Raw genomic sequence first — 60,948 nt, 5'->3', positions numbered from 1 at the left:
AACCTTATGGACGTTCTTCAGCCTTCCTATTCCTTTTTCGTACATCTAAAATATATCAGTCGACTAAATTTGCATAGAATTACTTATAATCAGCGCTAGTTCCAGAGGTGTTCTACTGAACTAAAATATGCAATTATATAGGTTAAATTATGTAACATTTAACGATAATTATAATAGATAAAATTAATGAAAGAACAATTTCCATTGTGTTAAACTACTACTATCTCACTGCTGATAGTAAAACACTTGGCACTATAGTTTCCGCAGTATAATACTAACAGTACCGCCAGTACAGGACGTGAACTAAACAAACAGCCCGAGGATTCAGTCGTAAGATGACTTCCAACGATATCAGATCTACCACGAAAGAAGCGACTGAGCCAATCCTGCTCGTGCAAAGGCCTCCAGGTTAGTTTAATTAATGAAGCTTTTTAAATTAAATTTAACTGCCATAATTTCTGTGTTAAAGTTTAATAAGATTAATCATGTTTCACATTAACCTCCAATATTACAATAACTGCAGGACAAGGTGAATTTTGTTCACTAGTAGAGTTATAGCCTCCTTTTTATGTTTACGGTAAAGTTTCACATTACTTAGCGAAAGTATCGTTGATTTATAGGTTTTGGAGTCCGACACCTGCAGGCAATAATGACATTTTTCTGCATGTTTTTATGCTATGCCCTGAGACTCAACCTGTCTGTAGCTATTGTATCCATGACTGACAAAACTTCTCGCTCTGGCATACCGGTGAGTTCACCACGACCACACTATTTCATCACATTGTTGTGAGAGGCCTCTTTTTCATACACACTGTACAGTATTTTAATTCAGAATCTGTAAAACTTGTATATTAATAGGCTACACCTAGCAATTTATCTTGACAATTTTCTTATAATAAACAACCACATACAGCTATCACACTTGTATAGTCATAGTCTATTTCATACAAAGTAAAAAGAAAAGGACCAATTGGTTAAATATAAACATTTTTTAAGTGTATTGTAACTTAAGTCTTAAACTTTTATTTTCAATTCTTCTAAAAGCTAACTAACTGGTTTTCTTTATATTAAAGCATTCCTCAAAAGAATACAAAGGCGGCTTGGTTAAAAAATTCTTTACTTCTATGTTAAATTTTAACAGATGTTGTCCTTAATACATTTTGTTCCTAGATAATGTAAATATCTCATTCCTCTGTAATATGTTTTCTTTCTGCAAACATTAGAGATTTTGTTAAACGATACGTCTGTTACAACGAGCATATAGGAATGTGTGTGTGTGTGTTTTATTTATACGATAAAAAAGTTGTTTGGTATATTTATCAATTAAAATAATGTAATACATATATTACCAAAGTTAGTAGTTCAGAAAAATATTTAACATATTTATACCTTATATATTTTGTGACGCTCAGCGATATTTTTGTAGGAACAGTAACCTATCTAAATTGCTGATTGTGTCGTCCCATAAATGCTTATTCCGTATTCAATATTTTACTGGAGTAGAACGGGCGCCACTTTGGCCGTAACATGGGCTCTTATGGAGTTATTCTGGACCAATGAGAAAGCAGCAATGGCGGCTAGGCCACGCCCCCTGCCCCCCTCCCCTCCCCCCTCCCACACCCCCCGCCCCCTCCTAGACCCCCTGCGACGACCCCCCAGCCAATGGGAGAGCAGCAAGCCCCCCACCTTACGAGAGCGATGGCGGACGAGCGATGGCGGACGGTGTCATGGCGGATGAACAAAAATTTGTGTCTCCGGCGGCCGGTATCCGAACCCGGGCCCCTACGAATGCGAGACTGTCGCGCTGACCACTGGACCACGGAGACGAGTTGTGCGTGGCGGCGCGATATGGCTGTACGTGCGGCGCGGGGCGCCCGGCGATCAACGAGTCCAATAATAACTACACAGATGTGCATTCCAACGGCTCTTCTCCCTCTCTCGGTGACGGATGCAGGTGCACATTCCAACGACTCCAATAATAACTACACAGATGTGCATTCCACAGTAACCAACATGAAACATTAAATCATATTGCGTCAGCCTGGGAGCTACGTGAGCCACGTGCAGATCATTAGTCTTCAGTCCATACCGGTGAGTCAGCTATTTATAGGTGCTCAGGTTACCGAACATTACCGGAGCGCTATATAAATAGAGCGGCCGACCGATGGCCAGTCATTAACCGTGCTGCTCTTCACTGTGGTAAGCCTGCTTCTTACTTGTTCACTTAACACTATTCTGTCATTGTCATTGTGTATAGCTACATTGTACCATCTCAACGATAGCCGTTCATTTAAACAAATTTAAAATAACATTGTCATATTTGTTTAACATAAACCTCAACTACATTTCTCAATAAGCCATATATCATGTCGGTAAATATGCTAGAGCCTGTATATTTAGTAAACACCAGTGAAACGTATGTCAAAAAGTTTAGACTTTACGGTATGAGGACAACGTTTAAATTCAACAGTCCTCCTGAAGGAATATCTGAACTGGATTGGATTAAGCGGGGGTTCGGAGAAGTTGTAGAGCAAATGAAAGCTAAAGCTTCAGATACAGATTACCTAGGTTTCACTTTGAACAGTTTAAATTTCAAGAATAAAGATCCGGGATACGTAGCCTTTAGACCAGCTGATGAAGTTAACCTTGACGTGTTATGGAAAATCTTTGGAGGTATTGTACAGAGTAACGCTGAATCTGTCACTTCTAGTGATACGTTTCAAGTGTCTTGTACGGTTGTCAATCTGCCCGTAGGTAGAGGTAGAAATAGGCCCGGTAAATACAATAGCTTCAGCGAAGAGTGCAAAGGACGAAAAGGTATCGTAGTCATTAAGAATAGCGATAATCTGTGTCTGCCCCGAGCTATAGTGGTAGCAAAAGCCTATGCCAAAAAAGATCCTCAACTTAAAGCAATAAGGCAGGACATGGCTAAGAGACAAACATTTAGAGCACAGAAACTAATGGCAAAGGCAAGAGTTAATATTTCAGAAGAGGGGGCTGGTATAGCTGAACTTGAAAAGTTTCAAGACCACTTGAAGAAATATAACATAACAGTATTCAGCTATAATGCAAAAGGGCGGGACGTATACTTCAGTGGTAACAATACGGAAGCCTCATACAAAATAAACTTGTTGTTTCACAAAGGTCACTTCAACGTGATAACTAATTTGACAGCAGCTTTCGCTTGCCATTTCTATTGTGAAGCTTGTCATGTGCCGTATGACCACAGAGGTGATCACCGATGTTCTAATGTCTGCTCTGCTTGTAGCACAATCTCACCTCCCTGCAAGCTCGAGCATTCAGGAATAACTTGCCCTGAGTGTAATCGTCACTTTAAAAACCAGCGCTGCTTTGCTGCTCACCAAGGTGATCTCTGCAAAAACGTACAGAAGTGTCTCGACTGTGAGAAAAACATATACAAGAAACATAGAAAAACACAACATGAATGCGGTGAAGTATATTGTAGCACTTGCGCAGAATTTAAACCCGCTAATCATCAATGTTACATGCGCCAAAACAAAGTACCCACTAAGAATGATAACTTTCTGTACATATTCTTTGACCTGGAGACTCGTCAGGACGAATGTTTAGAGAACGAGCCTGACATCAAGGTTCACAAAGCTAACTTGTGCGTCTCAGAACAGTTCTGTAGCCAATGTATAAATAATAACGAGTTTTGTGAAAACTGCCTCCAACGCAGAAAAATCTTTCAGGAAGACCCAATATCCAGTTTTATGAACTATGTAATGGAAATTCGCAAACCATACAAAGACGTGTGCGTCATAGCTCATAACGGACAAGGATTCGACTTCCAATTCATCTTGAGATATATTCTGGAAGAGACCAAATTCACACCGGAAGTCATTACTCGTGGGACAAAAGTAATTTTGCTGGAGTTTGACAACGTACGTTTCATTGACTCTCTCAACTACTTTCCCATGTCACTGTCCGCTCTTCCTAAAGCCTTTGATCTTGGTCCCGAAATGAAGAAAGGCTACTTCCCTCATCTGTTCAACACGATCGCAAACCAAAACTACGTGGGACCGATACCAGCAAAAGTATTCTATTGCCCAGAGTCAATGTTTGAAAAGAACTACAAAGACTTCGAGAAATGGCACAATGAACAGGTATGCAATAACTATGTGTTTGACTTTCAGAAGGAATTGATAGAATATTGCATCTCTGACGTTGACATACTGGCAAAGGCGTGTATTAAATTTAGATCCCTATTTTTAGCCGAATGCAATGTCGACCCGTTTCTGGAAGCTGTCACCATAGCTAGCGCATGTAACCTAGCGTTTAGGCGTAATTTCTTAAAGCCTGAAACAATCGGAATATTGCCAAAGAAAGGATACAGATTAGTGGACAATCATTCTGGCATTTCTTTACAATGGTTGACGTGGGAAGAAGAGCGGCGAGGTGTTAGAATACAGCACGCAGGAAGAGAGCGAGAGGTCAACATTGAGGGAATGAAGGTGGATGGATTTGATGGAGACAGAATATATGAATTTCAAGGTTGTTACTATCACGGATGTCCAAAGTGTTTCCCGTACAAAAGAGGTGAACCGTTGAAGGAAGATCCTTCTGACACCCTCGAACTCAGATACGAGAGGACAAGAGCCAAAATCGAGAAGCTGTCACGTACACCTTATGAGGTGGTAGAGATGTGGCAGTGTGACTTTAATAAACTAAAATCAGAAAAGGAGCTAACATATTTGGAAAACCATCCCGTGTTGAACACCTTACCGCTCAATCCACGAGACGCATTTTTCGGAGGAAGAACCGGAAATGCCATGACGTATTACAAGTGTACGGAAGATGAGACAATACAGTATGTGGACGTATGCTCCCTATATCCCTACGTTTGTAAACACGGTAAATATCCGATATCCCATCCTACCATCTATATTGGTGACAAAGAGTGCAGAGAGAGGGGAATGCAGGTTGAGGGCTTGCTAAAGTGCAAAATGCTACCTCCAAAAGATCTTTATCATCCAGTGCTTCCAGCTAGAATGAATGACAAATTAATGTTTGTACTGTGCAATGTCTGTGGTGAAGAGCTCAACAACGATGACTGTCAACACAGTGACGAGGAAAGGGCGTTGATTGGCACATGGACGATGGATGAAGTACGGAAGGCAGTTGAAAAAGGCTATAGAGTTGTTGAAATGTACGAGCTGTGGGAGTACAACGTAGCCACTTTCGAAACGGGCGGATTGTTTACAGACTTTATCGACAAATTTCTAAAGATAAAACAAGAGGCGTCCGGCTATCCATCATGGTGTCAGACAGACGAAGAAAAGGAAAAATATGTGCAGGATTATTACGACCACGAGGGAGTAAAGCTTGATCCGTCAAAGATAGAGAAAAACGAAGGCCTCCGCTCTCTAGCAAAGTTAATGCTTAACTCGTTCTGGGGTAAGTTTGGGCAGAGAGAAAACCAGACAAAAACGCTCATCACCAGAGACCCTGAGGAACTGTTTAAGCTGTGTATGGATTCTAGCGTTGCCGTAAACAGAATACAGGAAATCAACGATGACGTTGTCCTGGTAAGCTGGCAACATTTAGAAGAAGTGGGCGAGTCATTAGCCACTGTAAACGTTGTCCTAGCTGCCTACACTACAAGTCAAGCCCGTTTAAAGCTTTATGATCATCTGGAGGCACTGGGTAAACAAGTATTGTACTACGATACAGACAGTGTTGTGTACGTATACAAAAATGGCTTGTACAGAGTAAATACCGGCGACTACCTAGGGCAGATGACAGACGAGCTGGCTAAAGACTACGGTCCCGGATCTCATATTGTAGAATTTGTTTCCGGTGGTCCAAAGACGTATGCTTATCGCGTTTTTTCCACAAACAAAAACGATTTTGTATCTGTCTGCAAAATCAAGGGTCTCACTCTTAACCTAAAAACTTCAAAAAATCTAAATTTTGAAAAACTTAAAGAAATGGTTCTTAGTGAAACCTGGGTAACACTCGATATTGAAGAAAACAGAATTAGGAGAACAAAGTCCAGGCAAATAGTTACTGTCAAAGAGACAAAGGTTTTCAAAATTACAGGTCCAAAACGCAGACGCGAAGGTGAGTATGGAACCCTGCCTTATGGTTATTGTAAAATGTCAAAAACCAGTTAGATGGTACCTTATGCTGACAATACAGAATTATGTTAACAAGTAATGAGTCTATTGTCACAGTCGAATTGAGTTTGGAGCGAAAATGAGAAAATAATGAATAAATTTACCTCTGTACTGTATTCCCTTTAGTCGTACTCCATCCACCATCACCACGACACCGGAAATATTCTGGTTCTTCATCTTCCTCACCCGAATATCCTGATTGCGAATTCCGCAAAAAACTACTAATCACTAGCACTGGAGACCACGGATGACGCAGAGGATGATCGTGATAGTGGTATTATTAAAAACGTATCAACGAGAAACGAGTATAGGTGATACGCACCAAGAATAATTGGTAGCACTCTGCACGGAGCCGAACTCAGTACTGAGAGCGGGATACGTGGCAGAACGGCGCCTCTACTAGCACATGTGGTCAACACATGTTGTGACGCACTTCCTGCGCTGTTGTATTCGCGGTTCCAGAGCCGGGGTGACGAGGAGGTTGGTCTAAACACCGTAGAAACAAACTTTTCCTTCGGTCGTTACGAGGTGTGACCATGTAAGGTGCGAGGACTCACGCATGTAGATGGGTGAAACCTTCACTGGACGGGCACCTCTAGCGTCCACCACCCTGTTAAAGCGCTCGGAAACCCGTGTTTACGTCAGCAGGTGTATAATGATATGAAGTATGCAATAAGGCTAATTTCAGCCACTAATCCGATTTATGCCTCTGCAGACTCTAGATTATATAAACTCTTTCCACAATCCTACTACCACTACTAAAGGGAATATAGTATCATACTCTCGGTCTTTATCGCTGCTCGAGAGAATACCCTTGTTCAACGGACAAGGAAGGGAGGTGGGAACTCGTTGTCCCATCACAGCATACAGCGTTGGTTGGGGCTGTATGGGTATTCCCGGTCGGCGTGTTGACAGTCGATCAGAGTGTTGACAACCATCGGTAATGCCAGGGGGATAACGGAGGCATGAACTAGCGTCTTTTGGAGCATGCCACGGTCTACAGCGGTGGAGGGGCTGTAGAATTTAGGGGGTTAAATATAAAAGATTACTTAGATATTCATCATTTGCGTAATGGACAAGCGTCAAGCAATAGCTAACGAGCTACACAGACCGGCTCGTCGCAATTTCAAGAGGCGTGGCGTCACCTTGAAAGGTAAAGACGATTTGTACCAAGCGGATCTTGTAGAGATGCTACCGTACGCTGGTGAAAACAAAGGTATGAAATACATACTTACGATGATAAATTGCTTAACAAAGTTTGCTTTTGCTGTACCGCTAAAGAGTAAAACCGGATTAGAGGTAGCGAGAGCGTTAGAACCAATTTTGAAGAAGCATAAGATGAAGAACTTTCAGACCGATCAGGGTAAAGAATGGTTCAACATTCATGTTAACAAACTGATGACGGCGTACGAAATAAATCACTATAACACTTACTCAGAGCTTAAAGCAAGTATAGTAGAACGGCTCAATCGGACGCTAAAAGAAAAAATGTGGAAACTGTTTACTGCTAGAGGTAATTACGAGTGGCTCTCCATGTTACCGAGAATAGTTAAGGAGTACAACGCGTCCGTTCACAGGAGCATCGGTATGAAACCGAAGGATGTGAGGGAAAAACACGTAAAGCTTATTCTGACGCGTATCGAAAAATCGAGAAGAAATAAAGGGAAAAAACAGATCGAGTCAAAGTTCAACGTGAACGATAAAGTAAGAATTAGCAAGTACAAGCGTGTTTTTAAAAAAGGTTACATGCCGAACTGGACGAATGAAATATTCACAGTGTTCGCCGTGAAACCGAGCAATCCAAAGACATACATTCTGATGGACTCTAGCGGGACTGTGTTAAAAGGTGGTTTTTACAAAGAGGAACTAGCCAAAGCAAAAACTGGTGACGTTTATCTAATTGAAAAAGTATTAAAAAGAAAAAAAGATAAAGTACTTGTTAGATGGACAGGTTTCGATAAAACAAGTGATACGTGGATAGACAAGAAGCATATTATCTGAGGACTTAATGTTCCGTCCAAGAGAGAGAGAGAGAGAGAGAGAGCGACTGCTGGTGCAAGCTATATTTAAACATAGATATTTACGATGCGCAGTCAGTAACAGCTGGAATGCGTGTCGTGAAGCAGTCTCTGGAGCTACCCGTGTCTAATTTTGACCGGTATGTGGGTGGAGGGGGAGATTTGGAAAAAAGCAAGCACGGTCTTCTCCTACCAAACTCTATACGCTGTATTATTGCAGGGCCTTCTAATTGCGGTAAAACCAACGTGCTGTTCAACCTCTTGTTTGATCCAAACGGCCTTGTTTACGAGAACGTGTACGTTTTTTCTAAATCACTTTATCAACCCAAATACCAATTTCTTGCAAAGGTATTGCCTAAAGAGATTGGTTACTTTCCTTCAGATGACAATAACACCGTTATAAGTCCTAGCGAAGCCAAACCGCATTCCATTATGGTTTTCGACGACATAGCGTGTGAAAAGCATGACAACATCCGCGCTTATTTCACTATGGGCCGTCACAACAATATCGATGTTTTCTATCTTGGCCAAACGTACAGCAGGATCCCCAAACAACTGATACGAGACAATGCAAATTTTTTAATACTCTTTAAACAGGATGACATGAATCTTAAACACGTGTACGCTGATCACATCAATACAGACATGCCGTATGACTCTTTGAAAAAACTATGCACTCTAGCGTGGAATGACAAGCATGGATTTCTTGTCATAGACAAGGATCGCGACCTTTATAAGGGCAGATACCGCGTTGGGGTTGACACTTTCCTTGAGTCACTATGAGTACGCGGATCTATTACTACAACGACGTTAGAAGGTATGCAGATGCCGGTTGCGGTGGTATCAAGAGACTTACAAAGGTAAGCTCTAATCTTTGCACGTGGTATTACGCAGATAAGAAAAGGTTTTGCGGTAACTATTGCAGTAGACGTGGTGCACACGGTCATGCGTATAACAGACTTTGTTGGCGTCATAGAAGACCAGGTTGCTACAGCAGGAGCTTACCGCCAATAGTGCTGTTGATGATTTCATCTAGCCAGCGTATATACAACAGAGATAGGTGGATAGCGTTTATAGCCGAGTGTCAGGAGAAGAATGTACCTATTGAATTGGTAATTTACCATGAGGACATGCTAAACGGTACGGTGCGTGAACCCATGAACCTACTGTCTCGGTTTAGACCGTTCCCCGACCTCTTTGGCAAGCCGATATTGAAACTCAGTAACAGTCACGGTAGTTTGAACTTTACTCAGATATACTTAAGGATGTTGAAGTATGCTTGTGATATACCTTATGCCACTAAATGTATAGTGTTGACTGAGCGCAGTATACCAGTTAGATCCCCCGTTACACTCTATAGACGTGCACTGCGGTCGCGGTGTTACTTAAACATAAGTTACAATGTAAGTTACGGCCCAATGCCTAGTAGTGTAATGGGAAGGCGGGGTAAACCGTTTGCTGCAGTGAACAACATATGTCAAGGACTGTACACAGCAGATTTCTTGAAAATTGCATTACCCACAGTACCACTGCAGTGCGAAAAATTCGGCATCTCTTTGGTAACGAAAACCGGTGAGTATAAAATAACGCAACCAAACCTGTTTAGAAGCTGGCATGAATTTACCGGCGCAAACTCGGATGAGTTTCTTCTTCTAAACTCATATCTGTTGCACAACACTAACGTTGATCGACCTATTCAACGTTTGAAGGAATATATGGACAGAACAGTGTCAAACGATCAGTATACGGTCGCTGAGATCCCTCAGTGGCGGCACGGTATTAAAAGAACATTTATTTTTAGAGATATGACGCTACGAGAACGCATACCCAGATTCAATCCTGAGACAGACAGATATTACTACGGCCTACCATTGACCTCTGGTGTTTCACTTAAAGAAGTGATTCGTTACATTAGAAAACACAAGAAGCGGGCATTGTTTTTTAGACAAGTAGAACTGCCATGAAGAGGGTAAGGTTTGACGATAGAGTGGAGGTAAGGCTAGTTTCGCGGTATGACGAGTGCAGATTATTCGATACTTCATCATTTTTCGAACAGATGAGGAAATCCTATATAAATAAACAGATAGCAGGCTGTGGGTTCAGTGTCAATCATGACGCGAAACAAGAAGCAGCTTATGACGGAGATATCAAAATTAAAGAAAGCTATAAAACAAAAGTATAATCGGTTTAAGCGGGGTGAATTGGAGTCCGAGGAGATGTTTGAAAAGCAATACCAGCCGTTGATCAAGGAATTGCGTGACACCAAGGAGACACGCACTTTACACACCGATGTCAAGAAGGAAATCAAGAAAGAGGAAGATGATGCAGATGATGACGATGATGAAAACTCAGAGTTTCTACCAAATGTATTTTCTTCGCCTAATCTTTCCCATTTAAAACCATCGGTCTCCACTAGACTTGATTCTGGAGCAGAAGAAGTGTTTGAGACAGACGACCAAGGTGATGGTGGAAACAGCGAAATTACAAAAATGCTTTCAACACCTACGGGTCTACAGACGGCGTCCCAATATATCGCCGACAGCTTTGCTCATCCGTTGACCAGAAAGTACATGCAAGAGCTTATGAAGGATTTGGGTGGGCGTTCATCTAAAATTGACCATCTTTACGGTCCTCGTTACGAAAAAAATACTTTAATGGTTGGCAATAAAGAATTGCAGTTTGATGAGGACGGTAGTATTCGAATAGATGATGTGGCGTATAAGCCACAAGAGGGTCTGTACGAGTTGATTTTCAAGCGAATACCAGATGATGAAATCTACAATGACGAAGACAAAATCGCTTACAAAGATATACTGAAGAAAACTAGCGCTCATAAAAGAAACTATAACCCAAATGGAGTTATCAATCGCAACACGTCGCTCAAGTATAAGTATGTAATTTCAGACTTATTTCCAAAAGTAGTTAAGGGTTCTGGAGCTGACAGGAAAGCTCATAGTGTGACTAAATCACTATCAGATCCCGATACGGTTTACTGGAACGATCCAAATGAGTTGTGCGACCGTCTTAGGCTGTTGGTGGCATCCGCTGAAGCTGGAAACACGAACCACAAGAACGAGATTATAAATATCATTGAAGAATTGAAAGAATCAAAGACTATATCAGGTGATGGTAACGCGAGATTCAGATCATTGATGAGATGACCGTCAATAAGTTTGGTCAGAGGCCACAATCTCTGAAGAAGCAAGACATCCAGAGAGTTATGAATACTGTAAACAAAAAGCTAAAGAAAGATGTAAGAAGACTGTACTCTCAAATTGCAATCCTTCAGAATCAAGCGCTTATTCAGCAGGATCAAATAAACAGCTTACAAAATACAAATGAAGAAGCTATAAGACGTCTAGCAGTTCAACTATTTCACTGGATCAACAAGATACACACTACCGTACCTCCAGCTCGCTTCCACGCCGCCTTAGATGCTGATGAAAACACATATATTGACTGGGATAAGATATTTATAAAGAGCAATGTACAGGAGGAGTCTTCATCACTTGTAAAATGAGTGTGGACAAGTTTGGACGACGCTTCAAGCGTACAAAGGCTAAACAAGGTCCGAAAGGCGAGGGATTCAATGTGACTGCCGAAGGTGACTATGACGTGCAGAGAAAACGTCTGAGAAATCTAGGGAACCCTGAAGATGAACTAGACGCTGTTAATCTACAGACGTTGATCAGTAAGTTAGGAGATCTGCAGACCGAAATGATTACTTTAACCGACAAGTTAAACAGCTTGAAAGATTCACAAGAAAATTCTATGAAGCTTTTAGCGGTTCAATTGTTCCATTGGATCAATAGAGTACACAGTACCGTAGCTGTTGGTAGGTTTCAAGCACACTTTAACGTTGATGCACATACATATATCGACTGGGATAAGATATTTATAAAGAGTAAAGTTCGTGACTCGCCATCACTTGCACAATGAGTGTTGACAAGTTTGGACGGCGATCCAGGCAGTTTGGAAAAGGCGGGTTAAGGGGACCAAAAGGAGATGGATTCAAGCTGACGGCCGAAGGTGACTACGACATTAACGGGAAGCGTCTAAGACATGTAAAAAGTCCAGAAGATGATCTCGACGCCGTAAATCTACAAACGCTGACCAGTAAATCGGTGATAATCGGGAAAGATGGAATTGACTGTCGGAAACAGAGATTGAGCAATATAAGTAAAGCTACAAGACCATACGATGCTCTACCACTCGCTCAACTGGCCGAACACATACCGTCAAAAGATTTAAAGGATAAATCTTACAAGTTCCAGCGCTTTAGATTACATCAAATTGGGGAGCCTAAACAAAACGATGACGCGTTAACACTCGGTTACTTCAAAAATAACACTATCAAAAAAAGGCAGGATGGTTGGGAGCTTGGAAACAAAAGGCTAAAGCTAGTGGCCGATCCTGTCGAGCTTCGTGACGCTGTGACGCTCAACTATTTCAACGCAAACACAGTTACAAAGAAGCAAGACGGTTGGGAGTTTGCAAACAAAAAGTTAGGGTTAGTTGCAGACCCTACCGAAATGCAGGATGCTGTGACAATGAACTATCTCGTTCGTGTCTTAAGTGAAGTGTTTTACAGTTTCTATATACGTCTCGCTCCTCCTGGTGATAGTGTTAGATCGGTCGCTAAAGACCAGTGGATTCGTTCAAACGTTGTTGATCCGTTTTTCTTAAACGCCAAAACGAAAATAATGAGATCGGAAGACTAATTATATAAACTGTGATTGCAAGCCATACACTGCAGTCTGGTTTTGGCCACGGCGCGGATAAAATGGCAAAGCGCAAAGGGTCGTCCGTCAGACGAAAGCGAACCATCGGAGGAGCAGGAGGTATTATCTCTAGTGTTATTAACAAGGCGATTGACCTTCTACCTTTTGAAGCACACATCCCCGGCTATTCTTTCTGCGGACCTGGCACATTTTTGAAAAAAAGAATCGCTAGGGTGAGAAGGGGGTGAATTTATTGGATGAAGCCTGCCGTATTCACGATATAGCTTACGATAAATACAGTGACTCGGAGCATCGCAATCAAGCAGACAAAGAGTTGGCAAAGCGGGCTTGGGATAGAGTAAAAGCGTCAGACGCGACTATAGGTGAAAGAGCAGCTGCTTTAGCGGTAACTGGTGCGATGAAAGCTAAAACGGCTTTCGGTGGTGGTGGTGGTGGGAAGAGACGAAGGAAAGTTGTTAAGAAGAAGAGCGGAAAGACGAAAGGTAGGGGCCTTTACCTAAAACCTTATCCAAAGAGGGGAGCTGGTGTTAGAAAGAAGAAGAGGAGTTGTTGTAAAAAAAAATCTCGATCCCGATAAGACCGTTGACAAATTTCGAGTTGATACACTACGCTAAACAACTAAGCATTCCCAATTTTAGAGGGGTGTTTATGCGTGACACGTTACCTCAAACAGGGCCCAGAAAATACGAGTCAGCTATAGTTAATCTGGACTCAAGTTACGGTGACGGTACTCATTGGGTTTGCTACAGAAAACGCCGGCATAATGTGAGCTATTTTGACAGTTTCGGAAATCTTCGCCCTCCTTGGGAACTCATATACTATTTCGGACCCACCGCTGACATACAGTATAATTATCAAAGTCGTCAGGGGTTTGATTCAGTTGTATGTGGACATCTGTGCTTAGAGTTTCTCAGCGGAAAGAATGTTTTGCCTGAGCGGGAAAGGTTCAAGAATAACTTGTGACGTATTTCCTCCATACGACACCAGTGATGGCGATTACGTAATTGGATTGATAGATCTGAGCACGTTCAATTCTATTCCCAATATTGAAAAGAATGTAAACGATAAATTTTATTACGGAAACCATGATGAAGTGATAACGTTTGAGGAAGGTTCTTACGAAGTAGAAGATATTGCGAATTATATACAGGGGAGACTACCGGAGGGGATCACAGTCCGCTTGAATGCAAATAACAATACTCTTAAGACCGAGATTAAAAGCAACGTGCAGATTGATTTCAGCAAGAAAGGCACAATTGCATCGATATTGGGCTTCAGCAAAAAGGTGCTGCAAGCTAATAAAGTACACACTTCAGACCTGCCTGTGAATATTCTCAAGGTGAACAGCATAAGAGTTGAGTGCAACGTTGTTCGCGGCTCGTTTGATAACGGTGTAGAGAGTCACGTTATTCACGAGTTCTTTCCACAAGTAGAGCCGGGGTATAAAATAGTCGAGACACCTGGTACAGTGATTTATTTACCGCTCAACGTTCAGAAGGTGCACACCATAACTGTCGAGCTTAAAGATCAAGACAACAATCCTGTGAATCTCAGAGGTGAAACGTTATCTTTGAGGTTGCATATAAAGAAAGTGGGTGCTCATGGGTCTAGTATTTAAGGAGGGTGTGAACATAATTCAGGTCATTAGACCGTCGCGCCTGATAGTGGTAACTTCTGCTAACGCAAATTTCTTGCGCTCTCTTGGCTTTAAAGTTAACACCGGCGCAATTCGTGAAAATGCTCGATATAGAGAGTCCCGCTGAGTACAATGAAATCATTACCGGACTGGAATATCACACACATAATCCGTATGCTTCAACCACGTTTAATAATAACGATGAAATACGGATACCAATCAGTTATCAGGATTTAATAACAGCTCCTTTTGAAAGCACACTACACGTTGTGGGTACAGTAAGCGGTAAGAAAGCTGACGGTACAACAGATGCTAAAGTGTCTCTGGTTAACAACGCGATTGCTTTTCTCTTTGATGATATCCGATACGAGATTGGCGGTGTGGAAATTGATCGCACAAAGAATGTAGGTATAGCCAGTTCGTTAAAAAATATATTATCAGCTCGTGCGGAAGACGAAAATAATCTGGAAAATGCATGCTGGTTCGGCCCCGGTGGAAAGAAAGAAATGAACAAATTCTCATTTTCTGTGCCTTTAAGGTTGTTGTTGGGATTCGCAGAGGATTACAAGCGAATAATTGTGAATGTAAAACAAGAGTTGATACTGCTGCGGTCGGCGACAGATGCCAACGCTATTATTAGCGATGACGCAGCGACCCACACGTTGAAGATCACCAATCTGTACTGGCGGGTGCCTCACATCTCTGTATCCGACTTGTTTCGTGCTAAAATCCTACGTCTAGTTGAAAAAGATACTCCAATACATATACCGTTTAGATCGTGGGAGTTGCACGAATACCCTGTACTGCCGCAAACTGAACGTCAATCATGGACTATAAAAACTTCTTCTCAATTGGAGAAACCACGATACGTGATTGTAGCTTTCCAGACAGAAAGGAAAAACAACTTAAAGAAAGACATGTCATGTTTTGACAGTTGTAAGTTATCGAACATCCGCCTGTATTTAAATACACAATATTTCCCTTATGACAACATTCACGGAGACACCGCTATATTCTATGAAATGTTTGTAAGATTTCAAAACTCCTATTATGGCGATTTAGGCGGTCGTCGGTGGCCTGACGTCAGTCTGGACACGTTTAAAAATAAAACACCTCTGTATGTGATTGATTGTTCACGCCAAAATGATTCGGTCAAGTCTGGACCTGTCGATGTGCGGCTAGAATTTGAGGCTACGGAAGCGTTCAAGGCCAACACCACAGCCTACTGTCTACTGCTTCATGACTCGTATTTCGTTTACACAATGCTCAAGGGCACGGTAAAGAAGATGATGTAACGTGAATAAAACACGATGCAAATGACAGAATCTTTCAGTTTCAAATTGGACGCCACGATGGAAGGTTCACGGAAGATAAATATTGTCCTTGATTTGGTCGGTGAAATCCGTAGATTAATCCGCAATCACCAGTTAACAACAATGAAACGGACGAGTGATGGCTACATGCATTATTGCGAATGTGCGTATACCGCACCGGATTGTCAAGATGTACCAGACACTTGTGTATGTGTAATGATTGACAGGCGGAAAGATGAAATATTCAGACTGTTAAATGAAATTTACGATAACACTGTGCAAAACGACGACGACGATGTCATAGAAGATGATAGTGACTATACGATATCCTCTATGGAAGAAGGGGAGGAGGAGGAGGAGGAGGAGGTATGTAATTGTATAAGCCAGTGACTAATACGTCAGGTACTTAATGGTTTGCTCAAGGTGTACAGAGTCATTCGTGATCATGGAGCGAAAGAGTGAAGACATACTGGCTACAGTCGCTGATGCTGTGTTCAAGGAGGAGGAGGAGGACCAGCTGGTGAGTCAACCAATGGAAATAGACAAGGTTAAATCAGTCCGTAAAAGCTCAAAACGAAATCTCCCGAATCTAGTTACCGGTGTGTTTCTAAAGTCTCTTTACTTTTTGAATCCTGATTGTTCCAAATACTTGATTGTAGGATTGTTTGTTGATCACGACAATGGTGTCGGTATCTTGATGAAAGGTAAAAGGGGAACGTTTGCGTTTTGGAAACCTGAAATGTTCAACATTCTATTAGGGTGCGCGAACCAAATCACCGGACTCTTGGAATCGACAGGCGTGCATAGATTCAGTAGTTCTAAAAGCGAAAGTGGAGAGAATATGGTGGTACGTAGAGTATTTGGTCAGCAGTACGTTGTACTGTACGACGGAAAGAATACATTAACTCTGTCCGTAGACGAGTGGACTCAGTTCACCAACTGTCTGCCCTGCGTAACACGTCAAATCAACGAGTTGTTTTTAACGGAGGATCTATTGAGATCTTACGTCGGTGATGTGTTAGCATTGCCTAACAACGGAAGTCCGGACGAGGGTTACGTTGATCCGCCTGAGGCTTTACCACGTCACCTTTGCGACAGACTTTTTGATGACGTCCAGTGCTACAAACGTTGGCCACATTCCAGCGGCGATGAATGTGGCAGTAGTTGAATTTCAAGCTTTTCAAGGTAACAAAAAACCGTTTATAATCAAAGAGTTTGCCATTGTGGCTAATTCATTTCAATGTCAAATTGTTTTCAAACCTCCGTTTCCTAGGGAGAGATTAAACAAGAAAATGCGTACAACAGCTCTGTGGTTAGAGAAGAACTATCACAAGATCTTGTGGGAAGAAGGCGATTTCCCTTACAGTGGAAGTGTCATTCGCAACCTGTGCAAGCCGTTTACCATAATTTATACACGTGGTCATGAGAAAGCGAATTTTTTAAGACGGTTTCACTCTAACGTTTGTGAGCTGGACAACCTGGCATGTTATGACAGTAGTACATTATGCAGTTGTAAAGGAACGCATCGGTTTTCCTGCTACCTACCGCAACACAGCGGCCGTGATGAAGATGTACGGTGTGCAATGCACGCTGCTAGATGTCGTTTTGAAATCCTGAATAAACAGACTCACCAGTCCGCTTAGTAGTCATTCTGTTCACGGTCACTGTTGAGATTACATCGTGTCAGCATGGCGAGTACAGCTGCTGCTGCTACCGCTGCTGTATGGGACCTCATTTCTCGAGAGCCCAAAGTGCCTGTCGGTGTGCTCACTGATGCGTTCATTTTGAAATTTAGTCGCTTTCTGAATTGGAAGCTTTTATCGGCAAATTATACTTTTTCGTTTGACATGTTGAGAATATTTCAGCATAAAGTAATTTGGACCACGATTTTGGAAAATGCTCGCCTTCCTGAATTCATTTTACGTGAAATGATGCCGAACTTTGACACTTACTGTTGGATAGTAATAAGTCGTCACCAGGTTCTATCGGAGCAGTTTATACACGATTTTGCTGAACAGCTGGACTGGGATTACATACTATTGTACCAAAACCTTAGTGGAAAGTTTCTTCAGGACCATTGTAATTATTATAGTGATGAAGCGTAATGTGTCCCGTAGAAAAACTCCAGTTTTACGATAGGCCACATTGAAAGGCTTCACCGAGTAAAGTGGTCAACAACCGATTCTCTGCTTGTGTTTCACGAGTCACATTGAAAGGCCTCTCTGAGTAAAGTGACTTGTAGGAATCTTACTGAGAATCGGATCTCGCTCATCCTCTGTAAGTTACAACGAGTCACATTGAAAGGCTTCTCCAAGTAAAGTGGCTTGTATGAAACCGACTGAGAGATGCTTCAGCTTCACCTGGATGAGACAAGTCATATTGAAAGGCTTCACCAAGTAAAGTGACTTGTCGCGTCCGCCTAGTAGTATAATGTAGATTAGTACAAAAATGTCCTTCTCGGAAGGAGGAGGAGTTCGGCATTGAGTTGAGAACTACTCCTGGAAAAAATGGCTTTGCGAGAGCTAAGGAGTTTGGCATTAAGTTGAAAACTTCAAAGCTCACGTGGGGCAGAAAAAACACTTGCAAAATATAAAAGTTTTTGCGAGTACTTGACAGTGAGACGGAAAGGTTCGGCATTTAGTTGAGAACTTTAACGGACTCGCTAAACGGTCTCGCAAGGACACAAAAAAAAAAGTTTACTTTTTCGGAGGTGGCAAATTTGTTATGGAGTGGCCATCACGACAGAGTGGGCGATGGTTGGGGCCCACTCGCAAAGAGAGGTGACACGGAGAGGTTCGGCATTGAGTTGAGAACTTGAACGTGTTCAGTGTTCTTTGTTAAGTGAGATTAGGCCTCCTGGGGAAACTCACTATAATAAAAAACGCGCCGAGACCCCTACGGCCTGGCTCAAAGCCTACCGTGGTGATGGAAACGTGGGTCAACTACGCTGCATTCCTGTCTATATTCAGCTTGGCAGTTTGCCACGACCACAGCCGCGACTACCTCCACTTTCATTCCAAGGTATATATACTACCTGTGGCGAGCTGATCGTCACAGTCACTCTTCGTCTACGTGTCGACGCTCTCATTACAGGTAAGTGACTACACTACACATTTAACTGTTTTCTTTAAGATATTCGACTGCGCTCTCTATTTGCGGTGTGTTGCTCACGCATAGTTATTCTCAATCCGCTAGCCAAGTTAACAGTTTTACGATGAACTCGTTGTTAAGATTATTCGCTATACAGATTGTCGGTTTTCCTTTACAGATTGAAAAATGGAACTTTCTACAAAGCTTTCGTCCCTGGAGAAGCATGGTGAACCCACACCAAAGATGGCGATAAAAGAGTTGACACGGAAAGCTGGCTACAGGATCCTGGAGGCAAAGAAGGTGGACACTAAATTTGACCGGAAGGCAGTGATGTTACTCGTAGAAGTGGACAGCACCAAAACAGCCGTCACATTTCTACCGGTGAGATTTGAAAAGACTTTAGATGACAGTGATCTACAAGAAATGACGTCGTCTAAAAGGTATAAAGTTAGATGTACGGGTGTTAACGGACTTTTAGTAGATGTTAAGATTTGGAAATGTATGTAATCAGAACGCTTTTAATAAACGTAGTACGGACGTAAACACGTGTGTTATTTCTGCAACGCCCCCGCCTCCCGGCTATTTTTAGATAGTGCATCTATGCAGGAGATGTACCGTCACATGTGGTGACCACATGCAGTTGCTGGTGTTCATAATTGTGGGTCTTCTCACTCAGTACTGTGTTCGCGCCGACTCGGTTAAGATGATATCAGTAATTATTGCTGCTTATTCTTTGTATTTACGTGTTATTGACCTGTTGTCGACTCCATCACCACCACAGTGTCCCCTTTCGAGATCGTCCTCATTCACCTCTTCAACAGTCTCCTGGGGTAGTGTTAGTAGCGGTTGGGAGTTTTTTTGGGACTCAGAATCAGAAGAATCCGAGAGTGGATATTCAACACTAGAAGAAGAAGAAGAAGACGAATTCGATTTGCGTGGTGGTGGTGGTGGCTGGAACGGCTGGAGAGAGTACTAGGCTACTAGACTTCCAAAAAGGGTGAGTTACTTTTATTGTTGTCTCCGGTTATCATTAACAGATCACTACATTTCACTGTGATAATGTTTCCGTCTCTAGGTCACCAAATACCAATAGCTGAAGATTCCGACTCTAGCTGGTTTTAGATTTTTTTACAATAACCGTACGGTAAAGTACCATATTCACCTTCACGCTTGCGTTTTGGGTCAGTAATTGACAGAGTAAGGCGTACAGATGGCCTGGTACACACATGTGCAGTTGTAGTCATTGGAATGCACAGCTGTATCCGCTCTGTCACCATGTGCTGTAATGAGATTATGCTCGCCTACACGAGAGAGAGCAGTCATCGCTCTTAAAGGTATGCCAACCGAGTGGTCTAAGCGCTCGTCTTACGTTCCGCGGGACCAGGGTTCAAATCCTGGGCGGCTTGGTATACTTTTTGCGTCCTCACTTGTCGCTACCAGAATGTTGTAAGCCGTCTCTACCAGATAGCAGCACCGCAGTCGCACACGTACGCTAAGAAAAATAGTGTTACAGTAGGCATACTTTTTTTTTGCGTCCTCACTTGCCGCTATCAGCATGTTGTGAACCGTCTCTACCAGATAGCAGCACCACAGTCGCAAAGCTAAGAAACTACAGCTGATCGCCGATAACGCCGGGCGCCCCGCGCCGCACGTACAGCCATATCGCGCCGCCACGCACAACTCGTCTCCGTGGTCCAGTGGTCAGCGCGACAGTCTCGCATTCGTAGGGGCCCGGGTTCGGATACCGGCCGCCGGAGACACAAATTTTTGTTCATCCGCCATGACACCGTCCGCCATCGCTCGTCCGCCATCGCTCTCGTAAGGTGGGGGGCTTGCTGCTCTCCCATTGGCTGGGGGGTCGTCGCAGGGGGTCTAGGAGGGGGCGGGGGGTGTGGGAGGGGGGAGGGGAGGGGGGCAGGGGGCGTGGCCTAGCCGCCATTGCTGCTTTCTCATTGGTCCAGAATAACTCCATAAGAGCCCATGTTAGCGCTAAAGTGGCGCCCGTTCTACTTACTGGATCAATGAGAAATATGTTAAGTATATTTAAATTACTAATTTTTAACGTTTGGCGCTGAAACCAGTAGGTTTTTATCAGTAATGTGGTTTACATGTTTACCCCAAGCTAAATTCTTATATTTAAGTTTTCATTGCTTAAAAAAATGATAGGGTTGAAATTTGATCTGTATTGCTTTTTTAGAAAAAATATAGATTTGTCTAAATTTAATAAAATATTCTTGTAAAAATATCCTTAATCCTGCTTAGATCAATACATGATCTCATTTCAATACTGCCATGCCTCTTATCATTTGAACCATGAGCATATAGAAGCGGCACCAACCAACCCCTCCACCACCCCTGGTAAACCTCCTATGTACTATAAGGACAATATAGGCTCCAGGATAGACCCCTGGGGCACACCATGTCTCAGTGTCTGCAGCTGCGATCTATGATTATATAATGCCTTTATAGTAACAAATTTTGTCTTTTAATTTCACGTATTGTTTTCTGTTTGTTAAACAGGTATTGAATATGAGTAGTAAAATATTCTGTCATTTCGAGAATTTACTGACCTGTCTAATACTATTAGGAGCTTAGAAGGATCTATAGTTACAGTATTATTTTTATCAAGCTACTCAAAGTTGTATTTCATTACACCAAACTTTCGCTGTATCTAAGTTAGCGAATTCTGTAACTACAACCACCTTTATTTAACATATCCATTACTTCTCCTACATGATCAAAGTGCAAACTCTTGAGCCTTTAAAATAATTTAAAAAGTCATGGCATAAATGTGTAATTTACTAAAATTTTGAATCTTTTAGTACAATTCATCCAATGGTACGAACAGGCAAACCAAGGGGTACTCTGTGATTTGTATATTTACCAAATATTGATCTGACAGAAATCCTAACGTATTAAACGTTTTTAGACAGCTTACATCCTGATGTCCTAGAAAGATGTAGCTTCGTGCACAAACACATGCCTCATAACTGAAATAGAAAAACAAAACTATTATTATGGAGATCAACCACCTATAGGGAGTTAAATGGGGTTCATAGAACTATAACTTGTACATCAACATCTCTCTCAATATATATGTAGACCAACACACGATATTCTTGATCATGTCAATAAGTCAAACATTACTATGGCACCGGGAATACCTTTGACCGTAAGTATAGTAAAGGGCTTGCAGTAGACGCTTTTTTACTGTAGTAAGCTCTTCAGACGAGTTATGTACATTTCTTTCATCTTGGCAACAATGCAAACTCTGCTGTAAAATATGATTGATTCAAACGAGAAATGTTTCCTCACGGCTAAACCTGAAATAAGCTTTAGTGGCAGGTTTTGAAGTTCTAAATTTCACCGAAACATAAAACATTCCGAATCAAAATTATCATAGGACTGTCATATTACATAATAAGTGCTTTCTGGTTTCACTGTAAATGTCTACGGACTTCGTACTCCTCCACACTGGCCTTATATAGTTTAATCAATAATAAAATAAGTAATATTCAACAAAATACTATAGAATGTTTTAAGAGAAATTTATGTATTTCATTGGTACTTATAAAAACTGTTTCACACTCCGTATTCAGGGCACAAAAAATTGCTATACAATCTAAAAATTTTTTTAATCCTCAGGTGACTGGCATATCTTCCAGTGCCCGCTATTATCTCAGGTATGTTTACTATGTCATTTAAAAATGATATGCCAATTAAGTCCGTTTTATATAATATGAATTTAGTCCCCTACCGCTAATCCCTCCCTTATCTGTCTAATCATGTTAGTTTATTGGAGATCACTAAAACACTTATTTATATGTTGTCTCCGAATTCCAAACTAATTTGCTCGTATTTAAAATTAGACATGCCCAGACTCTGATATATTTTAAAGGAATAATCTTGGTACCATCCGGTTTGGAAAACTTTTCATTTGATTAACATATTTTTATAAAGAAAATCAACTCAACTGTGTTGGTACATAAAACATGAATTCTGTACTTACATTGCAACGGGGTGTGGTTAGTCTGGATGAGGATCTCCCATAACCAATCAATCATAAGATATGGCAATCTTTGGATTGACTCCGAGCATGAATGTATCCAGGAAAAAGTTTGGCGGGTCAATACGATTGATATTTTTATTTAGTGGACAGAAAGTGCAGTAAAGTGCAGACAAGTGCAGTCAATAGCTATTTCCCATTTTGTTCCTTAAAACTTTCTTGACTTGTTTCAATCTTGAGGGTGATCCTTCAGCAGTACATGCCAGTAGTACTAAATTATTCGTTTGCTAAAAAGTAAATAAAAACATTTGGGGGGGGGGGTTCGGATCCCTTGGACAACGTCGCTGGCTACGTCCTGACTCTGATGTGCTTAGGGATATCTCGTCATCCATATTAAGGTCCCCATGGGGACCCTCATAGAGAATCTGTCCGGAACTGCTGTATTGAAGCTTTATATGGCTGGAGATTGAACGTTTCTACCAATTATTTTAACTGCTCCAGAAATGTTCGTGAAGAGCAAACTCCTTGATGATACTGTTAAAGTTGTTCTATGAGTACTATGTTTTCAGGTTCTGCAATGGGACAGTGCTAAGCAGGGAATTATCCTCAGTTCTCTATTTTGGGCTTATATGGTGCCTCAGATACCTATAGGCGAGGTCGCCAGAAAGTACGGCTCCAAATATCCACTATTTGTCGCCACGTTGTCATGCTCAATTATGACAATCTTCAGCCCTTACATTGCTCTCAACTTTAGCTGGGTCGTCTTCTGCTTGAACAGATTATTACAAGGATTAGCACAAGTAAATTCATATTTTATAAATATTATACTTTATTCATGTAAGCTTTATATATTATAATTCGTTCATTTTATTTATAATACAAAATGTCATTTTCATTGAATGCCCCACGAGCCAATTCTTTGTGAGCTTTTTAATATTATTATATTGTTTACTACGAAGCTTAATTTATCAGGCTATAAGATCTGTTTTTAACCATAAAAAATTATAAGTTTTTTTATACCATAGACATAATTTAAATGAATATCTACTTTTAATATGGCGTTAAAAACGTAGGGATGTAAGCTCTTATTAAACTTTACATATTATATTTACCTAACACTTAACGCAACTTTAGATAACTTATTGAAAAGAATATTATCATATATTTATAATACATATGTGTTTTAGGGGGTTTTCTTTCCATGTATAAACGCTCACACAGCTCAATGGGCTCCTACACCAGAAAAATATAGAATCTTTACATTTGTGTTTGTAGGTAAGTAAAGAGACATATTTCCCGGGAATGTTTATGAAGTAGTTTGTGTTTAGGTAGATTGTGTTAGTTTGATTTGGCGTGAGTTGTACATTTTCTAAAGGCAAGAATATTAATACTTGTAATGTATTTTGTGTTTTTTTATTCAACAAATAATAACCAAAAGAATTAAAGAGTTCCATTGGATCCAAAGTGTTATAATTATTTTACACATTGTTAATTAATTCGTTTCTGAAACCAATCTTTTACTTCCAATGTTAATTCTCTCTTTATTTATACACTTTTAGCTATTAGTATTTTGCCATTTTCGAGGTAACAACAGGGTTATTCAAGATACAAATATTTTGATTATTATAATTAACATTTTCCTTCACTAAAAACAAAAATGCTTAAACAACACTTCCACAAATCCAGATACCTAATATACCGACTTGTTGAATAATCCTGGGAAATATTTTGTGAATAAACCTTTATACCTTAAAACCTTTATATTTAATTTTATATTTTATATTTGGCGCTATATTCATTTTTCTATAAGTAATTTCTTATTCTTTATGTGGACTTTAAGACCTTTTCGTCCAACTAATCCACTGTTTAAATAATAATACTAAACAGTTTTTAATATGTAGGCACGTAAAATTACTTCCAAATAACATCAACCTGTATTTCGTCATGTGAACATTTGTTTTTAAAGCATGCTTTTCTAACTTCATAAAAAAGACACTAGAAATATTTTAAATCTTAACTTAGTTTTATAAAATAATTAGTAATATCAAAAGTAAGCAACACTGATTAAAACAGAGTTTTGTATACAATGTATGAGTATGTTCACGAGGGTTTATTTGCACAATACCTCGAGAGCGGTTTGAAGTTCATCGGAGACATTTATATAAAAAAATGACTCTATTGAATAGTGAGGCACATGCATAAGTTGGAATGTTTCACTCCTCCCCCTAGTCCGAAAATAGATTACATAGGGGGAAAGTAGGCTCTTTTTTTTACCTCTTTTAGGCTTCTACAATCTACTTATGTAGATTTATACGAGTATAATTTCTTGATTGGGGCAATAAGGCATATCCAACCATTCCACTCGAGGTATAATTTACACGAACAAAAATAACCCTTGCGCGCGTATAAGTAGAAATTTCAAAAGTCATCAGGAGCGAATTGCTTCGTGAATCCAATTACAAAAAGAATTCCCTCACCTCTTGATAATGAAATGAGTAAATTCCACATGAAAACACGATTTCAATATTTAATGATAACGTAGTTAGACTCATATATTTACGATTTTGTATCGTGCTTGGCTGAGTTTGTTCGAGATCACTGTAAAATCTATCTAATTATGTAAAAATTATTGTAACAATTTCTCATTATTTGCAGGAGCTCAGTTTGGTACAATGATAACGATGTTTGTAGCTGGGTACCTGGCCGCCAGTCCGTGGGGCTGGCCCAGTATCTTCTACTGTACTGGACTGTGCGGTGTATTGTGGTCTGTGGTCTGGCTGTTTGTAGGCGCCAACTCTCCGGACTCCCACCCTTCCATCAGTGATCACGAGCGTAAATATATAAAATCCACCCTCATCAACAACTCGGAAAATAGCAGCGTAAGTTTGAACACAAAACTAAGTCGAAAGTACCTAAAAGATCACATTACTCTTTGTAAAATATTACTGTGGAAAATTTGGAGCGTTCGAGTCTTAATTAGTAAGGAAACGGTGCAGCATGTTTTGTCCTTGGTATAAAAACATAAATCGTAATGTCAATGTCACAGTAGTGTTTAAAATTGGGGTTGGACAATTTTACTACGTTGAACATCAATGGGGGAATACAATTATGAAAGGGGTTTCGAGGAGTGTATATACGCGATGCCTATCCGTCTTACAGATGGATACTTTTTCGAACTTATTATTAAACATTTTTAATAACTAAATCACTAGATCAGCCGAAACACTTGAAGGACATCAGGGTCTGAATATTTGCCATCGTTACATGTTGTAAAATAGAGCATCACTTTTAGAGGACTGACACTTTTCCTCGAGTGTCAAAAGAATTTAAGAATAAGGTTATGCAAAAACAAATCATGCGGTCTTTCATCTGATCTGATGTCTACAGAGTGGTGTGTGCAGTGAGCCTTTTTTATGACGATGTATTGTGTGTAGTAGAGCCGCCGTGAATCCTAAGCTACATGCTTGCATATTTTGGTTTGCAACTTGTTCCGTTTTAACGGTTAACACTAGTGAGTTCATTCCTTTTTGTTGCTTTGTGTTTGCATAACGTTGTGTCTTAAGTTTTTTTTGCACCTGAAAAAGATTATAGGTGCCTAACCTTAAAACTTTATGTTCTATTTTTTCTATAATACATATACACAATATATAATATTATATAATACATAATGAAGGAAAATGCCTAAAATCATGTTAATATTTCCGGAGTTAAGATCCGTAAGCTTAGATAGTAAGTATATATGGTATTTTCATAGGTATTTTCTGAAATATTCACACTCGGATACTATATGTTGTGTATTGTAATTTTAAACTGTTAATAATCTTATCTGCAGTCAATGTCGACCCCCTGGAAGGCTGTGGCTACGTCTGTTCCAGTGTGGGCTCTAATGTTTTGTCACCTGTGTAACAACTGGGGTTTCTGGACCATAGCTACTATGTTACCCAGCTACGTCAGTAAAGTGCTCCACTTCGACATCCAAAGTGTAAGTAACACAAAGTGGTATCACAAGGCACCATATAAGTCTCTTGATATGGTTTGTACATAATTTCCTTTAATTAACGATGCATATTTCCACAGGGTTATAACAGTTTTTCTATATGTAATTGAATTTTTACGCGTTTTAGTTAAACGATCATAAATCATATTAATAATTAAGTTACATCTAGGAATTTTGCATGTACTTTTTTGTTGGTATCGAAATCAGGGCCAAAAGCAGTAATGGTATATATATGTATGTATCCCCAAAATCTAACAGTTTATTGTATAATACTTATTGCATGGGATAAAATTTACTAGAATTATTAGTGTTCATTACGTCAGTACAATAATATTCACGTGAAATTACAATATATATATATATTATATATATACATTAAATTGTATAAATGGCTATTGCCTTATTTAATTTCAATAAACATTGAATCGCAAAAAGTACTTGCTCCGCCGGGAGTCGAACCCGGATCTCTCACTTGCCAGGTGAATGTGCTACCATTACACCACAGAGCGCTTACTTTATCCGATTCCCGTATCTGTCAGACTCAGATCATTATACTTGCGATTCATATTGCATTTCCCTATATGTTACATTTAAATAAACAAAACATTTGATTTACGAAGATGAGACAACAAATATCCGTTACAAGTCTTAACATTATCAACAGCACTTCTGACATATTTTATTAATATAAATGGATCTAAATAGTGCCTATTTAATTCTCCTGTAATTTCTAACAATCAATAACCACACTTGAATCGCAAAAAATTTTTACTATTTCGTAGCACATTATTTTCCAATCAACAACAATAAACTTTAAATAAATAACAATAACATATAGCAAACTTAAAATCTATTTAACAAAAATATACTTTGAACAAACAGCAACAATATATAAACATCTCCACGTAACAAAAGCAAACGAGAAATATAAATATATACCAACGAAGTAAAAGCAGTAAATATGTGTTTATTAAGAAATGTTCATGCAAAATGTTATGAGTATATGCCACTGTTTTACTTTCAATTGAAAAAACAAGTAACGAAAGTTTTAATATTTGCTATTCTTCCTCGTGGGTTACTCATTTTAGTATTTAACTCCAATGCTGAAAAATACCATCCATTTATGTACAAGTGATAAAAATAATAGTTTTTAACACTTTTAATTAGTGTATACACCAAATTACACAGAGCGATATTATTCTTAAAAGTTTTAACCAAATACTGTGTTTAATGCATAAAGTAGTTTGACTATACTGTACGCGATTGGTATTAGATCGCGTTACAGTATTCTTGCTTATAGTTCTTCTTATTATTCTTATATTAGTTACATCATTACAACCATCATCCAAAAAACTTCTAATTAGCACAAAACTTTTAGTCAGTATTATAGAAATGGATACATATTCCATAATACTTAAGGTATTGATCGCTATCAAATTTATAAATATTAAAACAAAGGAATTTATTGAAAATTAAATCAAACACATGAAAAGTTAAGTTTCTAACGCGTTTCAACTAGAGACAGGCAAACAGAAAAATATGCACCGAAAAACCACAACTATGTAATGAAATAAATATATTTGTCCTAGGACAAGGAAAAAATGACCCAAAGTTAAAACTCCACAACATGTGTCGAGGAAGTTCGGAAATCTATTCATAAAAAACGAAAGCAATAAAAAGATGAATTTTTTATAATTGATATAAATTAAATAAACAGTTTGAAAAACTTTAAATAAACAATGAAAGTATTAAAGATTTACATAATATGTTTTAAAAATGTTAATATAATTTATAAAATATTTTAAGATAATCAATCTGAATTTGAAATATAATTCCATTTCATATTTGTTTTAGAATGGAGTGGTATCTTCCTTCATTTATTTAACGAAATGCATTCTCTCAGGAGTATTTGGTGTAATTGCTGATGTCATACTTGAAAAACAATTATTATCTCTTAACGTGGCAAAGAAAATATGGAATACAATCGGTAAGTATATTATCACACGTTGATACCCATGGTTTCTTATGATGATCATGAGCTAATTAATTTAAACGTAAACCTAATTTACATATTGCTATTTAAATTATAATTAACAATTTTAATACAGAACTCTTAAACTTTATTGTTTTTGAACAAATCCTTGACGGTATTTAATAAAAGAATTATTATTTTAAAATTTTGTAAATCTGTGTGATATGCTTTTTTATTGAATCACATTGTTGAGGTAACTATCTTTAAAATGACTATTTATGACAAATTTACTATTGTGTTTTTAACTTTAGACGTTATTTGAATTAGCTGAACAGGTTTCTCGTAAACATGAATAGTCGGTATTTACATAAAAATTATCCTCAATTAAATATTTGGTTGAAAAATCGAGTTTACTTTTCCTTAAAAAAAGCAAACGGCATTGATAAACTTGATGTGATTCCTATACTTAATGATTATTTAATAACTGATACCTTGAAACTTAAATTGCTTGTTAGTAATAGGTATGTACAATTAGAAGCGCTATCGCAACTTGTACGCTATCTAATCCTCCGGCAGCCCTCAAGTTCTTGTGTTCACAGAAAATTGACGGGTGAGTTCTATTGTCAGAAAAGGCTGTTCCGATAATGTTTAGGTATTTTCAATAGTCACTCCGATAGTATATCATTGGTATTCATTGTAAATACAGTTTTAAATATTTAAAACTTCTAGTCGGACGAGCATTACATCCATTGATAACAGTAAAGACTTTTCCATCCATAAAAGTATCAATTAAACTACTGTGAAAGGAAATAATTTTTCATTTCAGTATCTGATTCTTCCAAGTAGATAAATATTAGAATTGGATATTTATATCGTGTCTTTACTCTTGAAAAGAGCATTTTAAAACCATAATTGGCTGTGTAAAAAGCCTTTTCCCATTTCTTGTGCCCATAAGGGAATTTCCACACTATTGTAATCATTGAAAGTATTGATGCACCACTAGTTCCAGTTCAAATTATAAGCAAAATAATTTAGTTTTCAAGATTACAGTTGTTAAAATTCCAATTCATCTATCTTAGCTTATGTGAATAGTAGAATCATTTGAAAATTCTCAGATCATTTAAAATAATTTTTACACGCATTGTGTTTTGTATATCTTTTAAGGATTATACAGGTTGAGTCGGCTAAGATGTGTTAAACATATATAATTGGGAGAACGATTAGAGTTATAGCAAAGAAACAAAATAACCCCCCCCCCCCCAAATTCTCATGCAATCTTTTAGAAATATGTGCATCAACCTTAAGGAACAAGATTTGTCAAAACTGGAGGTCCGGGTTTGAATCCCAAACCGAAGCTATGGGTTCGGTACGTAGGCGGTATATATATATATATATATATATATATATATATACTATTGAGTCACACTTTAAATACAGCCTAGATGCATTCCTACAATATATTAATGCTGTACAGCCCAACATCCAGTTTGCCACAAACGTTAAAACAACCAAAGTTTGCCATTTTTGTACGTATTGACAAGTAAGAAGCCATATTAGTATAGGAAACCAACACACAGCAATGGATGAAATCTGCTTCTTATCATTATCCAGCACAGAAGTTGAACTATTGAGTATATTAATGAATCACCTGATCTTCGTATGGGATCCACATAGTTAGAATAAACAAAAGAGTACCTTCAATACTGTACTGTAGGAGAATGCTTACTATACTACACAGATAAATAGGCCATTCAAAAACCAATTACGAAGATCATTCAGATCAGATCAAAACTAGCCTATCGTTCTTAAATTCAAGAATTGACCGTCAATGATAATAATGGTTTATGTCCCCTAATAAACAATAAAGCAAATTATAACTGACCAAATTACAAATAGTAAGATCAATATACTGTACAATAACAAAAAATGTAGACTTAATATTAAGTCTAGCTCACAATATAATAACTTAAAATTAATTTTTTTTGTATTTACAAGTCATAGCAACATTTAAAAATATAAATAACAATCCACTCAATCAATAATATTAATAATTTAGTAAGAGGCCAAATTTTAAAATTGTCACAAAGTTTCCTGTAACTGTTTGTTTGTTTTAAATTACAAGTCATTTGCTCAAAATCCATAGGTCCAAAAAGAGCGCCCGAACATTGTCTAATTTATTGACATCATGCGATCTAACATTTCTAATAAAAACACCTCTTATATTTCGATACATAAGATTATTTGTTTTATTACCACTTTGAAGATGAAAAGATGTTCGAAAGGCAGTATTTTTATTCACTTATACAATGGAATAGAAATGTCCTTTTTTGTTTTGTAAATTATATGTAAGAAATATTTCTCGTTAATCCGCAATTTTTCCCTTAGGTACTTAATGGTACCTCCAAAACAGAATATACCATACTGAAGACGGGAATAGGTTGAAACAAAATAAATAAAGCGATCTTAACAATGCAGTTCCACTAAAACTTCATGACAATTACAATGTTCTAGTAAAAGATATAATTTTGTTATATAAATACAATATACAGTAAGATCATCCCACTTTAGTTTATTGTTAAATATAAGTCCAAGATATTTATGCTTATCATTTTGTTTTATCCACGTTACCTTGTATATTACTAATTCTATACCATTCTTTAATTAATAGTAAATCATATGTTAAAAATATTTCTTAAGACTCTAAGTTTGTATCAGTATAAACCGAGCAATGCCATAAACAAAAGCTGATATACTACCCTTCCAATTAATCGTTAATAAATCATTAATACAAATGTAAAGCAAACTAGCAGAGAGCACCGATCGCTGAGAAACACCAGCTTTAATTTTTTCTAGCCACAATAGATATAATTTATAGATTTTTTTTGTATATTTTGTGTTTGCATATAAATATGTATGTGTTATTGTAACTAAATGTGTTGTATATTTTGGAAGAACAATAAATTATTATTATTTTTTAATTTTTACTTGCTGCTTAAAACCTCCACAACCATTTCAACGCTAAGACCCTGGCGCCGCTTCGATTTTAAAAATAAGAATGTCATGACCAACGAGGTCAAAAGCTATTTTGAAATAAAAAAAATATACCTAGGGTTTTATTATTTTAGTTAATATCTTGGAATTTACTGAAACTTTAACGAACCCAAACCATTTGTCAGCTCTGGGTCCTAACATTTATTTATTTAGTTGAAGAACATGTTGCAATGGTTTTCTTTATAATTTACAAGAACTTGTCACTATGAGTGTACGGTGTGATATAACAAGTCTTTGCAAAATAATTGTCCATGAATATAAATCTCGTACTTCAATTAATTTGAAAAGGAAAAACTGGCATTATAAAAAAGTTTTAAAGAGAGCAATCTAAGGAAGCGCAGTAAATATTTATAAATATCAAAATGGTAAAGTTAATTACTTCCTCTTCTGTATACAAAAAACTGAATTTATACAAAAAGGCAAAATAATGGTTTATAGATAAGATTTAATAATATCCAATTCTAATGGCACAGAATAGCGTGGTCGGAGGCTATCGCAAGATAATCGACTCTAGCAACGTCGAGCGTTGCTGCTTCTTGGACGGGTGACCGCAGAGCGATCCTGTCCTTGCAAGTATCCCGCTTACCCGACCATAACATAATTTGATAATTTTTTATTTTACCCGCCAGGTAGAATAAGATATATCTGTGTAACATTTACTTCCTTTTACCAACAATGTAATAAAATCGATAACTCCGAATAACGGAACCTCAGTTGTATCTGCTGAAGTGCTCTGAATGCTTATAAAAATACAATTTATAAGTTCTAACATCTGTTTTAGCCCTGTGGGGAGGAGCCGCCGCGTTTGTAGGTTTGGGGTTCACATCCGACTCCACGACAGCCATTGTCATGTTGATCATTATCATCGGTATTGGTGCAGCAATATACACCGGCTTCTTCTCGAACCATCTCGACCTCGCTCCGAACTTCGCAGGGCTTCTGATGGGAATCACCAACTGCTTCGCCAACTTCCCCGCTATTTTGGCTCCAATAGTGGCAGGATTCATTGTTGAAGACCAGGTACTATACCATTTACGTTTTGATTTTTGTAATATCAATACAATTCTGAATATCTATACCTAGAAATTATGTCAAATGTCAATTACGCATGCAATGATTATAATTTAAAAAAGTTCAGAAAGCAATCCTTACTTGGTTAATGTTCAAAGTTTACACGAATAATCTGTTGGGCCACTAAGTATACTGTACCTTCTCAGTATGACAGCCTATAGAACTATCTTTAATTTATGATAATTTATGTTATCATATCACATATACAGAATGTTTCAGATCGCAACGTTTCAAGTGTGTATAAGCTAATCACAGAGAGTTTGCGATTTGTCACAACTGCCGTCGTCCGACCGGTGGGTAGACGTCGCTGTGCATTTCTTTATTGCGATTTTATTGTTTGCCTGTTTTGATGGTTTTTTTTAACTATGAATACGCGCTTACACAAATAACTCAGACTATTGTTGACACCATCGGGCGCACGATTGCTTAACTGTTAAGTAAATTTATTTTTATGTACACGGAGGAAAATTGAAAAACATATTAAAATAATGTTTTTGTGCAAAATTGCAAAGCCTAAATACTGTTTTCTTTATGCTTAGACATTTAACGTAATAAACTATACTGTACTTAGGCAATTATTATTGAAAAGTTCGACGGTACTTAAAATATCCGGACGTTAGCGTTATGAATGTGTAAATGGGTCCCTTATAAACAATATAAAAATATTAGCTAACGCTCAGCCAATTTCCATGGAGTCACATGAAACTCAGTTAACTCAATTTTTTTTTACGTAGAGAAAAAGTGTTATGCAAATTTAAAGTCTATAGGTGAGTTTGTTTTAAAGGTATTTTGCAGACATAAATGACATTTTCTACCCTCGAGTGATAGGCTTTACAGATGCTCAGCCATTAAGTAAAACTAACTATGCATGTGTAAATCGTATTTGATATTAATAAGTCAAATCTAACATTTGTATAAATTGGTTTCACGAAGACATCATAAAGATATATGTGCCCAAAACCATTTTGGAAAAAAGATTAAAAAAAATTCTTGCATAAATAAAAAAAATATGTTGGCTATACTGAGTTGTAAGTAAAGGCTTAGGCGGGTCAATATATGAAATAAATTTATATGGCTCAACAGACAGTGTTACAAATCTAATGAAAATATGTATTTTTGAGTTCGTATAGAAGATCAAAGATCAGTAAATGGTAAATAGAACAAGTATTGCTTAAGGTTGGTAAAATAGAGAGACGAATATTGAAAAAATTATTTATGTTCATCATACTAAAAAAAGGTAAAGAATGTTTGTTAATCTCCTGAATTAAAGAATCAAAAATTTTTTTACGTTATTTGGTAAGATTTATCAATAAATAATTTCTTAAGCAGTTTTACTGACTGATAATCGTTTTGTTAACAGGAAAACAGAGACCAATGGATGATACTGTTCTACATTTCTGCGGCTTTTTTCTTTATAGGAAATCTAATTTTTATTGTATATGGAACAACTAACGTACAGCCATGGAACAATATAAAACCCACCAGAAAAGCTAGTTACTCAGAAGATAATGAATTAAACACATAACAGTTCAAAAAACATACTCACTGTAAAGTTTTTTGGATAGTGTGGTATTTTTATTTATTTGTATTATTATTATATTTATTATTGTGTTATTTACTTACACTCCATTTGTCTTCTGTTCTACTCTCTTATTTATAAAATGAGTAGAAAATATATAACTAAGAAAAATCATCAACATTTATAAAATATCTTGAAACCTAGGGTGCGTGTGAATGAATACGTACTTGAATAGGTATGGTTAATGAGAGACATGTTTATGTGATTCGCTTTTTTAGAGGAGGATGGTCTGAAATTCTGGTGTAAGCGCTGCTTAGAAACTAGTAAGTGAATAGAGGTCTGGTATGCATCCTGGTAATTAAACAATTAGCGGAAATATAAGGTGGGAAAACCATGCTTATTTGCAAAATCTATGCATGTATATTACACTTTGTAACGAACGTTGAGTCCCATGTTCTTCTTTTTCTCATTGTTAGTACTAAAGAATAACAGGCATCGGAGAAACCCATGCAGCCTCGTAGTACAAAAACTTTTGCTATAGTATTGTAGTATTTGTTGTTATTTCGTAAAAGAAGAAATTTAGAACATCTATTTATATATAGGCAAAATCTTATTGTAAAGGTGTGAGGTTGCTTCTCACAGGGGCCCTTCAGGGATTCCTATCTCGAAAAGGAGGTCCACGGAATAAGCATCGTTTCCGGGGTACATGCATGTACAATGCTGTTTACGATTGTCATAGCTTCATATAATTTTAAATACATCTTTAAATTATGTTTAAAAAACTGTTAAGTTTATTCTTTTAAAATTTGTAAATACTTTGATTATAAAAAAGTTATTTTTAGTCGGTATTGGAGCAGCTGTATACACCGGCTTCTTCTTGAACCATCTCGACCTCGCGCCGAACTTCGCGGGGCTCTAATGTTCCCCTATGATTTAAAGTTCCTTTCAAACATAAAGGTGTAAAATATTATCTGATTCTAAAAAGATTATTATTTATTTGTTATGACCGAATCTTGGTTTGCACATGTTAACTATTTTAAACCTTTTGAACTTCACGTTTTTAAACCAAAAATATTTTGGAATTCAATTTTTCAATTTTTTTCTGCCATCTAGTTCCATTTTGACTTTTCTGAAATGCTTTGAAGTCATCCAGTAAAATACGATTTTTTATACTGTTAATTTATATTATCTTCCGTAAAAGCTTCTTTATATAAACTTATCCACTCATTCATTACCTATAATGCCTAAGTGTCATGGTATCCACTTTAAAAATGAATTTTAATTTTACATCATTAATTCAAATGCTATGGATAGTACAATACTCTGATTTTCTAGACTCTCGTAAATATTCTCCTTTATCTATTAATGCATACTCCGTCTGTAAAAATAACAAAGTCAGAGCAATTGTCTAAATAATTAACGCATTGAATACATTTCAGAATTGCAATCAATTCTGCAATGGGATCCTGGTTTCAGTATTGTGTTGAGAAATATGGTAGGCAGCGCCAACCCCGTTTATTGATTTAGAGCCGTCTGTATAAGCACCTGTAAAGCAGCGTCTGTTATGTTTATGCTCTCCTTTTCAATTTGTGTTAATACCTCAAAATGTTATCATTTCTTTATTAGATATTTCATTATTACCTATACTTGAGTTACAAATAGGTTTATCTTTGTTAATGGTAAGGAAAAGGGGTTTCTTAAAATTCCATTGGTGTTTCAGCTGATTTACTTAATAAAACTTAATTAAATAAATCAATAATAATAATAATAATAATTAGGCTTAATTTTGAGCCTAGTAGCTACAGTTTTCATTTCCGTCAGATTGTTTTATGTGGTGAATGAGGTTAGGGTATTTGTGAGTAATCGGAATCTTACGTAATATACTGTTTTGTATGATATATGTAATACTTGAGAACACTAAGGAGCAAAACTCTCATCTCTGTGGGCTGATTCTATTGTACGCTTATATTGTATTGCATGATTGTATTGTAATGCTCATATGAAACAAGACAAGAATGAGCTATAATCTTGGAATTTTTAATCTAACCAACCCCAGTGAGCTTGATAAGCGGTACATGGTGAGGAGTACTCTAGCTTTTAAATTACACTGCCTCTGTATTACTTAGCAAACAGTGTGCATTCCATAATTTCTGATAGAAGCTCATAGATTTTTAAAACTTCTCAAGGAATATATGAGTTGTAGAGGTAAGATCTTCACTTAATGGCAATGAGTTAATTCATACTTTACAGTCAAGATTCCTGTGCCGCAGCAACCAAACGTAATATGTTACAGAGAAGGGATTTTATTGAAATTATTAAGTTGACTTTACTGCACTAAGGGATATTCTATTTTATTTTAGGATCGCATAGTCGCATTTTTACCCCCTGTGATGACGGTAAATTTGAAATCTATCTCCAACAAATGTGTTGGATTTCTTCTAATAAATTTTATTTCAATGTTTTTGGTATTACAGGAGACTCTTGTAACCTGATCTGTATCAATAAGATAGATTTTAAAGACGATCTTTTTCAAAAACTTATTGGATTTAGTGATGCTAGGAGACATTTCACTGTTCATGCACTGGGTAAAACTTCTTGGTGAACGCATTCTTGTAGTGTGGAAATTAGAATTCCTACCATAAATCGAATGATTTTACTTTAGTTGATAAAGCACATTCCGAAAGCTGGCAATCACAGTTACCGCACGATAAGATGACATTTTCCAGGAAACAGTTCTCTGATACAGCAATGAAAATCCGAGCTATGATGTTTTGCTGACACCACACATACAAGTATTCTATTCCTAAGTTATACAGTCGGTTTTCTACCATGCCTACCTAATGTTGGGCCTCTACTGCAGAACTGTTGTGTAAAAAACACACAATTTGACTGTATAAGCGTAATGTTCTTATAGAACCATAATGGTGATTAATATGTTTCTGTTTTTGATTTTAAATAATTTACAACGATTCAGGGAGACTTACTAATATCTATATTTTGTATCAAAAATAAATGTAGTATAAAATGTGTTCGCAACAAACATAGGTTTGTTTTCATAGAAACCAAATAAGTTGAAAACTTCTGTATTATCGACTATTTCCGTGGAAACTAGGTGTCTTTTAATTAAAGGCTTGAGCTAGTCGCACGTGTTTTTCAAAGCTCTGATACTGTAAACAAAGCGAGGTTCAGTCTAACTGAAAGGTAATTCCTAAAGAGGAGGAGTCTTAAGAAAGTTCAAAAGGTACACAGAGAGGAGTTCAGCTACCCGGTTGAAAGAGGTTTCCATCCAAGAAAGAGTTATCCAAATCTCCACTACAGGCATCTGAGCTTCGTCTTCAGTGAGGTAAAGGAAAGTCAACCGAAGTCCCAACCACCAGGGTTTCTTTCTTCCGGTAGAAGACAGCCCAGCGGAGAAGACAGCAGGAGTTTTTTTTATTTCAACAGTTCCGAAGAGGCTTCGAAAAGACCTCCTTCTTTGAATTCTTAAGTCAGCAGAGAAGAGCCCTCTCAAGTCCAACAACAACAGGACAGGCGTTTACAGAGTCTAAAGGAGATCTCCAGGTTTCCTTCTGTTTGAAAGAAGACCGGGCGAAAAAACTCCGAGGTTCATCATACTTCATCTTCTTGAACTTCGCCGCCTAAAAGAAAGCGTCCGGAAAGTTTCCTGCGATCTTCACAACTCCTCGCAGCCTGACGATTCTTTTTAGAATCATCTGCAGCCAATCGGCCTACGAGTATACAAGTACAATGTGGAGCGGTGTGTTCCAGTAATGAGTCTGGGAGCGGTACTGCATTTACAAGGTAGAGGATGACCGCTACACTACGTCGCGATGGTCGGGGCGGCGTAGACACGGGTGGCAGGACGCCCCCCCCCCAACACTATCAACAACTTGGGAGACACTCAAAAACCACACCACTCCAACACAGTATGAGGGCAAAGGAATTTGTGGACTTTCTACGAACACTAAATTATTGTTCCTGTAAGCTATTTAAATTTTTGAAATAAAATTTAAATTTATACTCTTGTACTTTTAATCGAGTTTGAGAGAATCTAACATACAACACTTTATAAATAGTGGATATTATTACCACTAATATTGGAATGCAATTTGTGAATATAACATCAAATTTGAGACTATAGTCAATCAAAACAAAACTTAAAATATTTTTAACTTTTAAAGTAAGTTTTCAAAAATATAATGAATACACAATCTGACATAGATTAATGTATAATTCTCTTTCAAAATTTAGTGAATAGTATTGAAGACTTCCAACTAAGATATTATTTCTGGTGTGCTAAATAAAAGGAATGGGCACAATTTAATGGGCAATTCAAGAATGTCCCAAGCTTCATTTTGTAACTATTGTGCCTAATACGAAAGCTTCAAAAGAATGAAACATTCTATTTGTGCTATACATTTTTAACCTAATAGTTTAAATAAATCAGAAATGTACAATGTGTTACCAAAATATTTCTTGCTACAGTACACCTAGAAATGATATTGGAAATTGTTGATAGTTTGCTATGGTTGAAAATTTAAATTATGCAAGAACCTCTTCGGGTTTCTATTACCAAATACAGAAGACAAAAAAAAAACATCACAATTAGGACAAAAAATGACTTGCTTGATACAGGTTTCCGTAAATAAAACTAAATTAAATGTTTTTACTTAAGACATACTTCCGAACACTGACAGTTGAATTCCAAGTAATTCGAAATATCAAATGTAGTAAACATGTCAGTCGACATACAATTTAAAATTTGTTTTATTATATACTTTTACACCGTAATTGTTTATTTAGTTTAATGAATACCTTCAATCAAGAATTCAAATTAAATAGGCGTTTGAATTTGATCCTTGAATTTGATCCAGGTGCTAAAGTATAAATTTTAGTTAATTATTACTCTACTAACATGCTCTGAACATGCATAGATAAGAGTTTTCCCTTTTTGTTAATACTGCAGTTTCGAGAATCTTGCTACATATTAGTTATCTGGACATACGATCCAAATCTCGTATTTCATAAATGAAAATAAATTCGTTAAATTCCGAGCATCAATATTTTATGTTCAGTTTAAAGTAATTTATTGAAGATGGGCGGTTTGAAATGGACGTTTTTGAACGTTAAGTGTTACAGAAATAGAATAGTGCGTTTCAAGGATAGTAATCCATCCTATTCCTCAGGTGTAATAAACCCCAAAGGCGTAAGGTTAAGGATGCACAAAAAATTAAAAATTTATCAATATATAGTGGCGAAGGATAGGTGTTCCGTTGTGAACATTAAGTTTGGCCCAATTTCATCTTCCGCTCATTGAAATCTGACACTATTACAGTCTTGACTTTTCCAAACCTGAGTTCACGTCCGTCTAAATATCCTGACAAGCTCGGCGACTAAGACGTTCAACTCGACATCGTTTGCATCGTTTCGACATCAAAGACAAATAGACCACAAAAGGGCTCTGCCGTTTTCCAGGAAATGAAGCTAAACTCAACATTACATTGAATCTGTAGATGCGTTATATGCAGTTTTTATTTTATTGAGAAATCGTGAAAAAAGACTACAACTATAAATAATGGGTTGTCTCATAAGCATCCCCTCGGCTATAAATGGGCACACTGGGTGTCTAATTTTAAAGGGCGCAAAATTTTGAATAAAAAAATTACAATAGTTATTAATTAATAATGAAAGGTATGATACAATGATATCAAAGTATATTCAACGTAAATTATATAGAAAATTGAGTGATTTTAAATTCGTGTAAACATAAAACATTGAATTATATTTTCACAAAATGTTATCGTTCATAATACTGTTGAGTGTTGATGATGGTGACATTGACACTGATATAGCTGTAGTGGTAGTGCAATGCAATGCATAATAGGTGGTCAGACGCTGTTTCTGTTCTCCAGTCTGCAACACCGAACCAGTGGACTGGCGCATGGGCAGGAGCGCCACGCTACTACATTACCTGACACATCCTAACCTCATTATATTTGTCATTTTATGTTATGTTAACGTGAAGTAGTGGGCGTAGCGAAGACAGTTTTTTTAAAATTATTTGGATTGTGTGATGGATGTATTGAGTCGATTCCCACTCCATCTACATAACAATATTACTGTGCTCTCATGATTCTACTCCTGATAGTTCACATACAGACCGGTTGGCTCTTTACACTACGTTTACATCGAAGATGCTAAGCATAATGAACATCTTTTCAAGCTCCTCTCAGGAATAGGGCATATCTCATATGGTTTAGAAAAAGCTGTTTTAAGTTATATCTCAGAATTAGGCTTGGATATTAAACTATGTCATGGGCAAAGCTATGATAATGCGGTAAATATGTCAGGAACTTAACACTGCCTACAGGCTAGAATCAAATAACTGTGTACTTTTACAGAATTTGTCCTTTGTGCCGGAACTCACTTAACCTAGTTGGTTCTGCTGCCGAGTGCTGCACAGAAGCTGTAATGTTTTTTGGTGTGTCTAAGCTCTGCTCACTTTTTTCAAACTCATATAATAGGTGGGGAAATGTAAAGAAATGTTTGGAAAAAGTAAAATTCCTATGGTGAAATCCTTATTGGGTACAAGGTGGTCCGCAATATCTGATGCCGTGAAGGCACTTGTCAAAGGCTTTCGAAATTAATGCATCACTCAAAGACATTGATGTAGACCCCACACAGAAGCTGCTGTTCAAGTGGAAGCCACGTGGTTTGAAAATAAGTTTGAAATATTCAAAATGGCTTTTTTGCCATTTGTGGAATGAAATTTGGAAAGGTTTAACAATCAGCCAATATTAGCAAAGTGAAAACCTACGTATCGTAGCAGTCAAAAAGCAACTCCGATCTTGGAGAGCTACTTTGAAGAAAAAAGGAATGAGCTTCATAAGTACGAAGAATCAGCCAAAAAGTTGTTGCAAGTTGAATCCGAGTCTCTCAACTTCACTACTGTCAGAACAAGAAAGAACCTTTGCATATGAGGGACCTGGTGCTGAAGCTAATCTTAATGATATATCTGTTTTCAAAACTCAAGTGTACGTAACAATATTTTAATCATTAAATTCTTATGCAACCTCTCAAGGCGAAAAGCAGCTTATGAACATGTGGCCAACAAATTCGAAATGCTCTCCATTTTCTTACAAAATGAACCACAGAAAAAGGACATACCAAATAGGCTGCAAACAAACTCTATGGAATGTACTCTAATGAAGTTGATAGCGGCTTGGAACATGAATGCCGTTACTTTAAAATGTATGTGCGAGAAAAAGATTTGAAAGGAATATTTGACTGACTAATATGATTACATTATAAACAACGATCTGAAAATTATGTTTCCCGATTTTGAATTGTCCATCAGGATTTTTCTTAAATTATCCGTCACAAAATCTTCTGCAGAAAGAGAGGTTTATGTTTTGACCCATGTCTCTTATGCGAAGAGGTTAACTCTTTCACAAGACTGACTAAATTCTCTAATGTTGCTGTGAAAAATATTTAACCCTCAGTACAGACTTTTCAACACTATAAACAAGTTTGCAAAATTGAAAGCAAGAAAGAAAGCCTTTATTTAAATTGGTTCAATAAATTGTTAAATATTAAATTTTATTATAATTACAGTGTAAATAAATAGCAAAGTTTTGTAAGAAAACCCAGTCTGCCTTTGTTGAAGCTTTAGAGACCAAGTTGGGGCTTTTGCTATTTAGAAAATCAGCTCTTCTTCCAACGAATAACTAGCGTAACAAATAACTGCAATCCAGGCAAAAATAAACAAATGACACCAAAACGTGACTCGTATAAGTCGAGTCTGTACAAAGCATCGATTCTGTAAGACTTATCTATAAGACATAAATTTGTAATAAAATACAGCACACTCGTTATTTAAACAGAAATTAACACAACAGGTTTGCACTCAAAATCTACCAGTGATAAATGATCAGTCCCCAATATATAATTGCTGTTTTTGTATGAGCATGTTTTAATTCTTTGTTTGAAGGTTATTTTTGACGATGGAAGGATCGTGAAGGAAACAGGATTTTTCCGGACATTTGCCATTGTTCAGTGAAACAAGAAATCAGTAACACTACGTTTCGAGATCTGCAATCTGATCTCTTCTTCAGGTAAAGAACTAACCTAATACATAATTACAAACTAGGTTAAAATAAACAAATCTTACCAAAGCGTTGTGGCACGTCTTAGTCAGGAATCGCAAAATTTTCCAGTGTGACAGGTTTTTTTAGTATCTCGAATGAACAAACTTACAAAACTAAGTCATTTTATCCCCTTTTCTGTTCCCCAATAGTAAACTCTATGGCTATTAAATGAATTTTACCACTAAGTATCTTCATTAAAGAAATGTACTATATAGCTTTAATTTTGCAACTTCCTCGATCATAAGATAAACCGATTGTCGAAGATAACCCTAAATAATTGAGTAAATGTTGAGCAAAATATTTTAGTATATAATACCCTGTTACCTACTAATATATAAACACAAAGTAATAATTTATAAATGTCCTTATCGTATCCATGGGAATGAGTGATTATCACACAGGGTTTTATTCCCTCTAAACATATGACATGAAACAAATAATGAAATAATGTTGTCATTTTGATCTAAACATATGACCTTAACTTATGACCCTTAAATTATGAACCTTTTATATATATATATATGTGTGTGTGTGTGTGTTAGGTTACTATTTTTGTAATATTTTAATTCTGCATTTTATTTATATAAAATAAAGTCAAAACACGAAATGCGCACGACATTCGTGACGTAGTCGTTGAGCTTTTGTTTCTAAGACGCTTCAGGAATGCCGTAGTTATTATATCTTTAGTCTCTATTCCCATGAAATAAAATGCAGATTACAAAATATATTATCCTAACATCAAAATGCTTAAAAATGACTCAAGGTCCACTATGTGAGTCATCGACACGGGGGCGACAGGTAGGCCGGGCGGCGCGTGTGACGTTGCCTGTGCGTTCGGGTGTAAGGGTCTCGTAGTAATCCATTTGGGCTCTTGAGATAGGGGACAAACTATAATTCCAAGAAGGTCAGCCAGTACCTGGTATAATCTTCACGAACCGACTTCTGGAACCTGGAAAATCCCTTAACTGAAAGTCTAATAGTCTTTTCCGATATCATAAATACATCAGCGATCTTTAGAGGTGGCATCCTTTCTTTATTACAATTCTGAGGAATTTTAATAGTGGTACTGGCACTCAACACGTCTTTCTAACTATTCACATTGTAGCGTTAACATAGTTAAAACTTTCTAGGAACCCTTCCTTGTCCAACTTCAGAGAGCGTCTCTTGTCAAATGTTGTAGAAATAATTAATTGCGCCATAATTACTAGGCTAAAAGTACAGTGAAGTAAAAAAAGTTTATTTTTAGGTTAGGGTCAAGCTGGAAAGAGGTAACTTTTTATAATATTCTACTACTAATAAAACTAATAAAATCAAACATATCAACAATCATTAAAGGCAACCAGGCATCGTTACTAGTGTTATTAATGATTACCATTATAATCAGCGTAGCTTAATATATTAAGGATACCATATGTCTGATAATTACCAAGTTATCCAATAAAGATATGTAATTACGCAGACTTTCGTAGAAAGGCACAAACCTGATAAGTGAAATGCGAACTAATGGCGTCTTCCATTATACTTTTCTTTTTACAAAAGAACACCATTTGTGAACACGCAATATTTTCGTATAGTTGAAAAGACCGTGTAGTATTCCTTATGCATACATGGAAAAGCATTTTACCATTACAATATTGGGTTGTGATGATGAAAAATCGTTATATTTATTTCCATTTGATTAAAAACAATGCAGTTCAAGTTGTCCAACCAAACTGACGATGAGAATGTTGTTTTTAAATTGAGGTACTACAGCAAAAAGTTTTATTTTTATTTTTAAGTTTATAAAGTTTATAATATTTACAACACTCAATGTCTTCACAATATTATTAACCTTGTATTATTACCGGACCATGATTATATGTACATTTTGCTTTAATATAAAATAAGATATAGTCGCCTATCTCTTACGGTGTTTGAGAGTATTACTTTACTATTCTATATTAATATTTTTAAACCACCTAAAGATGAAATAAAGACAAAAATAAATTTATTATATAATGTGTTTACTATTTAGACCGTTAAATAATTTTAAAATATTTCATGGTTATCTTGTGATATCATTAGTGTTTATTATTCTATTATAACCCAAAGCGTATAAGGTACCTAATAATTCTAATTTTTTACATCAATAAGAGTTTTTTACATCCATAAAGTTTTAATACAATTAAATGATATAAAGATATTTGCATGCGCTTTAAGGACCACGCTTTACTTGTTATCTGATTCTCAATATTCCTTAGAGAAAAGACGACTGTGCCTGTTCATGTGTTTATTACCTTATAAAGAAATATTTCAAATTTCTATTTCTTTTTAACATTTAACTTTTTTACAGTGTTTCTTCTTAATGAAAGCATTTGTGATGTAGGTCTATATTAGACGGGACCGTGTGGTATTTTTCAAAGGGACGTATATTTACGTTCAATGGGTTTTGTTTGAACAGAGGTTAAGTTACATTTTTAATTATACGTTAAGAGCTCATTTATTTCATGCAAATTAGTTAGTCCCCTCACCGCAACCTGGAACTAGCGCCACTGTACCTTTCTCCTTACGGTACTCCAGGTAGCTGGAGCACCAACCAGGGTCAGCCTAAGTCACAGTCATCTTTCAGCAGTTGTGCGGATAGGTTGTTAGTAGATGTGTTATTGTTCCTCGTTAGATAATTCTATAAAATGCTTTATATTGTGTTGTTACTGTAAGGAGTGAGAATTATTTATTCTTTTGTGTTTTTATTATATAATTTTTTTAATAGTGAACAAAAATGAGTAGCACTTCCATCTGCATATCGTCAGCACTTCTGGATAAACTATTAGTAAGTCCCAATTCTAAGTCCCAATTTGTACGATGTAGTTTTAAAATTATAATTTAAGAAATAATTTTAAATGTTAAAGCATTCTTTTTTAAAGTTACTAAAAAAGATGTATTGCTGTTGTGTAAACATACATACATATAATCACGGTATACTAAAATTACACTAACATTTCTGCAGCCGTTTTAAAACGATTATATTTGTTTTATATTTACAACTGCTCTTATTATATAATTATATGTAGAGTCTCATTTGACATACATGTTTAATTAGTTTGGTCTCCTTCTAAAATAACATAGTTAATTAAGTTTTTGCCAATGTTTTTATCGTACAACTACCTTTTTTAAAAATAGCACATGTTTATATTTGGACAATACTATAATAAAACTCACGGGTTTTATCACACTCTGTAGATTTTCATTCTGAATGTATTATTTATGTTTTGCCAAGTTTTTAAGGAAATCGATTAGTTAGGATTAGTTTAGGATAATCCGTTATCTCATAACCGACATGAGAACTAAATGTGTTACGTTTCTAGTTTACTTTAGGTTAGTGCGCCATCGTTACTTTTTGTACCTTACTACAGTTACGGAGTCGTAAAAGTCATAGTTGTGGTTAACGGTATAAATATATAAGATTCTGTTCAATTACACTTATAGAGAAATATAACAAAAAAAGACATACGTTAACTATCTGCATCTAACATCTAAATGTTCAGTACTCACGCTGCGTTGAAACTTTCCTTACAAAGTAATATATTTTTTAAGCAATGTTAAAATTTTAGATATTTTTAAAGTCAACCGCAAATAAAATTGTATCCCAACAAAATTTTTAACTCGAATAATTTTTTGTACAAGGAAGTGAGTAGACCATGTTAGCACAAACACGATTTAACATACATGGCGAGTCTAATGTAATTTTTTTTAACATATTATATAAGTGTAATATATTTCATTTTTATAATATATTATTACCGCTATTAAACTGTTTAGATAACAATTTAACGCTTTGGCTCTGATGTTGGTAAAGATGATAATTGCAGAATTGTGATCTTGAACAAGCATGTTTAACGACAACAAAAATTTACTTAAAGATATGTATTTTGCAGAGTGAAAGTGTATCCAATTCCTCTACGTCGTCGCACAATGTAGTGTACGAACCAGGACTGGTAGACCATCAGCTGATTGGAGACAGCCAGTTCTGCAGGTTCGGTGAACAGCTCTTGGGACTTCGGAGGGTGCCCACACCAAATTGTAAGTTTTAATTTTATTTACATGTTTAAATATACATCTAATGTACTGAACGTGATATCCGCATAGTTTGATAAGATCGCAGTTTAATATAACAACCATCACTGTATAATTTAGTTTGTGTATTTTTAAAATGTATTGTTTAAATTTTCTCCTTGTCACTAACATATATGCATATATTTATTTCTTGCAGCATCCGGCCGGATAGGAATCTGCGTCAGCGGTCAAACTATATCCGACCTCCATAAGAGAGTGAACGAGAAGTTTTATCCGATATCGAACAAAATCATCCTTATGATTGGGACGAATGATTTTTTGAAGGTAATATTTAGCACTGTATGATTATTTAATTTGATATAATTAGTTAGTAATAAGTTATGTTTGTAAGTGACATTTATTCATTACATAAAAGCAAAACACTACACATTAAAACAATTTAATAAACACATGGTACAAAACTTTTCAATGGTATGAGATATACTCTTTTGTGTGTTATAAAATTGTACATAAAATATGTGTTTAATACAAATTGGTTATAATAGGGTAAAATCGGTCATATGATTATTTTAGTTGCTGTTGCAATGTGCACAATGTAAATCAATGAATACATCTGTGATTTATTTTATTTGAACATTTTAATTGTCCCTGGCCACTATAATTTTGTATGTAGTAGGCCTACAAAAACTAAGAGAAACACCCTCAGTGTTTAAAATCTTCTATAACCTAATTATAAAACTTAGTACTAAGTATAATTTTAACGTTTTCAATCAGTCTAAGATATTATATTTTATGTTATTGGCTTTAACTTTATTACCATAACTCACTGCTTATCAGTACTTTCCATTGATTTCACGCAACAAGTTTTTCACACATTCTTCGTTACCCGTTACACTCGTAGCTTTCAAAATGTGTTTATGTCTTTTGTTGTGTAGTTTATGTTGGTTTACATAATGCTTTAGCATAATATTTATAAACAATGATTTCAGAATGCAGACATTTCAACAATGTGTGGGGAACTCTCTGCACTCATCAAAACACTGCAGGAGACTGCAATAAGTATAATACTACTGACCCTGCCACCCATACCAAAGCTGGAGAAGAAATACGGTCCAAGCCATTTCAAACTGTTGGAGAAATACAATAGTTACATCCGGAGCTTGGAAAATGGTTAGTCTTGTTATCGCTCTTTTATCTGTATTGTTTTATTCGGAACAAGAATTCTTCTATTTCCTCTTTTAATTAACTTACTTTTATTTAAAAGATGGAAAGGCGATGTAATTAATGTTCTTATAAACTATTTTCAAGCTATAATAAAAATATTTTTTCTATATTAATTGTACAAAAGCATTATAGTGTGATAGTTATTTGATTTTAGAACGGTAGATTTAACGGCCAGTAATTTAAACCTTATATAGAACAAAATGTAAATCCCCACCCCTAATTCCGTACAAGAAATGGTTCTTTACTTTACTTATATACTTAAATATATAACGTAATATACTTGATCCTACTTTCTTCCCGTGCTGTATATTTTATATACAAGATTTTTTTGTTTCAGTAAATTTAATATATTATAAATGAAATCTTGTTGATGTGATGGTCATAAAAGGATCATTTTTTAATATACCTAATTGACGCTATTTTGCCCAGTTTTATTGTTTTTCAATAATTTTGAAATTATAACATGATGTAATATTTCAATGTACTCTATGCCATGATACATAATTTTACATACATTTTGTTTGTTGCAGAAGACTGTGTAAGGATAGCCGACATCTGCCCGCTGTACATGAGTTCATCTCCACGCCAGAAATGCATTATGCATTTGTTTGAACGGTAAGTGTATATATATATATATATATATATATATATATATATATATATATATATATATATATATAATATAACAAATTAGACTTCTTAGTTTAAATTTCCTTTAATATTTCGGCTTTGCCGTTTTCAAAAAGGTATAATAAAAGGTATAATAAAAAGTATAAAACTTTATACTTTTTATTTTACCTTTTATTATACCTTTTTGAAAACGGAAAAGCCGAAATATTAAAGGAAATTTAAACTAAGAAGTCTAATTTGTTATAATAGAGCAATTCTGCATTATACAACCGAAGTGAATATATATATATATATATATATATATATATAATTAATATATATATATATATATATATATAAATTTTATTTGCTAGTTTACTGCATTTTTATGAAGCACCGAATTTACAATTCTTAATTTTAAATTATAATCAACTATTAATATTGATTTATTATTCTATGAATTTTATTACATATTTTGAATGGAATACTTTTACTGACTGTCTGTATAATTTTATGTATCGATTTTTTGCAGATTTTTCTCTGGAAGGACTAGAAGACCAGATTTTATTCATCTTAATCGAAAAGGTCTGATTATGTTGCGTAAGTATATTCTTGACAATTGTTTATAAATTTTAGATTTGTTTTTAGTTTGTATTATTTTAGTTTTTATATATCTGGACATTTTATTGTTATAAAAACAACATAGGATGTACATGTAAGTTCTTCGTAATTGGTTTTTTTTATTTTAAACACAACAGATTTGTATGAGAACACCGTTTCCAATCTTTAGTGAACTCTATAAGTGGAAAAATATTTCTTTATTTAATTAGGTTTTATAAAGGTTTTACAGATATATTGCCAATTTTTAACAACTTGTATAAAACCGTTCAGTATTTTTTTTGTAAGCAATAACACATTTTTGTATTTTTATCATCAGGTTGTCTAAATTAAAAAAAAATTACCATGTTGTTTTGAGTAATTTAAATGTATAATAAATTTTAGATGTTGAATATTTGTATTGTTACAGGGTATGTACAGTTATGCTATTTCTTTAAATGTAAGTAGGCTGTATATGTGAACACTTATACCATTATTATCATTATAGTAAATCTGTCTGTATATTTAATTAGCTGTTAAGATTTGTGGTATTTAAATATACGATTTATTACTATTATTGTGTAATGTACAATTCATTTAGATATATTAGTTAAGTAGCATGACAAATTTTACTATTCAAGTTCTATAATACCAAAAAGTCATTTAAAGTCTGTGTATTATTGTAAATAGTGTAAAACTTTTTACGAAAGATCATGTTTTACCATAAATATTTTCTTATCCTTATGCTATATATCTGTATGACTGAATAGTATAATATTTAATATTACTAAGTAAATTCTTTAAATATAACAATTTGATATTTTTATTTCACCCTTACCCCACTAAATGTAGACAGAAACGCAACTCTTTCCTGTAGTGTGTGATTTATTATTTAAACGTATATACATCTTAACGTGAAAAACCTTAAATAACAGCCCGTGCCAATTTAATTTACCTTTAAAATCTCTTAAAAATGAACACTGAAACAATATTTGTAATATAAATGTGACCTCTTTGCTTTGAAATTATCGTAGCGTTCCATCATATTACATCAAAATAATTTTACTAGGATTATTACGGACTTAGTATTTCTCCACTCTGACCTAAAATATTACAAGTGTTATTACAATATTGTGAACTACTCATTCTATTACTATGGAATGTTGCAAAGAAATTTTCATATTTCTCAATTTTCTCAAATACACTTCTGAAAATGGATTCTCCCATCTGTTTGCAATAGTTTACAATCCATAGAAAATTACGTGGTCTGACTAATGTCGGTGGGATTTGCCACAAAGTGCCAAACTAATAATTGGATGCCTGTAAATAACTCATGGTAACACGTCAGGGCGACAGCTGACCTGCACAGGTAAAGACAACCGCAGCAGGCACAACTTGTGGGCACCTTATTTACCTGCTGGCCGTGGACGGCGGACAAGCGGCCGACGGGACCCCGACAAGATATCCAGAATTTCCTCATTATTAACGTGGGAGAATATTCCCATAATAACTTCTATTTAAAAGTAAGGTATAAAAATAAACCAAATTATACTTGCACTTTGCGTTATCTTAAAATAATAAACACTAATGCAATGACTAGATAACCATAAAATATTTTTAGAATAAATTAACACTAATTCACATTAATTAATTGTTGCCGTTTTTTTCATATTCAGGTGGTTTACACATTATATTTTAGTACTTGCAAATACTGTGGCATTTTTCAAGGAATTCACAGTAATCAATTTCAGTATAGGAAGATTTAAGTGTAGTAAATACTATAGTAAATATTACTATAGATTTATTTCACAAATAATAATCATCTATGGTTCTTGTAAGCGTATACAAAATACCAATGTTACTGTTTTGATAGAAACTTTTCATGCTTTACAAATTTACAAAGCTATTTTAATTTGTTGCTAAACAAAAAGATTTGTTCTAAAACATACGTTGTGAAATCATCTATGACTGATTGGAAATGGCAATATCCTACTGTAATAAAAAAGGAGAATGATCAGCAAGTACTTACTCTAGTCGGTGGTCACGTGAGGAGTCCTGCTCAAGAAGAGCGAGTATCTTTTGTCGCCCATATTTATTGGAAATGAGTCATGTATATATCAGGAAGAATTTGTTAGTTTTAAAAGGATTAGTTTGTGCATAAGTTAGGAGCTGCAGAAATATCGGTTATTAACTGTGTCTACTAGTTGGTTAGTATTATAGTTAAACAAATAAGGGTGGCTATAACAATCCGTAAACATTTTTCCACATTGAAATAAATATATAAACACAATTAATTGGTAATATTATTTAGTAATATTAAGGTGAAAATATTGTATTGTTTAGCATACAGGTACACAATGTATCAATATTGCAGTAAATGTTTAATATTTTAACAAAACAGCAATAACATTCTTAAGCATAATGGGAGATACTCTCTTTTGTATTATTTTGTTTTAAGCTAAAATAGATATATAAGATAACCTGCTAATTATAAAAGTTTTACAATATTTTGGAGAAATCGGATTGTCTGTGAACATTATCCCATTTACAAATCTTAAATGTCTATAAACAACGTGTCCCAGAGTAATCAACCAACCTTTTAGGTATTATTACCAGCATAAAAATCTAAATGGAATTTATTACTCAAACATTATTTATAAATGTCAATTCAAACATTAACAATTATAAAACTAAACAATACCGAAACGGCAATAATTTATTTTCTTCTCTAAACAAACTTTAATCAATTAACCAATTAATAAACAAGATTCAAAAGTCAACTAAAAGGTGTAACTAAAATTTACATATGTGTAACTGTGATTTTATATTGGACTTAAGAGGTTTTAAATCCGTTTAGTTTAACATTTTTTAGGTATTTTAGGAATTTTAAAATTTATTAAGTTTAAGATTAGTTTTAGTACAGTATTGTTGTAAATAAAATAGATTAGTTTATAGATATTTGTGACATTGACTTTGTGATACACAATTATGTGTCAGTACGACAGTAAAAAAAATTAAAAAAAATTGTCTCAGGACAATAAGCGAGCGCCACTGTTGCGCATTCTATGACCCGAAGTTTGTGACAAATCGCAATTCATTGTAAGACTTCTTGTACATGCCTACATGACTGCTACTTAAAGTTTTTAGCCAAAGCAGATTATTGCATTACTAAAAATTGCTAATTATAGTCGTTGATATAAAATAATTAGTCAGGCGCTAATTCCAGAGCTAATCACGCCTGCTCTTTGACCTGATTACGAAGACAAAGCACAATTATTGTATTGCAAACTTAACCCAAACGCCGACACAATTCATATCTTTATAATTTCTTACGTAGGAAAGTATGTTCTTAAATATTGCTTAAATATTATGAGACACCCTTGTCTCAGGTCCATAAGAAACACAACAGAGTTGTTACCAAGAAGTAGAGACTGGGCATCGCCAACAGCTGTAAATTATTGAAGGCTTCCTTGCACGACTCTCTAAATTTCAACAGAGCAGTAATGCGGATCGCTTGTTTTTGTAGCTTGAACACTCTCATAAATTGATTGTTTGCACCAGCTCAACACAACACCAACTCGTAAGTGAGATAGGGGTAAATCAAGCCATAATATGCCATAAACAGAACCTGAATAGGGCAGTATTTGGCTAGAGACCTCAAAACATAAATGCCTGAGGCCAATTTGGAGCAAACGTGATCGACGTGATTATTCCAAGTCAACCCTCGATCTAGGTATATTCCCAGGTATTTCGAGCAGTAGATTTCTTCCAGCATTGTGTCAGCCAACATAATAGCTAGCCCGTCATGCATGTCTACTGATCGCATAGCAAAATTTAGAAAATTAGATTTTTCAGAATTTGTCTTAAGATTGAGGCTGTTGAAATGTTAGACGCAGTTGTTGATCTCAATAAAACTCTGTTGTTCCAGAATCAATTTTGTTTTGCTAGTGAAGCAGAGAGTCGTGTCATCAGCATACTGCACAAGTTTTTCGTGCAGAAGTGATGAACCTACATCATTGGCATAGATCAGGAAGAGAATTGGGCTGAGAATTGAGCACTGTGGGACACCATTGCTCAGGTGAATCGGTTCAGATAATTGATTTGAGATCTAGACAATTTAAGTTCTATGGCTTAAAAATGACCTGAGCCACTGGAGAGGCACGCCTCGGATGCCATGAGATTCAAGTTTGTCAAGCATTGTAACATGGTCAACCCAGTCGAATGCTTTCGATAAGTCTAGGAACACACTCAATGTGGGATCCCGACGTTCTAGCCCCTCTACAACCATATCGACTTGACGTACAACTGCGTCTATTGTCGACTTACCCTTCCTGAAGCAGAACTGGTCTTCAGATAGCTGGTTGTGCTTATTCAAAAATTGAAGCTTTCTTATAAAAAAAGTGTTTCGAATATTTTGCTCAAAACTGGAAAAAATTAAAACAGGCCGGTAATTGTGTGGGGAGTGGGGATCAACATTCTTAAAAATCGGGCTTACTTTCGTGGTTTTTAAAAATGAGAGGAAGACTCCATGTTCAAAAGAGAAATTTACTAATTGGATTGAATAGATAAGATTTTCCCTTTTTTTAATACCGCAGTTTCAACAATCTTGCTACATACTGGTTATCTGAACGTATTTCATAAATGAAAATAAATTCGTTAAATTCCGAGAATCAATATTTTATGTTCAGTTTAAAGTAATTTATTGAAGATGGGCGGTTTGAAATGGACGTTATTGAACGTTAAGTGTTACAGAAATAGAATAGTGCGTTTCAAGGATAGTAATCCATCCTATTCCTCAGGTGTAATAAACCCCAAAGGCGTAAGGTTAAGGATGCAAAAAAAATTAAAAACTTATTAATATATAGTGGCGAAGGATAGGTGTTCCATTGTGAACATTAAGTTTGGCCCAATTTCATATAGCGCTCATTGAAATCTGACACTATTACAGTCTTGACTTTTCCAAACATGACTTCACGTCCGTCTAAATACCAGACAAACTCGGCGACTAAGACGTTCAACTCGACATCGTTTGCATCGTTTCGACATCAAAGACAAGTAGACCACAAAAGGGCTCTGTCGTTTTCCAGGAAATGAAGCTAAACTCAACATTACATTGAATCTGTAGATGCGTTATATGCAGTTTTTATTTTATTGAGAAATCGTGAAAAAAGACTAAAACTATAAATAATGGGTTGTCTCATAGGCATCCCCTGGGCTATAAATGGGCACAATGGGTGTCTACCCAGGGTGGCTAATTTTAAAGGGCGCAAAAGTTTGGGTTAAAAAAATTATAATAGTTATTAAATAATAATGAAAGGTATGATACAATGATATTCGAAGTATAATCAACGTAAATTATAAAGAAAATTTAGTGATTTTAAATACGTGTAAACATAAAACATCGAATTATGTTTTGCACACAATTTTATCGCCCATAATTCTGTTGAGTGTCGATGATGGCGACATTGACACTGATATAGCTGTGGTGGTAGTGCAATGCAATGCATGATAGGTGGTCAGACGCTGCTTCTGTTCTACAGTCTGCAGTTACTGCAACACCGAACCAGTGGACTGGCGCATGCGTAGGAGCGACACGCTACTACATTACCTGACACATCCTAACCCCATTCTATTTGTCATTTTATGTTATGTTAACGTGAAGTTGTGGGCGTAGCGAAGACAGTTTTTTAAAATTATTTGGATTGTGTGATGGATGTATTGAGTCGATTCCCACTCCATCTACATAACAATATTACTGTGCTCTCATGATTTTACTCCTGATAGTTCACATACAGACCGGTTGGCTCTTTACACTACGTTTACATCGAAGATGCTAAGCATAATGAACATCTTTTCAAGCTCCCCTCAGGAATAGGGCATATCTCATATGGTTTAGAAAAAGCGGTTTTAAGTTATATCTCAGAATTAGGCTTGGATATTAAACTATGTCATGGGCAAAGCTATGATAATGCGGCAAATATGTCAGGAACTTAACACTGCCTACAGGCTAGAATCAAATAACTGTGTACTTTTACAGAATTTGTCCTTTGTGCCGGAACTCACTTAACCTAGTTGGTTCTGCTGCCGAGTGCTGCACAGAAGCTGTAATGTTTTTTTGATGTGTCTAAGCTCTGCTCACTTTTTTCAAACTCATATAATAGGTGGGGAAATGTAAAGAAATGTTTGGAAAAAGTAAAATTCCTATGGTGAAATCCTTATTGGGTACAAGGTGGTCCGCAATATCTGATGCCGTGAAGGCACTTGTCAAAGGCTTTCGAAATTAAAGCATCACTCAAAGACATTGATGTAGACCCCACACAGAAGCTTGCTGTTCAAGTGGAAGCCACGTGGTTTGAAAATAAGTTTGAAATATTAAAAATGGCTTTTTTGCCATTTGTGGAATGAAATTTGGAAAGGTTTAACAATCAGCCAATATTAGCAAAGTGAAAACCTACGTATCGTAGCAGTCAAAAAGCAACTCCGATCTTGGAGAGCTACTTTGAAGAAAAAAGGAATGAGCTTTATAAGTACGAAGAATCAGCCAAAAAGTTGTTGCAAGTTGAATCCGAGTCTCTCAACTTCACTACTGTCAGAACAAGAAAGAACCTTTGCATATGAGGGACATGGTGCTGAAGCTAATCTTAACGATAGATCTGTTTTCAAAACTCAAGTGTACGTAACAATCTTTTAATCATTAAATTCTTATGCAACCTCTCAAGGCGAAAAGCAGCTTATGAACATGTGGCCAACAAATTCGAAATGCTCTCCATTTTCTTACAACATGAACCACAGAAAAAGGACATACCAAATAGGCTGCAAACAAACTCTATGGAATGTACTCTAATGAAATTGATAGCGGCTTGGAAAATGAATGCCGTTACTTTAAAATGTATATGCGAGAAAAAGATTTGAAAGGAGTATTTGACTGACTAATATGATTACATTATAAACAACGATCTGAAAATTATGTTTCCCGATTTTGAATTGTCCATCAGGATTTTTCTTAAATTATCCGTCACAAAATCTTCTGCAGAAAGAGAGGTTTCTGTTTTGACCCATGTCTCTTATGCGAAGAGGTTAACTCTTTCACAAGACTGACTAAATTCTCTAATGTTGCTGTGAAAAATATTTAACCCTCAGTACAGACTTTTCAACACTATAAACAAGTTTGCAAAATTGAAAGCAAGAAAGAAAGCCTTTATTTAAATTGGTTCAATAAATTGTTAAATATTACATTTTATTATAATTACTGTGTAAATAAATAGCAAAGTTTTGTAAGAAAACCCAGTATGCCTTTGTTGAAGCTTTAGATACCAAGTTGGGGCTTTTGCTATTTTAGAAATCAGTGGGGCGTAGCCCAGAGAGATTTTAGAAATAATAATATGCCTATATTCATCCCAGATACCCTGACAATGTCCATGCAAATTTACAGTACAATCTATTGAATAGGTTATGCGTGAAGGCAAAACAAACAAAGACACTTTCACATATATAATATTATTAGGTTGATCAAGACTTCTTAATTTTTTGTCACTAAAAATACAGATTATCAAATATTATATTAAACTGTACTTCAGCTGGAGCTGTACTGCCGGTAAAAGTGGTAGAGATGATGTACAGGATGAAAAAAGCTGGTTGATGATTTAAGGACCGCAACTTTCACCACATTTGTAACCAATAAATGGGAATAAGATTGGTATTACATATCGACATAATAGTGAGTTTATATCATTGAAGGATACGACCTCTTGACCAAGATACTTTGGCATTTACTGCAATAGTGGTGAGAATATAAAGGTGAACAATAAGTAACTATGTTACATTGTTATTCTTTACTGAGAAAGTGTCAAAAAAGTGTTTTATTGACATTCGTACCACAATAAATCAACTAATTAATTTTAACCATGAACAAGAGGTCATGAAGAGCGAGTGTTTAAAATATGAATTAAAAAGATCAGATCAGGACAAACTATAATCGTCATCAAGTATAACAATGCATCACTGTAATATTCCACTCTTGCTATATCATTATATGTATATGAGTCGTTGAGAAAGAAATATTTTACCATCCCGTTTTGGTGAAGGCTATGAGTAAGATACGCATTCAAATCCTACATATTAAATCTTTCTCAAAATATTGTGCTATTTAGTTAAATCACACTTTTGTTCATTACGTGTTTCCCAGCAGTATTTATATAATAAAACTCTAAACACCAAGTCACCTTTATTTGTATTGAGGAAGTATTTGTTTGGCATATAAAACCATATGTTACTATAAATAATACTATTTATACATATGTTACGTGTTCAAATGTCATAAGGTTGTATCAAAGTTTATATTATGTAATTGACTTTCAAATATGTATAAAATGTTCCTTGAAAAAGTTTTGATCTCTTCTTCCAACGAATAACTAGCGTAACAAATAACTGCAATCCAGGCAAAAATAAACAAATGACACCAAAACGTGACTCGTATAAGTCGAGTCTGTACAAAGCATCGATTCTGTAAGACTTATCTATAAGACATAAATTTGTAATAAAATACAGCACACTCGTTATTTAAACAGAAATTAACACAACAGGTTTGCACTCAAAACCTACCAGTGATAAATGATCAGTCCCCAATATATAATTGCTGTTTTTGTATGAGCATGTTTTAATTCTTTGTTTGAAGGTTATTTTTGACGATGGAAGGATTGTGAAGGAAACAGGATTTTTCCGGACATTTGCCATTGTTCGGTGAAACAAGAAATCAGTAACACTACGTTTCGAGATATGCAATCTGATCTTTTCTTCAGGTAAAGAACTAACCTAGTACATAATTACAAACTAGGTTAAAATAAACAAATCTTACCAAAGCGTTGTGGCACGCCTTAGGCAGGAATCGCAAAATTTTCCAGTGTGACAGGTTTTTTAGTATCTCGAATGAACAAACTTACAAAACTAAGTCATTTTATCCCCTTTTCTGTTCCCCAATAGTAAACTCTATGGCTATTAAATGAATTTTACCACTAAGTATCTTCATTAAAGAAATGTACTATATAGCTTTAATTTTGCAACTTCCTCGATCATAAGATAAACCGATTGTCGAAGATAACCCTAAATAATTGAGTAAATGTTGAGCAAAATATTTTAGTATATAATACCCTGTTACCTACTAATATATAAACACAAAGTAATAATTTATAAATGTCCTTATCGTATCCATGGGAATGAGTGATTATCACACAGGGTTTTATTCCCTCTAAACATATGACATGAAACAAATAATGAAATAATGTTGTCATTTTGATCTAAACATATGACCTTAACTTATGACCCTTAAATTATGAACCTTATATATATATATATATATATATATATATATATATATATATGTGTGTGTGTGTGTTAGGTTACTATTTTTGTAATATTTTAATTCTGCATTTTATTTATATAAAATAAAGTCAAAACACGAAATGCGCACGACATTCGTGACGTAGTCGTTGAGCTTTTGTTTCTAAGACGCTTCAGGAATGCCGTAGTTATTATATGTTTAGTCTCTATTCCCATGAAATAAAATGCAGATTACAAAATATATTATCCTAACATCAAAATGCTTAAAAATGACTCAAGGTCCACTATGTGAGTCATCGACACGGGGGCGACAGGTAGGCCGGGCGGCGCGTGTGACGTTGCCTGTGCGTTCGGGTGTAAGGGTCTCGTAGTAATCCATTTGGGCTCTTGAGATAGGGGACAAACTATAATTCCAAGAAGGTCAGCCAGTACCTGGTATAATCTTCACGAACCGACTTCTGGAACCTGGAAAATCCCTTAACTGAAAGTCTAATAGTCTTTTCCGATATCATAAATACATCAGCGATCTTTAGAGGTGGCATCCTTTCTTTATTACAATTCTGAGGAATTTTAATAGTGGTACTGGCACTCAACACGTCTTTCTAACTATTCACATTGTAGCGTTAACATAGTTAAAACTTTCTAGGAACCCTTCCTTGTCCAACTTCAGAGAGCGTCTCTTGTCAAATGTTGTAGAAATAATTAATTGCGCCATAATTACTAGGCTAAAAGTACAGTGAAGTAAAAAAGTTTATTTTTAGGTTAGGGTCAAGCTGGAAAGAGGTAACTTTTTATAATATTGTACTACTAATAAAACTAATAAAATCAAACATATCAACAATCATTAAAGGTAACCAGGCATCGTTACTAGTGTTATTAATGACTACCATTATATTCAGCGTAGCCTAATATATTAAGGATACCGTATGTCTGATAATTACCAAGTTATCCAATAAAGATATGTAATTACGCAGACTTTCGTAGAAAGGCACAAACCTGATAAGTGAAATGCGAACTAATGGCGTCTTCCATTATACTTTTCTTTTTACAAAAGAACACCATTTGTGAACACGCAATATTTTCGTATAGTTGAAAAGACCGTGTAGTATTCCTTATGCATACATGGAAAAGCATTTTACCATTACAATATTGGGTTGTGATGATGAAAAATCGTTATATTTATTTCCATTGGATTAAAAACAATGCAGTTCAAGTTGTCCAACCAAACTGACGATGAGAATGTTGTTTTTAAATTGAGGTACTACAGCAAAAAGTTTTATTTTTATTTTTAAGTTTATAAAGTTTATAATATTTACAACACTCAATGTCTTTACAGTATTATTAACCTTGTATTATTACCGGACCATGATTATATGTACATTTTGCTTTAATATAAAATAAGATATAGTCGCCTATCTCTTACGGTGTTTGAGAGTATTACTTTACTATTCTATATTAATGTTTTTTAAACCACCTAAAGATGAAATAAAGACAAAAATAAATTTATTATATAATGTGTTTACTATTTAGACCGTTAAATATAATTTAAAAAATATTTCATGGTTATCTTGTGATATCATTAGTGTTTATTATTCTATTATAACCCAAAGCGTATAAGGTACCTAATAATTCTAATTTTTTACATCAATAAGAGTTTTTTACATCCATAAAGTTTTAATACAATTAAATGATATAAAGATATTTGCATGCGCTTTAAGGACCACGCTTTACTTGTTATCTGATTCTCAATATTCCTTAGAGAAAAGACGACTGTGCCTGTTCATGTGTTTATTACCTTATAAAGAAATATTTCAAATTTCTATTTCTTTTTAACATTTAACTTTTTTACAGTGTTTCTTCTTAATGAAAGCATTTGTGATGTAGGTCTATATTAGACGGGACCGTGTGGTATTTTTCAAAGGGACGTATATATACATTCAATGGGTTTTGTTTGATCAGAGGTTAAGTTACATTTTTAATTATACGTTAAGAGCTCATTTATTTCATGCAAATTAGTTAGTCCCCTCACCGCAACCTGGAACTAGCGCCACTGTACCTTTCTCCTTACGGTACTCCAGGTAGCTGGAGCACCAACCAGGGTCAGCCTAAGTCACAGTCATCTTTCAGCAGTTGTGCGGAGAGGTTGTTAGTAGATGTGTTATTGTTCCTCGTTAGATTATTCTATAAAATTCTTTATAATATTGTGTTGTTACTGTAAGGAGTGAGAATTATTTATTCTTTTGTGTTTTTATTATATAATTTTTTAATAGTGAACAAAAATGAGTAGCACTTCCATCTGCATATCGTCAGCACTTCTGGATAAACTATTAGTAAGTCCCAATTCTAAGTCCCAATTTGTACGATGTAGTTTTAAAATTTTAATTTAAGAAATAATTTTAAATGTTAAAGCATTCTTTTTAAAAGTTA

General features: G+C 35.8%; 1 protein-coding gene across 1 annotated transcript; it reads left to right on the top strand.

Annotated features, from left to right (window-relative positions):
* Positions 1–246: 246 nt before the first annotated feature.
* On the top strand, positions 247–34,650 carry LOC124367631 (putative inorganic phosphate cotransporter). The gene is made up of 9 exons (XM_046824605.1): positions 247–408; positions 621–748; positions 23,515–23,745; positions 24,133–24,220; positions 25,601–25,824; positions 26,778–26,927; positions 28,797–28,929; positions 32,747–32,985; positions 34,397–34,650. Exons 1-9 carry the CDS (start codon positions 336–338, stop codon positions 34,559–34,561), a joined length of 1,431 nt encoding a protein of 476 aa, XP_046680561.1. The 5' UTR covers positions 247–335; the 3' UTR covers positions 34,562–34,650.
* The last annotated feature ends 26,298 nt before the right edge of the window (positions 34,651–60,948 follow it).

The sequence above is a fragment of the Homalodisca vitripennis genome, chromosome 8, assembly GCF_021130785.1.
Source record: "Homalodisca vitripennis isolate AUS2020 chromosome 8, UT_GWSS_2.1, whole genome shotgun sequence".
Lineage (NCBI taxonomy): Eukaryota > Metazoa > Arthropoda > Insecta > Hemiptera > Cicadellidae > Homalodisca > Homalodisca vitripennis.
The sequence above is the reverse complement of the archived record's forward strand: the minus strand, read 5'-3'. Positions and strand labels throughout refer to the sequence as shown.

Coding starts and splice junctions, on each gene's coding strand:
- LOC124367631 (XM_046824605.1), top strand. CDS start 336: ATGACTTCCAACGATATCAGATCTACCACGAAAGAAGCGACTGAGCCA. Junction 24,221..25,600: donor CTTTACATTTGTGTTTGTAG/GTAAGTAAAGAG, acceptor CATTATTTGCAG/GAGCTCAGTTTGGTACAATG. Junction 32,986..34,396: donor GATTCATTGTTGAAGACCAG/GTACTATACCAT, acceptor TTTTGTTAACAG/GAAAACAGAGACCAATGGAT.